We start from the raw sequence: 72,089 nt of genomic DNA on the forward strand, positions 1-72,089 counted from the left end.
CTGAATACATATTCTGTTTTGTTACATATATCTGAAAGTTACTGAATACATATTCTGTTTAGTTACATATATCTGAAAGTTACTGCATAAGAATTCTGTTTTGTTAACTATATCTAAGTTACAACTGAAAGCTCTTATTTTTGCCCCAAAGAGTGAATAAATGCTATAATGCAACTTAAAATGCAGTTTCTACTGTTACTATCAAATTGCAACCCCCCTCCCCCAAGATCAGGTGGAGGGGTCCTCAGGGTAGATCAAAAATACGCAGGGGGTCCAGGACCCCAAAAAGGTTGAGAACCACTGGACTACTGCATATCATAACTGCCTACTTGGCCTCACACTTCAGAAGGCGTGTGTGTGTGTGTGTGTGTGTGTGTGTCAGAGACTCCAAGTTGTCCGTAGGGGTGAATGGAGAGTGGGTGATGGTGTGTTGTGTGTCACACAAAAACATAACAATAAATCAAGCCAAAGCTAATTCCGCTGTCGGTCTCGTTTCTAATTAGATTATAATCAATGTGCAGGAATTACACAAACAATCGGAGCAAGGATGACGTAATGGACAGCGTGCAACTGGGGGGGGGGCGGAGGTGAGACGGCCGCACACACCACCTGGGAGCCCACACCCTCTGCGTTTCAGACGTGCACCACAGTAACCCAGCGCGTTATTAAGGCCACGCCACAGGGAGCAAAGTATACCACACGCGCGCGCACACACGCGCGCACACGCACACGCTTATTGAGTGGAATGGCAGAGCAAGCCACACCGCACGCAGCAGAGGGGAGGACGTGAGAAGGGAGGACGTGAGAAGGGAGGAGAGGAGCTACTTGAGGGGGGGGGGGTTGTGTCGCTGTTTTATCTGTTTCCTGAGTTCGAGCACCGAATTCCTCTGCAGTGAGTTTGTGCAACTGTGACACTGCCGTCTCGGGTACACACGAGCGCAGCGTCCCCGTGCAACGCAACACATCACGCACGCTTGCAAACAAACGCGCGTTCAAGCAGAATTCTAGCTTCATACCCGGGTCTATACCCAGGTCTATACCAGGTCTATACCAGGTCTAGCTATACCAGGTCTATACCAGGTCTAGCTATACCAGGTCTATACCCAGGTCTAGCTATACCAGGTCTATACCCAGGTCTAGCTATACCAGGTCTATACCCAGGTCTATACCAGGTCTATCTATACCAGGTCTATACCAGGTCTATAACAGTTCTATACCCAGGTCTATACCAGGTCTATCTATACCAGGTCTATACCCAGGTCTATCTATAACAGGTCTATACCAGGTCTATACCCAGGTCTATACCAGGTCTATCTATACCAGGTCTATAACAGGTCTATACCAAGTCTATAGCAGGTCTATACCAGGTCTATACCCAGTTCTATACCAGGTCTATAACAGGTCTATACCAAGTCTATAGCAGGTCTATACCAGGTCTATACCCAGTTCTATACCAGGTCTATCTATACCAGTCTATACCCAGGTCTATACCAGGTCTATCTATACCAGGTCTATATACCCAGGTCTATACCAGGTCTATATACCCAGGTCTATACCAGGTCTATATGTGTACACACATACATACAAAACACATACACACACACACACACACACACACACACACACACACACACACACACACACACACACACACACACACACACACACAAGTCATTTACATCCTGGAGACTACATGTTCATTCTCTCTGTCTCTTTCTCTCCGTCACACACAACTGTGAGAGAGCCATACACCTCTCTCTCTCTCTCTCTCTCTCTCTCTCTCTCTCCCTCTCCTCTCTCTCTCTCTCTCTCTCTCTCTCTCTCTCTCTCTCTCTCTCCCTCTCCTCTCTCTCTCTCTCTCTCTCTCTCTCTCTCTCTCTCTCTCACACACACACACACACACACACACACACACACACACACACACACACACACAGTGTTGCTTAGAGATCGCCGGGCAAAGAGCTCTGTGCTGCTGACACGCAGACGGGACGAGCCTGCACAGCTGCACGGTTCTGACAGAACACACCGCGGGAACGTCCCGTCAAGGGGCTCCGAGACCTGCTCGCGACCAGCACACCCATCACGTCCCTATGGGCTCTACCGTATGGTGTCCCCCCAGAATCAGACCCCCGTGTGAAGAACCGGTCCGTCTCTCTGTGGGGCAGAAATTCTGCACGTTGTTCTGCGGACACGCGCCCGCCGGAGCGGTTGCGTTCCGACAGCTGACGGGACCCCCCGCGAGGGTTTATCAAGCCCCGGTCGGAACCATGCCGGTCCGGCATGCAGAGCCTTACTGCTGTGGTCATTAGGGGTTGTTATTACGGCCGTTATCTGCATGTGGCCAATCGGGAGGAGCTGTCTACAGTGACGGCAGTGCTGATTGGTGCACCTCCTCACGAGCGCACAGCCGAGCTCGCTATAACGTCCATTATTGTTCGCGTTGTTATTTGCATCGTTTATAAATCGGCGCCACTCACGCGGTCTGTGCCTCCTGCCGGAGTCCATCCTCCGGCGGGTCCGGCATCTCTTGGCCGGGGAGCCGGTCCGCTGGCCGTCCTCCTGGACGTGCTGCTGCTGCTGCTGCTGCTGCTGCTGCTGGAAGCCCTCCAATCCATTATGGCTGCCGCTGCCGCAGCCCGGCTCCCCGCCGCCGCCGCCAGCCTCGCCGAACCCGTTCAGCACCGCCGTCCGGACCGACCTGCAGCCGTTGGACTCGTGACACGGTCTCTTCTGCTCGGGGGAGCCGCCGTGGTCGTCCATCGCTTGTGTCTGAACCCGGAGGAATGAGAGAGGGAGAGAGAGGAGGAGAGAGAGAGAGAGGGCGAGAGAGAGAGCGAGAGAGAGAGGGCGAGAGAGAGAGAGGGAGAGAGAGAGAGGGAGAGAGAGAGAGCGCGAGAGAGAGAGAGAGGGAGAGAGAGAGAGAGAGAGAGAGCGGCGAGAGAGAGAGAGAGAGAGAGCGAGAGAGAGAGAGAGAGGGAGAGAGGGGGGAGTAACGGGGCTCAGCCTCTCAAACAAGGAAATAAACCGGAATGTCCCAAGTGCAGAAGGGAGGCGTTACTTGAAATGATCTTGGCAGTCGAGCCGCTCCCAGTCCAGGCGCGGTGGGCAGGAGGCGGACGAGGCCATGAGTGTTTGGAAATAAACGAGTCCGTGTCAGAAACACTAAACGAGGCGAGGTCGCGGTAATTTCGTCTCTATTCGCCCCGACTCTCGTCTCTTTCCTCGTCTGCGGCGACTCGCTTCCGGGTTGTGCTGTGACGTCATCCGCAGCGGGCTCCTGTTACTCTCGCCCCAGCCAATCACACGCCGATACAGACCGCGTCTGAACTGTGGTCCAAGTCTTGCTCTGATTTGACGACCCTCCCCCCTTCCCTCCCTCCCTCCCTCCCTCCCTTAGTGTTCGTTGCACTCAGCTCCACAGTAGGTGTGGCGGTGGACCGGCCCTACACAGGCATTTAGAGGGGCAGGGGCGACTAATCACAATCACAATCAGCATCACCTTTATTGGCCAAGTGTGGCTGCACGCGAGGAATCTGATTCCGGTGTGACGATTCTGATTCTCGTGTGACGTCACCCACAGGAAAAAAAGAGGGGGGCGGTGTCTCCCACGGTGCGAGAGATACGGGTTCGCGTCCCGGCTGCGGCGGTTCCTGTGGTTTCCCCCCCCCCCCTGAAATCGCCACAGTATAGTTGTAGGCAAGATTGAGACGGTTTGGACGTGTGTGGAGGAGAGACGCCGGGTGTGTCGGGAGAAGGATGCTGAAGATGGAGCTGCCAGGGGAAGAGGAGAAGAGGAAGGCCAAACAGAAGGTGTATGGATGTGGTGAGGGAGGACATGCAAGGTGGCGGGTGTGACAGAGGAAGATGCAGAGGACAGGGAAGAGATGGAGACGGATGATCCGCTGTGGCGCCCCCTAACGGGAGCAGCCGAAAGTAGTAGTAATAGTGTAGCGTTCGCCGCTATTAAACGACACAATTACAGGACTTACAACTCATCGTTGCCTTTATTCTCGGCTGCTGTCGGCCACAGCCACGCCGTACAGACCGCCATTACGTTCCTTGTCTAACTCACAGGTCGTCGCTTCCTGCAAAGTCACGTGCCCCCTAACCTTTGACCCGGCAACAGTGCACCAACCCCCAGAACTGCAAAGCATATCCCAACCAAACTGTAAACAACTAATACTTATACCCCATGGTGAATCTGAACACGCTACCCCCCTCCCCTTATTAAAGTCCTTGACCCTGAGGACAAAGTCTCTGAACCTCAGCAGAGTTCTCCTCGGTCGCCCCGTAGGCGTTGTGTCCCCTGGTCGGTCCTCCCCTGGCTCTGGTCATGGTTGCCCCGCCCCCCAGGAAGGTGAGCTGGGCACTGGGGGAGCAGATTGAGTCCCACTTATTGTGTGGCCAGGGCTCTTATTGTGTCATCAGGGCTCTTATTGTGTCGCCAGGGCTCTTATTGTGTGGTCAGGGCTCTTATTATGTCATCAGGGCTCTTATGTGTCATCAGGGCTCTTATTGTGTGGTCAGGGCTCTTATTGTGTGGTCAGGGCTCTTATTGTGTCGTCAGGGCTCTTATTGTGTGGTCAGGGCTCTTATTGTGTGGTCAGGGCTCTTATTGTGTGTTCAGGGCTCTTATTTTGTGGTCAGGGCTCTTATTGTGTCGTCAGGGCTCTTATTGTGTCATCAGGGCTCTTGTTGTGTGTTCAGGGCTCTTATTGTGTGGTCAGGGCTCTTATTGTGTCATCAGGGCTCTTATTGTGTGGTCAGGGCTCTTATTGTGTCATCAGGGCTCTTATTGTGTGGTCAGGGCTCTTATTGTGTGGTCAGGGCTCTTATTGTGTGGTCAGGGCTCTTATTGTGTGGTCAGGGCCAGTGTAGCAGCTGTAAGATGGTTGCTCGCAGACTGAAGGACACCAGGACCCCAGGAATCAGGATCTGCGAATTCATTCTAAAGAAAGCAGCATGGGGCACAGCCGGTTCACCGTGTCAGCCTGTCTCTCATCCCCCATCACAACAGCTGCGCAACTTCTGCCGCGAATTCGCAGCCACGTCACTCCTGCGTCTCTTTTGTGTCACTGACTGAAGTCCCCCTAGCTACAACAGGTAAACCGGAACTGTGCATGAAGTTTGAGTCCTGGACCGCAGAGCGTAAGTGCCTATCCCTGCCGAGCTGATGGGTGGATGTTAGGATGGATAACTGTTCAGCTAGGGTGCGGTTAAACCGCCCCACTAACCTGTCGTTGTAGGGGTGGAGGGGTGTTGTGAGAATCTTAGTGATTCCCAGCTGCTCATGTGACCAGTGGCGCCCCCAAGGGGTGGCCACGGCCACCCTGATACTATCCCTGGCCCCCCCCGCTGGCCCCCCCCAGCCACGAGTCGCATATGCAGAATATGCTTCTGATTATGCAGAATATGCTTCTATCTGATATTCTACATTAGCTGCTGTTCATTTAAATCAATAATGTATATTTTTCTTAACTCTCATATTGATAGTTTTCAACTAGCCTATACAGTATACTACAACAGCATCATAGAATTCCCGAAATTCAGTCATGGCTTTTGGTTTTGGTGTGGCACCCCAAGATTTTCAGTGGCCCCATTTGCCCCCCCCCCCCCCCTATGAAAAATGTCTGGGGGCACCACTGCATGTGACAGGTTGGGAGGCTGCATGGTGCATTCGCAGTCTCTTGCAAATTAGCAATACAGTAGGTTCATGTTCATTGCTGGCTTTGTTCGGTTGTGCAGTTTGAGCGGTCATGGTGTTTCACTGTGATCTACAGAGTGGTCTCGATCTGGTGGTCTGAGATCGATTGCTTCCGTCTCCACCCTCTACCAAGGGGAACTCGTGGTGATTTCCTCCTTCCAATAAACTACTCATCGAGGAAACGCCCGTCTTATCGCTTTAGTGATTATTTCACCCCTTTTCCAGGTACGTTGTGGATTACTGCTTTGGACAGTTGACGCCAAGTATTTAAACTCATACGCCTTCATCACCTCCACTCCTTGCATCCTGACCATTCCACTGTCCTCCCTGTCATTCACGCATAGGTATTCCGTCTTGCTCCTACTGACTTTCATCCCTCTTCTCTCCAGTGCATACCTCCACCTCTCCAGGCTCTCCTCAGCCTGCTCCCTACTCTCTCTACAGATCACAATGTCATCTGCGAACATCATCGTCCACGGAGACTCCTGTCCTGATCTCGTCCGTCAACCTGTCCATCACCACTGCAAACAAGAAAAGGGCTCAGAGCCGATCCTTGATGTAATCTTACCTCCACCTTTAACCCATCTGTCATTCCAACCCCACACCTCACCACTGTCACACTGCCCTCATACATATCTTGCACCACTCCTACATACTTCTCTGCAACTCCCGACTTCCTCATACAATACCACACCTCCTCTCTCGGCACTCTGTCGTATGCTTTCTCTAAATCCACAAAGACACAATGTAACTCCTTCTGGCCTTCTCTGTACTTCTCCATCAACATTCTCAAAGCAAACATCACATCTGTGGTGCTCCTTCATGGCATGAAACCATACTGCTGCTGCTGATCATCACCTCTCCTCTTAACCTAGCTTCTATTACTCTTTCCCATATCTTCATGCTGTGGCTGATCAACTTTACACCTCTGTAGTTGCTACAGCTCTGCACATCACCCTTGTTCTTGAAAACCGGTGCCAGTATGCTTCTTCTCCACTCCTCGGGCATCCTCTCACTTTCCAAGACTGTGTTCGTTCAATTAATCAATCAATCAAGTTGCATTTTATATAGTGCTTTTCTAGCCGCAACAGCCACTCAAAGCGCTTCACATTTCCGGTCGTGGTGCCCTTGATGGTCAGATCAACAGGATTTTCTAGCATTGCTCCATTGGAGAAAACAAAAGTGATCTTGTGGACACAGTGGTGGTACCCTGGTCACTGTTATGAGGAGAAGAGGCATATTTCTGGATTACAGCTGTTAGTAGGGTGTTACAACAGAATAAAACCCATTTGAATGTCAACTTTTACCCAGTAATATTCCACGAGTCCACGCGTTTATTTTGTAATCCAATAGCGGAGAGCGAGGCACTGGGTTTGGTTTCTGGGTGACATCACATTTTTTTTTTATAACCACAGTTTTCCTGATTCCTTATCTTGGCTGGGGATTAACCATCATGGTGACTACGGTACATGAGGCCCCGCCAGCTGTAAACTTTTGTTTGGCAAAAGGGGGAAACGGGAGCTTCCCAAGAACAGCCAAGACGCAGCTCGCCCGAAGATAAGCACGGCAACATTATTTGGCACCTTTGCCAAGTTAGCTCGTAATACTTTGGATAAAGGCGACAAATGGCAACCATCACTGATTTCCTACAGGAGTGATCAGTGTTGTCTTAGGCCGCACAGGTGATTTACAGGCAGTAGCCACATGCTGCAGAAAACACACCCGCCAGGGGAAAAGGGGCTTATCTAAAGCAACTTTTCTGGTCTTCAAATCAAACCGCAGAACTTTCCAAGCAGCGTTTGAGATCGTGAGGAGTGTCCCTCACAAGCTAAACTATCTAGTTAAACCCCCCACTGCCGTCTGTCCTAAACACCTCCATGCCTCCACAGGTATGCCATCAGGACCAGCTGCCTTTCCACTCTTCATCCTCTTCAGGCAGCCCTCACTTCCTCCTTGCTAACCCGCCGCACTTTCTGATTCATTATCCCCACATCATCCAACCTTCTCTCCCTCACCTTTCTTCATTCCTCAGCCCCTCAAAGTACTCCTTCCACCATCTCGACACGCTCTCCTCGCTTGTCAGCACATTTCCATCTCTAGCCTCGATCGCCCTAACCTGCTGCACATCCTTCCCAGCTCGCTCCCCCTGTCAAGCCAATCGGTACAAGTCCTTTACTCCCTCCTTAGTGTCTAACCTCTCACACAACTCACCAGACACCTTTTCCTTTGCCACCTCTCTTCGCTTTACGCTGCATCTCCTTTTACTCCTGTCTACTTTTTTCCGTCTCTGACTACCCCACTTCTTCTTTGCAAGCCTCTTCCTCTGTACACTTTGCTGTACTTCCTCATTCCACCACCAAGTCTGCTTGTCTTCCTTCCTCTGTCCTGGTGACACACCAAGTACCTTCCCAGCTGTCTCCCTCACTATTTCTGTAGTGGTTGTCCAGCCATCCGGCAACTCTTCACTACCACCCAGTGCCTGTCTTACCTCCTGCCTGAACCCCACACAACAGTCTTCCTTCCTCAACTTCCACCATTTGATCCTTGGCTCTGCCTTCACTCCCTTCACTCGGTCTCCAAAGTCATCCTACAGACCACCACCCGATGCTGCCTAGCTACGTTCTCCCATCACCACCTTGCAATCTCCAGTCCCTTTCAGATCACGCCTGCTACATGAGATGTAGTCCACCTTTGTGCACTTTCCTCCACTCTTCCATATCACCCCGTGTTCTTCCCTCTTCTTGAAATATGTAATCGCCGCAGACATTTCCATCCTTTTCGCAAAATCCACCGCCATCTGTCCTTCCACATTTCTCTCCTTGATACCATACCTACCCATCACCTCTGTTCCCTTCACCAACATGCCCATTGAAGTCCGCTCCAATCACCACTCTCTCCTCCTTGGGTACCCTCTCCCACCACTTCATCCAACTCACTCCAGAATTCCTTTCTCTTCCATCTCACACCCAACTTGCAGGGAATATGCCCCGATAACATTCACCAACACATCTTCGATTTCCAGCTTCATACTCATCACTCTGTCCGACACTCTTCACCTCCAGCACACTCTTGACATACCCTTCCTTCAGAATTACCCCTACCCAATTTCTCCTACCATTCGCACCATGGTAGAAGAGTTTGAACCCACCTCCGATGCTCCTGGCCTTGCTCCCCTTCCACCTGGTCTCTTGTACACACAGTATGCCTACCTTTCTTCTCTCCATCACATCAGCCAGTTCTCTCCTTTTACCAGTCATAGTGCCAACATTCAAAGTTCTGACTCTCACCTCCACACTCCTACCCTTCCTCCTCTCCTGCTACCTCTGGACATGCCTTCCCCCTCTCCTTCCCCTTCGCCCAAAAGTAGCATAGTTTTCACCGGCACCCTGCTGGCCAACAGTACTGGTGACGGTTGCTGGTAACCTGGGCTTTGACCAATCCGGTATGGAAATCTGATGTGATCCGTATATTTGACTTGGCAAAGATTTTATGTCGGATGCCCTTCCTTCCCCTTCCTGGCGAAACTCCTCACTGTCAGGTGAAAAGAAGCAGCTGGCGACTCCACATGTATCGGATGAAGCATGTGGTAGTCTGCAGCCCTCCCCGGATTGGTGGGTAGAGGGGAGGGCTGCAGACTACCACATGCTTCCGAGCCATCCTGGCCATGACCAGGATGGTTCGGAAGAGTGGGGTAATTGGCCGGATACAATTGGGGAGAAGAAAAAAAAGAAAAAAAGGGGGTTAAAAAAAGAAGAACAAAAACAGCTTTTCAGACAAATGAGGCACCAGATTTACTGAATTTTATTGTACTTAAAAAAGTAGATTCAAACATGACAGGGAGAAATAACGGATTGGTTGGGTGTTTGTTTCAGCCAGGGAGAGCTGGTGTATGGTCGCAGTGAACTAAAACAAGGACACAAAAATCAAATAAAATCAACATAATTACATAATCACAGGCGCTGGCCTTTACGCACAGCATAAATAAGGACTGTCCTTAAAGCTTGCCTGGGGTCAGGTTGTAATACCCCACATAGACTCCCAATCACCGCAGGTGTCACTTCCTGGAGAAATTAGAACGGAGCTGTCTCTTGATGATCATGTGATCGCTCTCCTTATCCTCTGCTTCACCCATCATCTGAAGGAAGAAAGAGGGAGGAAATACTCCATCAAAGAGAAAAAAATCTTGCTTGCTGAATACCACTGATAACAGAAAAACGGACTAATTTGATTTGTTGGGCTATAGTCAGTCGGAGCGCTCCAGAACTAAAGACAAAAACAAAAAACTGCTTCTCTTTTGGCTAGTTTCTCCGGAAGAGGAAAAAAAAGGAGGATGAAGAAAATAAAGGTTATATGTGTCATATATGTGTAAAACCTTCCTTAAGAATAATGACAAGTAAGTGTCATAATATGACCAGTAAATGTCAGTGGGGCTTGGTAAGTGGTTGAAACCAAGTTCGCTTGCTTTGACTTGTTATTCACCTCCCTGATGGACAGAGATCAGGATTCAAGTAGAATTACATGTAGCACCTTCAAGTTTTAAAACAGTTTAACCAAAAACAAAAACCTGAAATATATTCAGGTCTCTCACACACACCAGGCAGGGAGATGCGGTAAGGAGAGGAGAGGAGCTGTGTATCTTGTAAAGTTTCTTTTTGCCCCGTTTGAGCTTTGCCCGGGATGCTTCAGAAACTGTCTCCTTCTCTGCTGATTGCCCACTCACCAGACCCATGAAGGTATTACCTAAAGAGAGTTAGACAGACAGGAAGACAGATAGAAACAGTAGATAGGCGGCTCTAAGTCTGTTTCTCACATACAGATGTTTGGGTAACACTTTAGTATGGGGAACATAAAAAAACTTAATTACTAGTGAATTAGTAATGATCAAGATGTCACTTTAGTATGGGGAACATATTCTAAGTAACAAAAACTTAATTTACAGTAATTGAACACTATGAACACTTGTAGTTTTGTGTGTTGTTATGTAAGAACAGACCATATTCATTAAGTGTTAGTAAGGGAGAATAACTCTTCTTGTGGTACTACCACCTTATAAAGGCCATACTAAGCAAAGCATATTGAGATGGTACTACTAATAAGCAATACTTCTGAGGTTATAGAGGGAAAACTCATAGTTAATGGCTTACTGGTTGTATAATAAGGCCATGCAGAATAAGGCATTAATGAGTACGTAATAATGACCAATTAAGAGCCAATATGTTGCTAATTTGCATGCTAATAAGCACCTAATTAATGGTGACTACGTTCCCCATACTAAAGTGTTACCAGATGTTTTTATGAACAGATGCTCTTCTCGAATGCTATCAAACATCACTTAAAATACACCAACAGTTATACTTTATTTTCTACATGCACTTCTCCAACTCATCCAGTCGTTACTAAAACACAAACAAACCGGTTTTACTCAGCGTGGAGGGCGAGTTCTGGAGGAAATCTTCAATCTTCTGCAGAGCTCCACCTCTCTGTGTGAGTGAGAGAGAGGGAAAATGAATTAAAAAGGTGAAAAAAGGGAAAGCGAAGGTTGTGTAAGTGATGTCACTAGCCGCACATAGTTGTACAGTATAAACACGACAAAACTATGACGCTGGGGGTCCGGGTGGCGTGGCGGTCTATTCTGTTGCCTACCAACACGGGGATCGTCGGTTCGAATCCCCGTGTTACCTCCGCCTTGGTCGGGCGCCCCCTACAGACACAATTGGCCGAGTCTACGGGTGGGAAGCCGGATGTGGGTATGTGTCCTGGTCGCTGCACTAGCGCCTCCTCTGGTTGGTTGGGGCGCCTGTTCAGGGGGGGAGGGGGAACTGGGGGGAATAGCGTGGTCCTCCCACGTGCTACGTCCCCCTGGTGAAACTCCTCACTGTCGGGTGAAAAGAAGCGGCTGGCGACTCCACATGTATGGGAGGAGGCATGTGGTAGTCTGCAGCCCTTCCCGGATCAACCCAGGGGTTGGAGCAGCGACCGGAACGGCTCAGAAAAGTGGGGTAATTGGCCAAGTACAATTGGGAAGAAAAGGGGGGCTGTTCATTTATGCTCCTCATTGAAAACTATCAGGTTAATCTAGGAGTTTCCTCCACAAAAAAAAAACAAAAACCCCACGGTAAGTACTCTGATGTCATCACTCATCCACGACACGGTCACTTCTTCTTTAATCATTTATCCTGCTGTTGACTCAGAAGGTTTGTTGCCAGTTTCTACGTAACTCACTACAGGATAACTTAAAGATACCGGCTGACCTTTGACACTTAGGAGCATGTCTTCATTCAATTTGTGTTGTTCATAACAACTACAGTCACTTCATGGGTTCCCGGAACATTACTTAGTGTGGTGAAGCGGTACTTCATTTGTCTACCTGGACCAAGAGCCATGTTACTGATAAGAGAAACGCTTCATGAACCCGTGAGCGCGGCAAATCCTCGTTAGATATTGTGGGACTGGCCGACAGTGGCGTACTGTGGCACAATACTGTGGCATCGTGTTAGTTTGTTGGAGGCCCTGTTGTCCCTGCACCACGTGTGTCAGTTGTGGTACATGTTAGTCTGATAGACGTCCTGTTCTGCTGTGGACACTTTTTGTGCCATTTCACGATTTGTAATATAGGAGTCACCTGTTTTTTGCCTCTGGTGCCTCCTCTTACTGTGCTTTTCTTATTCTCGCTCTGCACCGAGTCCTAAAAAAAACACACACACACACACGGAGGGATTAGAATGATAAATCAGTGCCTCTCTAAATGTGTAAAAAGACAATGCTAGCTTTAACCTCATTAATGACGTTATTGATGACCGATAATTTTACCAAATTACCTCCGTGTCAGAGATTTTCCTCCTCCTGGAGCGCAGCACCGTTTTTAAGGGGATTGACTCCGTCTCTCCTGCCCACCTTATGTTCTCCATGTTAGACTTCAAGGGGGACAGCAGCACCTTGCCAGTGCACTGGTGCACAAGTTGCGCACACACACACACAAACACACACACACGCATATAAAAAAGACATACAGAGATAAACAAAAGTCTACACATAGATTTACACAAGTATACACAGATATGCTGTTATACTACCAAGGCCAACAGCACGGGGCACTCGGTGTGTCCACATTTCTCACCTAAAGCACTTGTCTCCACGTTTTCATCTCTGCCTTGTGTGCTGCTGTGTGTCGGTCTACTTGTGTGGTAGTTAGTTTGTGATGTTTTTAGGGTTTCCGTGCTTTGACTTAGTTTTGTAGACTCCTTTAATCTGTTGTTTTCGGACTTGAAAGGGGTGGCGATCAGGTGACCACTGCAACTGCTTACACGTGGTCTCGTCTCGGCGGGCCTCTTCCGCAACGACACGTGATGAGGAGAGACATGAGCAGCAAAAAAAGAAAACTTGACCTAGAGAACCGTGTCTTCCAGGCAAGATGGGGAACAGAACATCGTTTTACGGAATTCAATGGCAACCCTATGTGCCTGGACACAAAATCAGCCAAGAAGGACTTCAACGTGCATCGTCATTACAATACCACACACAAAGACAAATATGGCATGTACACCGGAGGTGCCAGAGCTGCCATCATCGCTGACACCAAAGGAACAATACACCGACAGCAGAGCCTTTTTGCCAAAGCCACGTCTACACAGGAGTCCTCTCTCAAGGCGTCTTATGCTGTTTCCCTTGAGCTTGCTAGAGCAAAGAAGCCCTTGTCAGATGGCGAAACAGTGAAGCAACATGCAGTAGAGATGGCTAAAGCTTTGAGATGATAACATGGCTAACAACTCTGAAATGGTCTCTGTCCCGTCGTACAGTAATGTGAAGAATGTTTGGTATTCAAAATCATGTCAAGGGAACGCTCAAACAAGTCATGCATGAAGGCAAGTACCTCTCCTTAGCGTTGGATGGGAGTACAGATGTCATGGATGATAGCCAGCTTCTCATTTACACAAGCGCCACTGACAGTTCATCAGAACTGCATGAGGAGGGGGGCATCCAGGTAACATAGTGGTCTATTACGTTGCCTACCAACATGGGGATCGCTGGTTCGAACCCCCGTGTTACCTCTGGCTTGGTCAGACATCCCTACAGACACAATTGGCCATGTCTGCGGGTGGGAAGCCGGATGTAGGTATGTGTCCTGCTGCACTAGCGCCTCCTCTGGTCCTGTGCCTGTTCGGGGGGGGGGGAACTGGGGGGAATAGCGGGATCCTCCCACGTGCTACGTCCCCCTGGTGAAACTCCTCACTGTCAGGTGAAAAGAAGCGGCTGGCGACTCCACATGTATCGGAGGAGGCATGTGGTAGTCTGCAGCCCTCCCCGGATCAGCAGAGGTGGTGGAGCAACAACCGGGATGGCTTGGAAGAGTGGGGTAATTGGACGGGTACAACTGGGGAGAAAGGGGGGGGGGGGCGTTGCATGAAGAGTTATTGAAATTGGTGTCTTTGCATGACACTACCAAGGGCAAGGATGTTTTCAACGCTGTTACAAGTGTTTTAAGTGAGCGTTGGGCTTTTGACAAGCTTTCAACTGTTACCAATGGCACTTCATCAATGCAAGGAAGACACACTGGATTCGCCGGGCTCCTCCAACAGAGCGGCATTGATGGTCCAATTTTGCACTGCATCATACATCAGGTGGGTAACATTACTGCTAGCTAACTATTAATATATGGTTATGAATGTGGGTTTGCTTTGTGAGAATTTTTATCATAGGCTAAATCCTACTTCATTTTGATCTTACAGGAGGCCCTCTGTGCCAAGACAATGAACTTCAGCCATGACATGGATTTAGTTACCAAGGTTACCAACCTCACTCGAGGGGGGAACAGGTCTCTCAGTCATAGGAAGTTTGTAGCCTTTTTGGATGAAGTGAGTGCCACTGATGGGGATTTACAGATGCACACTGAGAGCAGATGGATGAGCCGCAGGAAGTGCTTGGAGAGTTTTTTTGCACTGCGCCCTGAAATCCCAGTGTTCTGGGACGGCAGCTTTCGATGTGATACAAGTGCCTACTGCAGTAAACTCAGGGATACAGATTTTCTCTGCAACATGGCCTTCCTTGCGGATATTACCTCGCATCTTCATCACCTTAATATGCAGTTGGAGGGAAGAGGCCAAACTGTGTCGGATCTCTATGCACACATGAACGCGTTTAAGTGTAAATTAGCCCGGTTCAAAGAAGGCTTTTCATCCGACCGTCCAAATCTGGCACACTTTCCCACCTGTGAAGAGGTGCGCGAAGATGTCCCCAAATGTGAGAAAACATTTCTCAAGTACAGACCAGACATGGAAACACCACAGCAACAGCTCAAGGAACGCTTTCAAGATTTCCACACCATGCAGCCATGAATTGCATTATTCACTGACCCGCTCTCTGCTGCAGTCAGTCAGCAATCCCCAGAGTTGCAGCTTGAACGTTGCGAACTACAGTCCTTCTTTTAAGCAAACCTTCTTTCAAGCAAAGCGCAATGAGAGAGGAATTTCATTTTGGAGACCACTACCCGAGTCCCGCTTTCCACTCCTTGGGGTTTTGCACTCTCAATGGCCAGCATGTTATTGTTGCTTCCCAACAATGCAGCACATCAAGTCCAAAGATAGAAACAGGCTGACGGATGAAATTGTTCCATGCAGATTGGCTGCACAAACATTGACAGTCAGTCTACTGTACACCAGCAGGAGAGGCCACAAGTATGTCATGAAGACAGAACTTGATACTGATCCACCTCTGGGTGGGTTTCAGTGGCTTTATCCGTGTATGAATGTGTGTGTGAATGGGTGAAAGTGAGGCATACACTGAAAAAAAAAAAAAAAGAAGCACTGAGTGGTCAGTACACTTGAAAAGCGCTATATAAAATGGAGCCCATTTACCATTTTGAGCTAAATGCTTATTAATTTTAAACGTGTCATGGAATGGGAGGGCAGCGTAGAAATGCACAGCAAACATGAATATTACTTATTGCACTTAGTGTGAATGTTAACTTTTGTACCATTATTGAATGAGGATTTTTGAGACCCCATTGCACTGAAATAATGATATATCACTCAGGAATGTGGACGTTTTGTTTCCGTGTTAAGCTCATTAAATAGTAATGTTGGTATAATAAACTTTGATTACCGGTATATATTTTATTCTTTTCATTAAATTAGCAGCTATAATTGGTTACCTGAGTGATGGGGTTACAGTATCCCACTGGTGGAAGTGCAGTCACAATCTGGCCCTCTGGTACTGAGGATAACATTTTTGTGGCCCTCTCTATCAAAGTTGCCCATCCCTGGCCTAGATTAACGACGGAGGTCAAGATTCAGGTAGAAATGACACATGGTGTCTTCAGTGTCTCACAGTCCATCTTTACTAACCTCTGGGCTCTGCAGTGACAGTTGCTCCTTTTCCTCCTTCAGTCTCTCCAGCTCTCTCTTCACCACCTCAAATTCTATGTCTCTTTTCTCCTCTGTCTCTCTTGCCTTCCTTTGCTGGAATCTCTGGTTCTCCTGATCAGCAGGAAGTTTCTTCTCCTGCTCTTTAGTCTGCAGAGTGAGCTCCTCCTTCACAACGGCCAGTTCTAAGGAGACAAGAGAAGCATAAAAATAAACGCAAGGAAGAAAAAGTCTCCATATGTACTGTGGGGATTCGATGCAGTGTGACTTTTCTTTGGACATCCATGTTTTTACGCCCTACACCAACTGATAAGACAAGTGCTCTATAGTTCATCAGAATCAGAATCATGTTTATTTGCCATGTATGTAATTTGACTCAAGTTTTGTGGCTCTCAGTGTACTCAACATAGAATAACAACACAACAATCTTCAGATATATACACAAGGATTGACTTATACAGGTGAAATAAGTGGTGATAAAGTGCAATGGTGCAGAGAATATATCAGAGATGCTGAATAGATGTAAGCAGGCTACTTACATACATGCCTGAGGTAGATGACATGACAGAGTGTACCGGTATACGTACAATGTACAGTAGAGTATATACAAAATGGTTGGATTTATTGACAGTGCTAAGCATTAATTTAATTGACAGCCCGTGGAAAGAAACTGTTTTTATATCTGGTTGTTTTGGGGTACAGTGCTCTGTAGCGCCTGCCAGAGGAGAGGAGTTGGAACAGGTTGTGACCAGGGTGTGATGGGTCTGCAGTGATATTACCTGCCCTTTTCCTGAGTCTGGAGGTGTATAAGTCCTGAATGGAGGGCAAGTTGGCACCAGTGATTTTCTCTGCAGACCTAACTGTCCGTTGTAGTCTGTCCCTGTCCTGTTTGGTGGCCGAACCAAACCAGACAGTGATGGACGTGCAGAGGACAGACTGGATTATTTTAAGACAGACTGTCCGCACTTACTTAGAAGTGATCGGATCGGGTTTGTGTGATATCACCAACCTAACTGCACGGGATAACTGTGGTAATGTCCTACACTTGAGTAACTACGTACACTGGTGACGCGGTTTACCAATGCAGAAGCATGAGAAACAGAGAGCCATCATCTGGCCCTCCAAACAAACAATTGCGCAGTCAAATCGTGGTGCAGAACTCCTCTGTCATACCAGATAAACTCAGCGAAAGAAATCCAATATGGGCGGCCAGAGCGTCCGGACTGAGATGCATCTGTAGAAATCTGATTGGAATTGCATTTCAAACCACCCCCAAATTTGGTTTAGCATTTCATGTGGTTATGTGGTTTTTTGCTGTCCAGACAGACTTTCCAAACTCAATCTGGCTATGCCAAAAAAAAAAAAAAAAAAAAAAAGGATTTGGGCTGGCAGTCTTAACAAGGCCTAATAGTTATTTGTTTTTTAAATATATTTTGACTGTATGGCTTTAGATTTATCAAATCAAACTAAAGATTTGATTGCTTCCTGGGCCTGCAGCGGTGAAAAGGAGAGTTGGAGAAAATTTTCTCAACAACCTCCTGGGCAAAATCTCCTCAATCAAATTTTTCAGATGTGTGGGAGGGTCATCGTAAAAACCAAATAAACAATCACAGACCAGGAGCCTGTGGCAAAGAGCAGGTCAGACTGGTTTACACTTATGCACACCAGCAGTCTATAATAGTTCCAGTAGTGAGTATAAACAACTGACACTTCCTGGCTGCTGCTGCATAGTCAGTGACAATGTACAGGTGCACAGATCTGAAGTTTGAACTGGTTCTGGTATCAGTACCTTGGTTGAGAGCCTCGATCTGGTTCATTCTATCTTCTAGAACCTTGTGCTGCTCTGAGAGGGCCTGTTGCAACTCTGAAACACACACACAAACACGAAATAAGCAAGAGATGACTAAAAGGCTGATATGCAGAACAAAAGAATGTATTCTGTTTTGACTGGAAGAACAATAGTTTATTTCCATTCTTACCTTCTTTCTCTTTCTCCTCCCTGTTCTTCCTCCCCTCCTCCCCCCCCTCCACCTCTTTTAGTCTCTCATGCAGGGCTGTACACTCGGATTCGCTGTCAGCCAGTTGTTGTTCCAGCATGAGCCCTCTGGCGCAGCTCGCCTCAGAGGCCTTCAGCTGCACCAGGAGGCTCTCTGCCTGCTGTGCTAGGACTCCCTTCTCAGTCTGCCAGCTCTGAAGCTGGCTGGAGGACTCTTCCTTCTGATTAGCCAACTCCTCTCTCAGCTGGAGCAACTCCTTCTCTCTAAAGATGAAGAGGTGGGTGGGAGAAATGGAGAGGGGGGGAAAGATGAATGAATATTGGCAGAAGAAGAGAAGACTGTGATTAAGGGGAGGAGGATCGGAGAAGAGAGGATAGGTAATATTAGCTTCACATTGTCAGCAATAGTCACAACTGTTTTCATTTACTTGTCCTGCAGGAGAGATGTGAGGCGCTTCACGTCTTTTTCCAGCTCCTCTATCTGTTGGCTCTTCTGAGCCGATCTCTGCAGGGCCGCCTGGCTCTCCTTCTTCAGTTCCTCCATACCAGCACGGACCACCCCCACCCTCTCCTTTTCCTCACAGCTCTGCAACAACCCCACCCATACAAAATCTGGTCAATAAAACGGTGTATACATGGCGCCGAAGGTGATGGTAGCCATCCAATGGGCTTCTAATCCGTTTTTTTCTGTTTTGTATCAAACTGTAAGTAAAACTCTTAATTAAGCTACTCAATATCTAAAATGTTAACCAACCTAAAGAGTCAACCATCAACAAACAAACCAATCAGAAATTTGATCGGAAAATTTCGAAAAAGAAAAAATGAATTCAGACCCTCTGTCGCAGGCTATCTACCTCCTGGGTTAGACAGGTGATAGTTTTGGTCTTCTCTTCTGATTGGCTCTCCAGCTGCTTGAGGCGGGCCTTAGTGTCATCTAGATTGGCTGACAGGCTGTTAGCCAGCTCAGTCTGCTCGCTGAGCTGGTTCTGGAGGCTGGCGACCTAATAACATCAACGGGGTTTACAAAAGTAAAGCAAAATAAATTGTTTATACTTTGATAATCTGAAATAACACAGCAACTTAAAGCAATGTTAGATGTTTCTGCTATGTGGAATTAAGTTTTGTTGATTTTCAAAAGGAATAACAGAATGATAAAAAGAAGGAATATTAAACAGCCCTCTGGAACTGTACTCTGATAAGTCTTTTCGTATAGCTTTACATGTAGCTCATATGTTGAAAATATGATGGACAAGCTAGACCATCACTGTATCATAGGTTAATGGCTGATGCTGTTATTCTGTGTGCGTGTGTGTGTGTGTGCGTGCGCGTGCAGCGGGATGGAGGGCAGGGAATCTGAGTAACGGTGGGGAATCTGAGTAACTATACAGCCGTCAAAAATTTGAAGTTTGAACTCCCTTCTTCACATCCATCTCCTTTTCTCTGCTTATTCAAACTCCACTAGTCTTTTTCCCCTCTTTCTATTTCAATAGACGGAATGGACCATGGACCAGCCCATAAAGAGAGGGGGAGAGGCACCGTTCCTTCACAAATGCACCCTTTTATTACCGTGGAGTGGATTTTCCAGCTATCTGGATGGTTTGTGCACATTTAGAGTGTATAAAGGTTATAGAGTTTATTATAGAGCAATGCTATTCAGTTGTTTGCCATGGAGGTTCGTGTGTGTGCAGGTTTTCTTTCCAACCCAACGCTGCACCAGCTGATTTCACCGATTATTTCTTCTTTCTGGTTGTTCTTGTGTTAATCACTAAAATCAGATGGTGCAGCATTTGGTTGGAAAGAAAACCTGTATACACACAGACCTACACGGCGCGTAATGGAATACCACTGTTGGAGAGTATAGTTTGTAGAGTTGTACCTCAGAGCTGTGATTCTGGATGGTCTGCTGCAGCTGAAACATGCCGTTGACCAGAGATTTATTCTCTTTATTCAGCCTGGCAGTCTCGCTCTCCTCCATTTCCAAGGATGAGACGAGAGCCATGCAGTCTGAACACTGCTGCTCATTCCTAGCTGAGAAGAGAAGAGAAGAAAAATCAGGGCTGAACAAAAGGAAGAAAGATGTTGACGAATTAACACTGGAATAATTAGATTGCTCTTCAGTTTGTTGGGTTAATCTGTCCTGAAAATGTAAAAAGAACCACAAACTGAACATCCAAATCCCATCCGGGGAGCTGTCCAGTACAACCACTGTCTTCTACTGCTGGCCACTGGGAGCTGCCCAGTCCAACTGCTCCCCTACTGTTGTCCAGTGTGAGCTGCACTATTAAACCAGAGTTTGGTTTACTGGGAACCAGTGCACTGGAGATGAACTGAACATAATCTTTTATCTGGATAGTAATATAGTACATAGTTTTAATGAGTGCTTTTACTCACACAGGCCAATGACATAACTCTAAACTACAAAAAACTGAGATGCATGTTAAAAAAAAAAGAAAAAAAAAGGGGAGGCGCATAACAAAAATCTTAAATGCCCCCCAGGCTTTCTCCAACGATGCTTTCAGAACTCATTTCTCATTCGGACTCTCCCATAATTCACACTATGGACTCGTCACACAGCCAAATGAGATATGCATCTGATCTAGCCAGACCCCAGGTGAAAGTGGCCCAAATCATATTCATAAAATTATGTTCCCATGTGGTTTTTGTGTTCACATTGCTCTGAAAACTGCACATTTAGGAGGGAAAAAAAATAAATCTGAATTGTGTTGGATTTAAGGTGCCGTTTGAACATAGCATGAGGTAAAGACAGAGAAAGAGGAAGGGATGTAGTGTAAACCATATGGCGTTTTCGTACACTTACTGGCTTAATCTGATTTACCAGATAGGACACCCAAACACTTTCATATGTGTGCAGCAGTGGACAACTTTGTTCGTAAGACCCGCCAACAACCAACTGCATGCATGTGCTGACTTGCATCAAAAACTGACCCCCCCCTTTTCTCCCTAATTGTATCTGGCCAATTACCTCACTCTTCCGAGCTGTCCTGACCTCTGCTCCACCCCCTCTGCTGATCCGGGGAGGGCTGCAGACTACCACATGCCTCCTCCGATACACGTGGAGTCGCCAGCTGTTTCTTTTCACCTGACAGTGACGAGTTTCACCAGGGGGATGTAGCGCATGGGAGGATCACGCTATTCCCCCCAGTTCCCCCTCCCCCCCGAACAGGCGCCCCAACCGACCAGAGGAGGCTCTAGTGCAGCGACCAGGACACATACCCACATCCGGCTTCCCATCCGCACACACCAATTGTGTGGCCAATTGTGTCTGTAGGGATGCCCCACCAAGCCAGAGGTAACACGGGGATTCGAACCGCTGATCCCCGCGTTGGTAGGCAACGGAATAGACCGCTACGTTACCCGGATGCCCCCAAAACTGACACTCTTCATTGAGTTCGCTTCATGTGACATCTCCCCTCTAAAATAAAGGATTTCCAATTTTAATTCCCAGAACTATAAATCTTAAATCTCCTTAGCGCCGATCCCTACCAGTTAGTCCCTCTATCTTCCTCTCCAAGGAAACCTTCTCCTTCTTCAACTCCTCCACCTCTTCGTCTCTCCTCCTCAGCTCTTCTTCCAGTCTTGTACTCTCCTCCTTCTCTCCTCTCAACTGGGAGAGACTCTCTTCCTTCCTGTCATTCTCCTCCTGCAGCCTCCAGATTTCCTCCTCCAAGATCACTGGGTAGAGAGAGAGAGAGAGAGAGAGAGAGATGGAAACAGGATGCAATTATTTTAAGGTTGGCTGGTTTAAATTCACTGACGTCAAACTTGTCTGTCCACTCTTCAACCACTCTACCCACCAGAAACCAGTCTGTGCACCAGTCCATCCACATGCAAACTGCAACGGGTCTAGCCGTCACTTTGAACAACTAGACCCACTGCAGTTTGCATATAGGGCCTAGAGGGGGCGGAGGATGCCAGACTGACACCAATACAAGAAGTGACTGAACACCTGGATAAGCCAAAAGCCTGTGCACGGATTTTATATATGGACCGCTCCTCCATATTTCTACTACTACTACTTTCAGCTGCCCCCGTTAGGGGTTGCCACGGCGGATCATCCGTTTCCATTTCTTCCTCTCCTCTGCATTTAATGCTGTTAAAACAGATATCCTGCTATCACGTATTTTTTAACTTGCATGTAGACTCAGCTGTTACTTGCTGGATAAAATAATTCTTACGTAAACGACTTCAGCATTAGGGTAGATGATTTCGTGTCTGACAGTCTTGTTGTGAACACTAGAATGCCCCAGGGTGGCATTCCATCGCCAATCTTATTTTCAGTATACACAAATGAAAATCTGGGCAACACAGAAAATCTCACATTAGTTTAGTATGCAGATGACATGGCTTTCGTGGTCATTAAATGTGTAAACTAACTATGTTACAGAAAAAGTGGTTTGATGACAGCCATCTTTTGTTGAACGTAACCAAAACACAAGAAATGTGTCTCCATGGTAACAAGAAGAACCTGTCAAACCCTCTATTAATCAATTACTGTTAACGGCCAAGAGGTGGAGCAAGTGAGCTCCTTTAAGTACCTGGGGATTGTGTTAGAGAAATCTTTTGCCTTTACAGATCATCCATCCATCCATTATCCAAGCCTCTTATCTGAATCAGGGTCGCTGGGATGCTGGAGCCTATCCCAGCAGTCATTGGGTGGCAGGCGGGGAGACACCCTGGACCGGCTGCCAGGCCATCACAGGGCCAACACATTCACACCCAGGGACAATTTGGTATGACTGATTCACCTGACCTACATGTCTTTGGACTGTAGGAGGAAACCGGAGCACCCAGAGGAAACCCACGCACACACGGGGAGAACATGCAAACTCCACACAGAGGACAACCTGGGATGACCCCCAAAGGTGGACAACCCTGGGGTTCGAACCCAGGACCTTCTTGCTGTGAGGCAACCGCGCTAACCGCTGCACCACCGTGCCGCCCCCTTTACAGATCATGTAGAATTCATTTACAAAAAAGTACAGCAAAGACTCTCCCTGCTGGGAATTTTGAGGTTAGCCAATGCACTTTAAACAGAGTAAACCAACCCCTAACTGAAAGTATACTCATTTTAACATTATATCCTGGTTCAAGCACTGAAATGTCAAAAGCAAGACAAAGCTTTCCAAAATAACTGGGCAGTACAATTACAAGCTGCAAACAAACCCAACTGTTCTGTCACCATGGCAACGCAGTCCAACGCTTAAGTGGCAAAATCGTAGACGTCCGTAGCCATCCCTTAAATCACCACTTTCAGCTACTGCCCTCAAGGCAGAGGTACACAGTCCCCTGTGCACAGAAACACACCGATAGAAAAATCGTTTGTCCCTGTTGCCATAAGATATCTTAATCGGTAAGGACAGCCACTTTTTGAAGCCAGCCTGCTACCTCAGCACCTAACCCCGATTCATTCCTCACCATCGAATACCTGGTACTCCTCTAAGTAGCTTCTATTGTGCTTTTATGTAAATGTGTTTGAATGTGTCCTCTCTGGATGTGACGTTTAAGTGTCTTTTTTTTGCACATGCAAGCCAAAAACAATTTTTCCCCTTTTGTATGCAAAAAGTAGACAATTATAAGTATTTTCTATTCTATACTGGGTTCCCATTCTTTTTAAGAAATCATTTCCAGGACTTTTGCTCGGAAATACAGGAGACCATTGCTGACTCACGGTAGGTCATATCATTATATCATTCAATTAAATGGAAGCTTCTATAGACTCTACTTGGTATGTCTAACTTGTAGCTGGTCACTGAAAATACCCCTCAAACTTTAAGCACTGACGTACAATTTCAGCAGCTAAATATGTGCCATCTCTGCTAAAAATTACACTAAAAATATGCCTTCTCAGCAGGTAAAAATACAATTTTATGACCTAAATTTACTGTATTCCATGACCTTAATAATATTCCCAGGACATTTGGTCAATTTGATCATTTCCCAGGTGTTTTCATTGACTGATAAACAAGTTGACAAATTTCCAGGTTTTCCATAACCCTGATCCAGCTGCAGGGAAAAGACTCCCCCCCTGCTCTATCTCGCTTCTTTTCTCTCAGATTCTCCCCCATCTTCTCTGTTACTTCCCTCTTTAATTCTCCTTTCTCTACCTCTTTTCATTGCTGGTCCTCCTTCACTTGTCTCCATAGTGTCAGCCTGCCGTTTCCTGCTCCCGCCATCCTTCTCCTTTTCCTCCCCTCTCCTCTGACAGTGACAGTTTTGTTGGTGTTCCAGCAGCTCCTGTCTGATGGACTCCATCAGTACCCTCTGAGAGACACACAAACAAATACATCAACATCAGTACTCACACTTTGGCCGGCAGCCATACCAGCATGTACCCTGGCTCTGCCAAATGACAGAAACTAAGCAGGTATGGGCTTGGCTAGTACTTGGATGGGAGACCTCCCAGGAAAACTGAGTTTCTGCCAGCAGTGGTGTTGGTGGGCCAGTAGGGGGCAGTCTTCCCACTGGTCCTAATAAAAACAACAACTATCAAAATCCCAATGCCCCAGTGCAGTGACGGGGACACCGTGCTGTTGTAGGAGATGCCGTTAGTCATTAAATATCCCATGGCACTTATCGCAAAGAGTAGGGGGTTCCCCGGTGTCCTGGCAAAATTCCCAACCTGGCTCTCTCCATCTGGCCACCTAATCACCCCCCTCCCCCATGTAATTGGCTCAATCATTCATCCCTCTCCACCTCAAGCTGATGTGTGGTGAGTGTTCTGGTGCAAAATGGCTGCCGTGCATCACCCAAGTGGGTGCTACACATTGGTGGTGGTTGAAGTGAGTTAACCCCTTCAATGTGAAGCACTTTGGGTGTCTAGAAAAGTGCTATATAAATGTAATGATTATTATTATTTTCACTTTACTTATTGTGTATGTACAGTATATATCCATGTTACAGAATTTCTTACATGTCTTATATCATAGATACTATTCCAACATGAAAAGATAGATTACATTCATATCCAGGTACGTTGCTAAAATGCAAAAGACACACCAAATTCTTTCCCTATTTTGTCTATTGCTGCAGTCACATGTAGCACCATTGCTAACGGTCCTACTTAACGTGTATGTATACATATCTATGCTGATGAGCCTTTTGTAGCACCAGTACCATATCTCCTATGTAATGTTTACTGTATTTAGCTAATGTGCCTAGGTCTCCATCATCATTAATACTACGTCTCCTGTGTACTGTTTATCTGTATGGTACTGAGGTGCCTACGTCTTTGGTGGTATTCTCCGCAGTGCTGTTCATGGCAGATTGCAGCTTGTTGATGGCATCATCTTTTTCCTGACAAATCTCCATCAGCTCAGAAAACTTCTGTTGCTGCTGCTCCAAATTCTAGAAAACACAACACAAACACACAATGACACAAATACATCAAGTAACACACAATTAAGAAGACACTATACACTGCAAAAGATGATGCGCTATACAATAAACGTATTATACAACATGACATGACAAACCATTATCTAATCCTTATAATCTGCATACCAAGAAAGTTCCTTTTGGATACTTCCTTCCCCCAACCTACAGTGCTGGGCCTCGAGACCTGGTGTCACTTCAGAACCAAGTTTGATAGGCAGAGGCGAAAGTGATAAAATCCAAAGGACACCCAACCCTTACTGGCATATTCAAGACAACTGCTTATCCACGAACATCCACATTATGAACACTTGTAGCTACTCACTTTACTACTTCCTGTCAGTTGGGGCTTACCCTGAAAAATGAAATGATGCTGTGCATAGCTTTTTACATCTACATCATAGCAGGGAGATGCAGAAGAACAAGGGAGATAGTAGTGAGTCTGTAGAAGTGAAGCTGTTGCGTAACAACTAGATATTGCAGAACAAGTTGCTAGACAACCTTTATCAACAGATACTGTAAGACTGACTACTAAAACTCAGGTTCCATGTTTTTTTATTTATTTATTATTATTATTTGGTAATTGGGAAGGTGCTGACACAAAGGCACTGACGGTTTCATGTTGAATGCTCGGGGATTTAGAGTGGCCATTCAAATATCATTGCAGTTACCAACATCACCATAGGTTTCAGTAAATTACACACTAGCAATGACCTTCAGGATTGTAAATGTAAACAAAGACTAGAGGCAGTGATAGTAGACACCTTGCTGTTGTCTACTGCTGTGCCAGTGAAAACTACAGTACCTTCTTGGTTTCCTGTAGCTGGTCATGCAACTGTTGCTTCTCCAAATGCAAGGCCTCCAGCTCTGGAAAGAAGAGAGAATACCACACAAGGTCAAAGGTTAATTAACAATTATAGTGCAAACCAAATGGGGACAGGGCACCAATTCAAAATCTTCCTGCTGAGAGGGACTATAAATAATAATAATAATGGATTACATTTATATATGCATATTTGTGTGCTGTTGTCAAGCCTAAAGGAGCTGTATATGTCTGTTGTGTGCATGTTTGTGTGTAATAGCATATGTTTGTTGAGTGTGTAGTAGTGTACTTCTGTGTGTGTGTGATAACATTACATATATGATCCATCCATCCATCCATCCAATATCTGAACCGCTTATCCTGCTCTCAGGGTAGGGGGGATGCTGGAGCCTATTCCAGCAGTCATTGGGCGGCAGGCGGAGAAACACCCTGGACAGGCCGCCAGGCCATCACAGGGCTGACACGCACAAACACACACACACACACACACAAACACACACCTAGGGACAATTTACTATGGCCAATTCACCTGACTTTTACGTGTCTTTGGACTGTGGGAGGAAACCGGAGTCCCCGGAGGAAACCCACGTAGACACGGGGAGAACATGCAAACTCCACACAGAGAACGACCTGAGATGACCCACCAAGGTTGGACTACCCTGGGGCTCGAACCCAGGACGTTCTTGCTGTGAGGCGACCGCACTAACCGTGTCACCTCCCACCGTGCTGCCTTAACATATATGATTACATACATGCATATACACACATACATACATACATATACACATACATACATACATACATACATACATACATACATACATACATACACACACACACATACATACACACTATATGTGTGTGTGTATATATGTTACGATAACATAACACATAACATGTGATAGTGTCTCAGTGGTTCTATGTCTATATACCTGCAGAGTTTGTGCTGTCAGTCAGACAGCTGTGAACCGCCTCTGCATCCCGTTTGATCTTCTGAAGGTCCTCTGTCATGGTTCTGATCATTTCCTCCGTCATAACCTCCACCTGTACCTGAAAACAAAATGGACACTGACCTCTAAGAGGAGCCATCAAACAGTATATGGTCTATAAGTACATAGATACCACAGTATATTGTCTATATGCACTTAGCATGCATTTATATTCCACAACAAGTGTCCATTTGCATGTTAATGCCAGAATATAGTCTTACATGGGTATAGACTCCATAATATATGGTTAATGTGTATTTAGATACACCTCACAGGTACCTTTTAGCAAAATATAAATCATTTGATTATGAGGATTTTCTTCAAGTATAAATCATGGTAGCCTCGGTTACACTTGTCATTTTAGCACAACCCCAGGCATCTGATCCTTCCAGACTGCATCAACTGACAAGTCTGGAGGCTCGAAAGTCACAGAGTTTGCAGTGTGATCGGATCTGCCGCGGAGCTTGTGTTGCATTCAAAACACCGAATAGTCTAGAAGAAAACAGGCACCCGTAAACGTATACAGCAGAAACACATCAAACCACGTCCATGTCCAACCTAAGTTCCTAGCATGGCAGCAGGATCCAGTTGCAAATCACTAGAGCACAACTGCCACTAGCAGCAGACACAGGGGCACGGAGGCAGGTATGCTGGTGACACAGAAGGCGGTCGAAGCTGTTCACAAATGTAATCAAGGGTCTGCTTGTGCATCCGAGAGTTAAGTACCCAGTTTGCAGGACTACATAGTCCATCCAAGCACTGGTTACTGGACCCATATCCAGCACAATATATAGTACTCAGCCTTGAGTCCTACCACAATTACAAATAGCGTCAACACAAATAGAGCAAAATCTCGACCCCATACCCAGCTCCATTTAAATAGTCATTTATTTCTAGTATTGCGTGGGAATAGGAATTCTGAACTCCGATCCGGCTAAAGCGATGGCGTTTTATTTTCATATGTGGACACACCAAATCGTGTTGTGGTAAGTGACGGAAGAGGCTGTGCTAAAATGGCAACGGTAACTGAAAACTTAGAAGTGATTCGTTCTGATTCAAGGCACCCTTACAACAAATAATTCAGTTATACTACCGACAGCCAGAGACTGACAGACAGACAGATGACCTTACCTCAGCAGCATCGGAGTCAGCACTGGAGAGACGGGTCGTTTCTTTGACCAAATTCTTAAATATCTCCAATCTCTTCTCTGCTTTATCCTCAAGGATCTCTTTCTCCTTAGCCAAACGCTTGCTGTATGGGACAAGAAGACAGACAGACAGGCACAGAAAGACAGACAGGCAGAATTCTGTCAGAACACAGGAAAGACAGGCAGAATCGTCCGCTGTAAAGAACGTCTTTAACATGTTCATAAAGGGGATATATCGAGCTTAACCTACACATTAGCTTCAATGAATAAACCAACAAGTCAGTGTGTGTATGCAGATAGTACACGCATACAATATTTGAATATTTTATGCGGTGTTTACTTGTAGTCTTCCTCGATCTTGTTGAAGAGATCCACGAACTCAGCGCTGACTTCCGCCCTGATCTGAGCCTCAAGGACCAGACGTAGTTGTGCCTCACTCTCTGAATGCTTCACACACACACACACACACACACACACACACACACACACACACACACACACACACACACACACACACACACACACACACACACACACACACACATTGTAAAAATCAATGAATCAGAATCGGAATAATCAGAATACTTTATTCATCCCAGAGGGGAAATTGGAAACAAATAGAAAGAAAAACAAAAACAAATAGAAATAAAAGATAAAACAAGAAATGGAAATAACAGCAAAATATATAAACACATAACACCCTATCTATACTGAATACTGCAGCACAAAACAAACAGCACAAAGAAGACGGGCAGAATAAGACACAGGACAGGAGGACAGACAAACAGAAAGCCAGACAGGGATGGACACATGAATGGATAAATTGCGAGACAAAAAGAAGGGTCAGAGATCCGTTACCTGTACTAGGTCTTCCTCCATGGCTGTGTTCGCCTCCTCTTCCCCCTCCTCCTCAGTCCTTTCCTCTAGAACCGTATTCTCAACCGCGCTCTCCTCTTCCTGCTCCTCCTCGTCTGCATTTTCATTCTCCTCCACGTCCTCCAGGGTGGTCTGCCAGCCGATCAACGAGCTCTTGTGGCCACGACCCCACTGGTTTTTACGGCGATCGGCTTCGTCGATGATCATGGAGACTTCTCTAGCATACCTCTGGCAGGCGACGCTAGGCAGTACTTGTTTGGGATTTAAGACAACAACCTGCAGAGAGGAGAAGGCTTATACTGATCACTGACCCAAAGCCTTAAACAGGAAGACGAGTCAAAATATTTAGATGTAAAAGCCCATCCAGGATCATTTATCCAAATTAGAGCTGACTCATACTATATAAAAATATTATATAGTTCATTTCCCTGTTTAGAAAGGTCTTACCTTCCCTGGATAACTGTAAACTTCAGCTAATACTGTCGTCTATTGTTCTGTTTTACTTTGACACTACTTTTAACTTACAGCACTTGGAGGAGAATCCTTAAATAAAAGTGAGTTCGAACTTAATTGTATTATCATTAATATTATTTGTGTCCTGGGTACGATGTTAAACTGCACCCGTCAGGTTGTCGGCGACTAAACCGGCACCCCCACTTCAACCCTTGGGTTGTTGTGAGGAGGGTGTGTGGACACCCAGCGGACTAAAAACAAAACCTGTCAAAGGGCGGATGAGTTCCTCTGTGAACCAACGGCCATCCATATCTGGAGAGGAGACAGGGACCACCAGGTACCCCCCCTACTGAAACACAATGATGACTCAACCAAACTCAATCACCATAAACAGCGCAAGAGACTTGTTGAGGCATCAGCTGCGCTTCTCCAGCCTCCATAGGTTATGGAACTGATGATGAGGATGATTGAGAGCATGATTATTCTTTATTACAAGTGATGATTTTGGCAACATAATGTAACATTTTGGCAGATGTTGTGAACAGCGTCTCTGGCACCGAAAGCCTGGTGGGGAACAATAAACTGTGCGTGGGCAGCATCAGACTCGCCAAGGAAATCACACAAAAACCTAATCGCTCAATGAATCCAAACACAAACGCACCTACCTCATCAATGAATTCACAAATGCCCATTTTAACATAACGGCGGTGCAGGGGTTAGCAGAAGTGGAGACAGGGACATGAGTGACATCATCAATAAAGACATTTGCTCTCACACAACTGGTATATTACCTTGTTATACAGCATTGCATTAGAAATCTAAAGTTATCAAGCAGTATAATGTCATTGTGGTCTGCAACTGTAATAACTCATCCAAAGCAACGTTTCAGAGCACGGAGACTCATTACTTTCCGGGCCTTAACCTACAGCCAAAATAACACGCCTTGTAATAACGCAATACAGATTCACCAATGACACTGACTGCTTGAAAAGAAAAGATGCATGCGATATTTCACCTGGGCAAACTTGTCAGTAATTTTCTGTTGAAGTCCACCAATCCAACCAATTGGCTGCTCTCAGCACGGGCCAACATGATTGTGCCCCACAGCTCATTACTGAAAGTGTGTTGAACATGCGCCTGTCCGCGTTCATTTAATCAAACGAGTAACTTGATTAAATGAACGCGGACAGGCCGGCCCCCAAGCTCACCAAAGAAGACCACTAGGAGAAGTAATGACCTTTACGCTACAGGTACAGGAAGATATTTCGACTGTATCGGACAGCGCTACTGTTGTCATGTGTAATAAAAGCGCAACAATGTAAGTTATGAAGAAAAAAAAAATTACTTGTTACACTGAATTATTGAGCATGTCGTGCACTGCTCCACCTGACATCAGGTGGGGCCAAGCCCCACAGGCCCCTTATGTAGAGACGCTGTTGGTTGTGAATGAACAAAAGTGTTTAAGTATAGCTGATCTCCCAAAAATTAAACATTTCATTGATCAAATGTAATAGACGGAGGGCGGCCGGGTAGCATAGCGGTCTATTCCGTTGCCTACCAACACAGGGATCGCCGGTTCGAATCCCCGTGTTACCTCCAGCTTGGTCAGGCATCCCTACAGACACAAATGGCTGTGTCTGCGGGTGGGGAGCCGGATGTGGATATGTGTCCTGGTTGCTGCACTAGGGTCTCCTCTGGTCGGTCAGGGAGCCTGTTCGGGAGCGGGAGCGGGAGGAGGGGGGGGATAGCATGATCCTCCCACGTGCTATATGCCCCTGGTGAAACTCCTCAGTGTCGGGGGAAAAGAAGCAGCTGGCGACTCCACATGGATCAGAGGAAGCATGTGGTAGTCTGCAGCCCTCCCCGGATCGGCAGAGGGGGTGGAGCAGCAACCGTGATGGCTCGGAAGAGTGGGTTAATTGGCCAACTACAGTTGGGGAGAAAAAGGGGAGGAAATTCCCAAAGGAAAAAAAAAAAAAAAGAGAGAAAATGTAACAGACATTTAACAACTGTTTGTGCAGACTTACTCCAAAACTGCCCAACATGCACAGCTGTATGCTTCTACATGTATATGTACATTCCATAAATGTGCGTGTGTGTGTGCACGCGCATGTGCGTGTGTGTTTGAGGGCCAACCTTCTGGGCAAGAGCAGAGAACTTGAGGACGTTCAGCGTTTCATCGTAGGCGGAGGAACACTGGCTGATGTTTACGATCATTGACAGTTTACCGCGACCACAGAAGAAGCCCTGCAGGAAGTGCGTCAGCTTGGACTCCCTGAATGGAACGTGGTGCTGGATCCTGGGGAGAGAAGTAGTAGGATATCAACTGTTACAATAACTAACAATCTTATCACTTCTACATAAAGTATAAATACCAATTTTACTGTAATTGAAACCCAGTAAGTTAAGGAGCAAACTTGTTAACAACAATTTTCAGGGATATCTGACACACCACTAAAATCTACAAAAAAAAAAACTTAATAAAAGCTAACACCATAGAAACAATACCAAAACCAATGGACGATGGGCAAATCAATAGTCCATTTATAAATTTCCTATATGCACGGATATTTGAAAAGCAAACGCACACACACAGTGACAGCGTTTACTTACTTGGACTGTTGGTTGAGTCGCAGGGCATGGATACACTTGCCCAGCGTCAGCAAGGAGCCGTTTATGTTTCCTGCCTCCTTAAGACGTTCTCCTCTATTCTGAGTCCTGGAACAACGCTCGGATCCGGCCAGGTCACACAGTGCCAGCCTAAAACAAATACACACATACATATAGCTGGATTACACATCAAACGAGAACACACATACTACACAGGAAGCTGTAGTGTTGAATATGGTCACATTCTTTTATGCTCTGGAATGATCTGACCACTCCTTAAATATGTCTGAGGTGCCAATTAGGGTTGTCACGTGATGATGTTAACTTGTTTGTCCCATCAGTCAAGTCAAACCCATGTGAATGTATAAGAATGCGAGTGACGAGATGAAATAAACACCCTTTCACATCAGAACTTGATCTGATAAACTCAATTACAAGAGCACAAAAATCAATTACAGAAAAAGATTATGCTTTAAATTGAATGCTTTCATCTAATTTTAAGACATGTAGTAGTGGGGATGAGTGATGTGCCAAGGAACGGATATGGTGAGGGCAAAGTCAGTTCACATGAGGGGAAAAAAAAAAAAAAAACACCAGAAAAAAAGTTGTCTTCAGAGTTCAATTTATTTCAAGTCAATGGGAATCAGTCAGTCAACTGACACCTGTCAAAGGCGAACACTTTATTTCCACCGATTGGCATTTTAATCCAGCAATCGGGAAAAGCGGGCAGAAAGTTGTATTTCAGTTGCTTTAAATAAATCGTACTCAAAAAGGTTCTGAAATTATTTAATTAACTTATTCAATTTCTCTCACAGAGAGAACGCAGAATAAACTGGCCCATTCCTGGTTGACAGACTACGAATACGTGGTACCAGCTACTCAATCGAAAGATTTAAAGCAATTCATGAGTGGATGTTGGCAGCCAATGAGGTATGGAAGGAGTGACAGGAAGAAAGGAAAAGGTTGGGGCGTCCAGGTAGCGTTGCGGTCTATTCTGTTGCCTAACAACACGGGGATCTCCAGTTTGAATCTCTGTGTTGCCTCCGGCGTCCCTACAGACACAATTGGCCGTGTCTGCGGGTGGGAAGCCAATGCGGGTATGTGTCCTGGTCGTTGCACTAGTGCCTCCTCTGGTCGGTCAGAGCACATTTTTTTGGGGGGGGGGGGGGGGACTGGGAGGAATAGCATGATCCTCCCACGCGCTATGTCCCCCTGGCGAAACACCTCACCGTCAGGTGAAAAGAAGCGGCTGGCGACTCCACATGTATCAGAGGAAGCATGTGGTAGTCTGCAGCCCTCCCTGGATCAGCAGAGGGGGTGGAGCAGCGACTGGGACGGCCCGAAAGAGTGGGGTAACTGGCCAAGTACAATTGGGGAGAAAAACAGGGAGAAAGGAAAAAGGTCCGAACCTTGTCACCACAGTTCAAAATTCCTGGGCCAGCAGAACCAGCTCTGGGATGGGTTGCATCAACTGGTCTTTACTAAGCCCGGTGCTAACTGCTAAGCCGGTCTTTGTTCAGACCAGTCTTTAGAACGGACTCTACGTTAGTTGCACCAACCAAACTTAAGCCTAGTCTCATGATAATAAGATATAACAACGTTGGCCCGGTCTTAGCGATGTGTGTCCATGTGAATGCCCCGTGCAACCATGGCTATTGCCTAGCGGCGTGCGTTGCTAGGATACATTGTTAACAATCGCCCGCTGTCTTGCTAATTTGTTTCTTTCTAATTTGCGGCGACGTTATGGAGGATCAAAGAAAAAGAAAAGTCAGGTTCACGGACATTGAGATTATAAAATCAATAGAGCTGTACAGCCAGCACAAGAAAATGCTGACTGCCAAGCAGTCCAATGTAACAAGTAAGAAGAAGCAGTCGACCTGGAGAGAAATAACACAGGCCTTAAATGAGCATTCAGTGATTGTTTATTTAGTTTAGTTAGTGTTACGGCCCTAGTGCTGTGTGTCGGTGTAATTTTCCCCCTCCAGGTAATGCCCCGCCTCCTGTGAAGCTGCCGGTTGAGCCCGGGTGTTTCCAGTCCATCATCGTTTGTGCACCTGTTCCAGATCCAATCAGCCATTGTCCGCCTATTTAAATGCCCTCCTGTCCTTTGTTCGAGAGATGTCTTGTCTGGCTGGACATTGTTACATGTTTGTTTGTTGTACAGGATTGTTATGATCTACACACAGTATAGCATTTTGGTTTTTACGTGCAGGATCAAGGGGATAGGTAAGCTGCCCGTGGGTGTACTCTTCATCACGTAGCCTATCTTTGTTATAGACACCAGGTTAGGAGTGAGTGCCACCCTCTGTATTTATTAGTCTAGAATCATATTGCACTAGTTTAGGAGATCACCACTTTTTGGTTTATGATTTCTCTACTTGGGTACCGCTCTTAGTTCCCTGTGACGTTCACATTATTTGTAATAAATATTTTTGCATTTTAGTCGGCATCTTGGCTTTTGTGTTAACTCCCATTCTTGTTGCATAATGTTAGGCCCTATATGTCCCCTAGACTAAAGGGTCCTAACAGTTAGTTTCATAACAGCTATTTTAATAAGACCACGCAAGGTGGTGGCTTGGTGCCAGTGACACCCTGCGGATGGCCCGACAGGCGGAGGGAGGGCTTGTGGATGCTGATCGTGTCTCCAACTGTGTTTTGAAACGCACTGTTTGCGTAAAAATGAAGTGTTATTAGCAGCTGCAACACGGGTGACAACGCTGCGTTGTGATCCGACACAAACTGCAAGACCGGCGCCACTTCAAAAGTTGTTCAAGTAGATCCCTACTACAGAATCAATACCTCTCAATCGCTCCTCATCATTATATATGTCCAATGGACAGCTTCTATCCCGCCTAAAAGCACCCTTATTGTAAAATCTATATACGAGATGTGCTGTGCTCAGTCACAAGCTGTGTTGTTTAAATTCGATATTAAAGAAACGGCCTAGATTTTGACTTTACACCCGTTCCTGTCTAGGCGTAAGATTTACGCCCAGTCTTAGCAAGAAGAAGGCTTAAGCCTAGATGGTGCAATCAGCAAAACTATTAGGTCGGACTTAGAAGTTAAGGCTGACTTGGCTTAAGACCAGGTGTATGCCCTGTTGGTGCAACCGGCCCCTGGTGCTGGGTGACTGTCTTTGCTAATAGAGCCTGGATGTGACTTACTCGCTGATGGTTTGGACTCTGGGGACTCCTGTGTCCTCCACCTTGAGGATCTTGACAGAAAAAATACTATGGCTGTAGAGACAGACATGTAGACAAACACAAAGACAGATGAATGGGAGGACATGAATGAAGACATGGCATTAGTATGAGTGCAGTACTGGAGCAAAACAGCTATAAAAGTCACAAATAGAGTCATTTCTTTTTTCTGTGAAGGCAATGAAAGTTTCACATTTGAAATACCATGGCTGTCTTCATTTCCATGCGCCTGCTTCATTTCTCAGTTCAGCTATAGCTGTCATGAAAACCTCTTCAATCTCTCACTGCTTCTTAAATGCAATCTTTATGCTGAGGCAAAAAAAATCACCTATGTGAAGTTAGAGTAACGGATCAGAAAGACTGCTAATCTGTAGGGAAAAGGAACCCATTTTAGCTATGCCATCAGTGGTGCTGGTCTTGTAGTGCGGCTTTTTACCGTGTAAAACAAACTTTCATTGTTGTGTGATCCTGTACCAAAGTGAGGGCTATTGAGTGTGACTAGGCTGCAGAGATTCCTGCAAGCTGATGACTGTCTGATACCTTCTACTTGACTGCTGGTTGAGTTTGGTGGAGGAGAAGCTTTGATTCTTCTTGCCAATCTTCATCAGCTTGTAGGCCTCATCTGAGCTGGTGACATGAACCCACTGCAGGTCTGGAGAGATACGGTTTAAATTGGTTGTAGAAAAGACTACTACTGTTCTATTAAATATATTTATGCAATGGTACTCTAATAACTAACCAGAAATTTCAACATAAAGGCATTTGAAATACAGTACAGGTTTCAAGTGAGCTGCACCCACTTAAGGTCCACACACACACACCTTTGATGAATGAGTTCCCTTTGACATCTTGAGAAAGTCGTAGAACAGTCCTCCTTTGGTTTCCACCAGGAACCTGTTTCAGTACAATATCATCTGTCAGTCACACTAACCCAGTCACTGGGGATGTACATCAGTGCATTCTTAGTGCTGGTCCCAAGCCTGAATAAACGGGGAGGGTTACGTCAGCAAGGGCCATTTGGCATAAAACCTTTGCCAAATCAAATATGCGGATCATAAATCAGGATTTCCATACTTGATCGGTCAAGGCTTGAGTTTCCGATGACCGCCATCTGGCCAGCAGGGTGCCAGTGGAATCACAAAGTCGATCGCAATGTTTATTGCCAACAATTTGCGCCCCTACTCAGTCATTGAGAACCAAGGCTTTCGCGCTATTGCTGCACACTTTGGAGCCGAGTTACAACATCCCATCTCAACTTTTTTTTCTCCCGACACAGCGATACCCCACACTCTACAACGAAGCCAAAACCAAAGTCATGGAATCATTGAGGGAAGTTGGTAGGACAGCAATAACACGATGCGTGGACATCCATTGCTACAGAATCTTATGTCACCGTAACTGCACACTTTATTACCGATGACTGGCAGCTTGTGTCTCGCGTGCAGGGGATATAGTTACTGCACAGCGGAGCACACTTACACCAGAGCATGTAGACCAACTCCTGTTCTTACACAAAAATGTATTGGTTTTTTTTTCTGAGGGATTCTGTGCTCATTGCCCATAACAGGAGAATTTCAACTGAAGTCTTTATTATTAATTTGTGAATGAGGGCAGCTTTTTGACCCCCTGCTTCCATCCAGGGGGTCGGTGTGGACACTGTGGAATACCACAAGTACCCGGGGGGTGTATATAGACAATAAACTGGACTGGCCTGAGAACACTGATGCTCTCTAAAAGAAGGGACCGAGCCGTCTCTACTTTTTGAGGAGGCCGAGGTCCTGCTCAGGATGTGGTATGAGTCTGTGGTGGCCAGTGCTCTCCTGTTTGCTGTTGTGTGTTGGGGCAGCAGGCTGAGGGTAGCGGATGCAAACAGGCTCAAAAAAACTGATCCGCAAGGCCGGTGACGTTGTGGGGGTGGAGCTGGATTCTCTGACGGCGGTTTCTGAGTGGAGGACGCTGTTGAAGTTATGTGCCATCATGGAAAATGTCTCCCACCCACTCCATGACGTGCTGGTCGAGCACAGGAGTACTTTTAGCGATAGACTCATTTTGTCGAAATGCACTACAGAGCGCCACAGGAGGTCGTTCCTGCCTATGGCCATCAAACTTCACAACTCCTCCCTCAGAGTGTCAGTCACTCTGAGTTAATGGTCATTGGACTGGTCCTTCGATTTGTCGGCGTTTGTTTGTTTCGTGCTGTGGTAGTGCAGCATAGACAGGGTGTTATGTGCACCATGCTGGAACATGGTAAGTTTATATATTTTATTATTTGGATTTCTTATTTTATCTTTTATTTCCATTTGTTTCCGTTTTTCTTGTTTCCATTTGATTCTATGTTCTTGTTAGATTTTATTTTTTTTGTCTTTACTAGAGCTTGAGTGTCTGTAATAGGACCCAATTTCCCCTTGGGGATGAATAAAGTATTCTGATTCTGATTTGATGATATGAAGTGATTGCTGGAGTCTTGCTATAAAGCCCATGCTAATTTACAACAAGGACGCTGCTACAGACACACTTCTGTTGCTTTTCTTGTTGGTTCTTTGCAACGCTGGGAGACGTGACCTTTCAGTTGACACGTCTCTTCCATTTGTTACTGTATTAATAAAAGATAATGGAAGTAAATTCATCTGTTTATTTTAATTACGGATCATTACAAATATGCCATGTTTTAAAAGTAGCGAGTAGTCACACAGTGGGAAAAAATAAATCACGTATAGAAATCAAAAATGTTGATGCATCAATAATCGTTTTATAATCGCATCGTAGCCCTCTGAATTGGAATCGAATCGTGAGGTGCCTAGAGATTTCCACCACTACACCTAATGCCCCTTTTCCACATGGTACCGCCTCAACTCGACTCACTTCTGTGTTGTTTTCCATGACCGACGGACCACGGCGTGGATTTTCAGCTCTCCATTTTTTTCAATTTCAAAATGCACTTTTAAGATAACGCCGCTTCGGTATTTAAAAACGCCAAGTGATATCCCATGCGCGCATTGATGACGCAGTGACGCATTTCTGTGACCAATCAGAGGTCTGCATCAATTTTGGTACCTGCTTCAGTTTTTTTTGTTTAGAACCTCGATAAAGCTGGTACCAGAAAAGTGGTAACAGTTACCAAAATGCCGGTACTTTCCAGTAATGGAAAATGACAAAAGGGCGAGTTGAGTCGGTACATGTAGTGGAAAAGGGGCATAAGCGACCTCTTCAGTCTCAGCCGACTGCAGGTATCCCCACCCTTAAAAACGGAGTTAAAAAATTACAACATAACATTTCTCTCAATAACCGTTGAGTCCAGAAGAACTGATTCAACTTTCTGTGATTATAAATGATAGAGCATAAGCTTATCTTTATGGATTCTCTCCTCACTGAGCATCAACGTAGTCAGTTGCCCATTAACAATCACTTGTGTCACTTGTCATGCCAGTGCTCAGCTGACCCTTCCCTGATAATATCCTTTGCAATTTACAGGAAAACTTCAGGGCACGAATGACATATACAAACACAAATTGCAATGGATTAAGGACCAGGAATCTGACCTTTCCTTCTGCCAAGTGCCGTCTTTCCTTGCTTGGAAGGAGCTCCATCACAAACTAAATAATCCAAAATTAAATAACGTGTGTTTTTGCGGTTTAGAGTGAAATTTACCTGTACTAGCAGGTCATGGATGTTCTCATTGTGAATCTCGCAGAAGGACACCCAGACAGAAAACCTGGTACTGGAGTTGACATCTAGACAGAAACTTTCCGTCTCTGTGGTGCTGTTTAAACTGCTGATAGAGGAGCCTACACACACCCCGAGGTGGGGTGATGGGAAGAGGAGAATATCCATTGGAAATGATGAGGAAAACAGGAAGACAGGATTCACCACACAGACATAAACAACACGTATTCAGTCTTTTAGGAAACCGTCACTGACCTTCTTGAAAAGTGGATCTGATGTTGAAGCTATTCTTCTGACAGTCACTCTGGGGGGGGCAGAGAGAGAGAGAGAGAGAGAGAGAGAGAGAGAGAGATGGAAACAGGATGCAATTATTTTAACACTGGCTGGTTTAAACCCCCATTCGGGTTTTCTACACATTTTTGCCACCCAAATTTTATGACTTTTCCATAACCACTTGCAACATTTCCAAGACCAATATCCATCACTGTTTTCATGCTTAAATGTCAATGTTTGAAGCTTATCCAAACATTTGAAACATATTCTTACAAGAACGTGCAAGGTTGTCACTATCCATTAAGAAAAGTATAAAGTTAGCAGCAGCCTAGTGTGACACTTAACTCTTGGCTGAAACACAGGCAAATGAGAAAATTCAATGACTCTCAACCTTTTCTCCAAGCCTGGAAAAAAAAACATGATCCAAACTTCTTGACTCTTAAAGGTTTCTCAGGCCTATGGTAACCCCAACATATCTCCTTCCCATCTTCTTTCTCACCTCCTTGAAAAACCTGAGCAGGTTTCTCTTGCTCCGTGTTTCCTCTTGCTGCTGATCCTGGGTCAGCCTGATGAAGTCTCTACAGCGCTGAGGCTTCAGGTCATTCTGAGTGTAAACGCAACCCTCAATACTATTAAATATCACAGAGAGAGACCTGGGCAAGAGACCACTGTCATTATCTGGTCCTACACAGATGAGATAAAGGAGAGAAGGCAAAAAGAGAGGGACAGAGAAAGATGGAGGGATATCTTAAATAGATGAAAGTAATAGGGGTTATTTGTCTTAGATGAGGAGGGAACAACAAGAAGCTCGGCCCACTAAGCTATAGCACCAGAGAAAGACAGAGCCCATCTAGTCAAACTTAAGGCTGTTTCTAACCCAGGAAGGTGAAGGTTTTGCCAGCATTTGTGACTCCATAGGTGAAAACCAAGGAGTTTTCTCCTTCCAGAACTTCTCTGACCAGTCGACGAACTGTCCCCTCAAACACTTTCCTCTGGCTGCTCTCTGGCCCATACACCTGCAAACACACATACATGCTAGTTCATATAGTAGTGTTTCAGTATATGCTCTGTTATTATGTAGAAACAGAGAGTGTATGAGCTTACCTGTGTGAAAGTAAACTTCTGTACAGTTTGGGGGAGGGGCTTCTCATTCTGTGGTTTTGGTTGACTGTGTCTTGGAGCCTTTAGGATCACAGTATCTGACCCTTCTACTGTCACACAGTCCTGATGGGGAGAGGAAAAAAAAATGCCGGTGTCTGTGCGAGTTTGTGTATTAAGACAACATTTCTGAGCTTTTACAACAACGGTGTCCAACCATGCGTCGTAGAGTCTTGTACATGCAGGTTTTCTTTCCAATCATTAATTGTATTGTTGGCCAAACCTTCACCTTCAAAGATAGGAGGTGATATAAAATCAGTTGTTGGAATGTAAACCTCCGGTCACAGATTTTTAATGGCTGCTCAACACTGAACCACTCTGTCAGTTGTAATTTTACACAGCAGTTACATAATATGTTTGCAAAAAGAATTTCAACTGAATATAGCAATGAAATTATATTTTAATTAAAGAAATATTTGGGAGGCTCATTCAGAATTAGTTAGGTTAAAATATAATGAAACATCTTTGCTATGGTAAATGATGTGAGATTGAGATAGAGATATTCTGACTTGTTTAAAGAGCTCTCTGGAACACAGTTTCTCTGATTAAAATGGGGCAACTTGTCAATCATTTTCAGTCATCAATATTCAAAATGTGCTCCTTTTTATAATTAGTGATACAGTCATAGTCTAATCCTGCAGTTCAACAGTCTACTGTGGTAGAAAAAGGCAATCTGTGTGAGTGTGTTACTTGTGACTCTCCGCTGTCACTCTCGGTAGATGTGAATGGTCGAATCCTCAAGTAAACATGTAGATGGTCCTTGTCCAATTGAACATCATACTGAAGGGAAAAAACAAGAACAGTGCTTTCACCAACTCAGTGCTTTAACCAAAACAGAGTCAATATCTGTATTACAGCGTGACAGTGATGGAGATAGTAGCTGAAGTAGACAGACCTGGGTTTCTGAGATAAGAGCAGAAAAGTCATGATGGAGATCTCGCTTGATGTCTTCGACCTCCACGAATCCGACTCTCTCTGGCTTCCCATTTAAAAAAGAATCCATCATCCTGACAAAAACGCAGTCAGCATTTACAATGGCAAATCTTCTCTACCCTTTAAATAAATAAATACACACAGAGAAATCACTACGCCGCACGGCTCAGGAGGTAGAGGGGGTTGTCTGTTTTGATCCCCAGCTCCTCCAGAGAGCGTGTCGAAGTCTCCTTGAGCAAAACACGGAACCTCTAACTGCTCCTCCTTATGAGCAGGTTGGCGCCTTGCATGGCAGCCTTTGCCGTTAGTGTATGAATGTGTGTGAATGGCTGAATGTGAGGCATACATTGTAAAGCCCTCTGAGTGGTCAGTAGACTAGATCTACTACTACTACTACTACTACTTTCGGCTGCTCCCGTTAGGGATCGCCACAGCAGATCATCTGTTTCCATCTCTTCCTGTCCTCTGCATCTTCCTCTGTCACACCAGCCACCTGCATGTCCTCCCTCACCACCTCCATAAACCTCCTCTTTGGCCTTCCTCTTCTCCTCTTCCCTGGCAGCTCCATATTCAGCATCCTTCTCCCAATATACCCAGCATCTCTCCTCCACACGCGTCCGAGTAGACTAGATAAGTGCAACAGGTTAGTAGACCAGATGAGCGCTATATAAATGCAGTCCATCTACCATTTTCTCCCCCAGAGTGAAACATGAAGAGTACCCAGTACCTTGCATAGGAGCAATACGACACAGAGCCAACATGCTGGACAGATGACATCCATTATAACATATGACACTTAGAGCCCCAATTCTTGATATGTTGAGACTCCTGAAAAGAGCAGAGTCCCAGCAGCTCAGCTCATTAGTAGATGTGACGCGGTGCCGTTCGTATCGCGAGCCAGGTTCTAGTCGGTGCCGTTCGTATCGCGATCCAGGTTCTAGTCGGTGCCGTTCGGATCGCAACAAACGCTACGCGCGTAAACGACAGGGTGAAAAGGAGACTCGGGTGAGACAACCAGCGTCGTCTGGGTGCAGCCCAGCCGACACTGAACGTGTTATAAAGCTATACGTTACCGTGATGTATCTATCCAAACAAGTCACCTGGGCACGACCCCCCTTGACGACAACCGAGCGCTATTAGCTTCCACTGAGCTCAAAGCTAACGCCTACCCGCAGACTTCAAACGCGCGCTGAGAACACGGCGAACGTGTTTTTATAACGACGTGAATGTCCCCCGGCACCACAAATGTGGGCAGCGACTCTGCGACAAATATTATTATTTCCTTACTTTGATGGGATTTATCCGCAGGCCGAACGTCAACAAGGAGTCGCATAATACCTGCCCCGGGGTGGCGGCGGGCTTGTTTTTAAACGTGAGTCAACCCACCTATCAGGGCGCTTCAGGAATGTTACGTCACGCAGCCGAATCGCGGAAACTCTCGCGATAGCTAAGGCGCCGACTCCGGTTGACCGGAAAGGGAATTTTATTTGTAGACGCGCCCTTTATCACAAATTACAAACGTGCCTCAGGGGGCTTTATATGTCCTTAGACCCTCGCGTCGGATAAGGAGCAACTCCCTAAAAGAAAACAACAACCTTTAGCAGGGAGAGAAAAAACAGGGAGAAGCCCCAGAGGAGGGATCTCTCTCCCGAGGCGGACAGACGCCAATGGATGTTGTGTGTACACAGTTTACAGAGTGCAGCACTGAAAGAGGATACAAGTATTATAATGGGATTATAAAATATGTGAAGAACCCCGCTACAATGTAGCGGTTTGGTTATGCACCCGTCTAAATCTCCCTCCTCTTCATCCTGCCAGCTAACCCCCCTGCCCCCTGCCCCTAAACCCCCCCCCACTCCCAACTCCCCCCCCCCCCCCAAATGCTCGGGATCATCTGAAATGCCGAGAAAAGTGGGTTTTAACCATTTTTAGAAAATGCATATTTTGCATAGTTATGCATAATTATTATAATTATATTTTAATGTTCTGCTATTTTTCTGGTCCTCTCTGGAACAATACCTACCACCTCCAAAAAAAAATGAGGATCATAAGTGCATTTTTGCAAAAATGCATATATTTTGCATAATGCCAAAACATTTCTAAGTCCCAGAATTTTTTTTTATATAGGTGAAAAAATCAAAGATGCCCAGAATCATCTGAAATGCCGTGAAAAGTGGGTTTTAGCCATTTTTAGAAAATGTATATTTTGCATATTTATGCATAATTATGCATAATTTTAATTTTTTGAGATTTTCCCTTACTCTCTGAGACAATACCTACCACCTCCAAAAAGAATTAGGATCATAAGTGCTTTAGTTTTCGGTCCCGCTATCTACACTAACACCACACACACACACACACATTACGAAAATATGAGTAGATGTGAAGAATATGACGAGAAGGACGCCAAGCAGTGTCCAGATACCACTGGAACAGAGCCACGCGAGTGAATTACTATTTTTAAAAAAAACGTCAGTTAATAATTTGTTAATGATTTATTATTTGAACACAGGGCCCTGAACTCCTTCAGAGGACCACCTCCGAGCCACTGGTTCAGACATGTGGACGACACATGGGTCAGAATCAACCTTTTCAAGTTGTCTTTCATCCGCTCTTCATAACTCCCCTACTCAATCTCCCACCTACTTGCTTAGTAGTTTCACCATCTTCTCACACATAGTTTTCTTCTTTAGGACCCCCCCCCCCTTGTATTTGGCCAGTTACCCCACTCTTCCGAGCCGTCCCGGTCGCTGCTCCACCCCCTCTGCCAATCGAGGGAGGGCTGCAGACTACCACATGCCTCCTCCCATACATGTGGAGTCGCCAGGCACTTCTTTTCACCTGACAGTGAGGAGTTTCGCCAGGGGGACGTAGCGCGTGGGAGGATCACGCTATTTCCCCCAGTTCCCCCCCAACAGCGCCCCGACCGACCAGAGGGGGCGCTAGTGCAGCGACCAGGACACATACCCATCGGAACCTCGTGAGTGAAATGGCTGTGTTTGCACAACTCACACAAACCAATTTGGCATTTATGAACTAGCCCGGCGGTCCTCAGCCCAGTCCTTACACGTCACCAATGCATTTTGTCATAACCTACGCTGCAATTACAACTCGTTGCCTCTGGGGGGCGCTGGAGAACTACGAACGACCAAAAAGAGGACTCGAGTTTGTACGGATGATTTATTGAGAGTGCTGGAGAATTTTACATTACAAACGAATACAGATACAGAACACACGTTATAAGTTGGCAATAAATTATTGACGTCTGGATTTCAAATGCTCCTCTGGATTCACTGTAAAAGCTGTACATCAGGATTTAATGTTATCAATACTTAAAACGATCAATACTTAAATAGCAACACTAAAATTAGTATTGACTTCAGTGGTGCATGGACAGGTAGCATGTATGAAAGCCGATATCATCGTCCCCCCCATATGAGCGAGCTGTCACCGGGCGGAAATCCCTGTAAGAATTTCTGTCATCAAAAGTCCACTTTCGCACCGTTGTCCTGCCCCTGCCCTGCAATATATGAACTAGTTTTAATCTTATCCATCCACCCATCCATCCACCCATCCGTCAGAGCATCTTTAAGACACCTCTTGTAACCTGCGACGACTGCAAAGCAGCCCCCAACCCTGCCCCTTTTCCCAACAACTCCTCGTGTGGATGGGGAAAACGTGGCGGCGGTAGTACAGCAAATCAAAAGCGGGTCTTTTGGGTCGGCTGAATCCGTACTACGTGACACATACTGCCGGTCCCTGGGACGGAAGGATACGTCATTTCAACCGTATCAGCTTCTTCCGCCAAAATGACCTGCAGCACTGCAACCTCTCGCCTGTGATGTCACACGTCTCGCCTGTGATGTCACACGTCTCGCCTGTGATGTCGCACGTCTCGCCTGTGATGTCACACGTCTCGCCTGTGACGTCACACGTGCATGAGCCGAGTGCGTGTGTGTGTAACAGCGGTCTACACTTTCGGTCGACACACGAGGTGACCCACACCCCGCCCGGCTGTGCTGCGAGGGGAAGTTCAAACTTGGACCGAGGCAAAACTGGACCTGCCTGCATAATGTCAAGCGGCTGAGGAAATAGTTTACAGACTGATGATGACCGCACTGTTCAGCACAGACACACGCGTACTAACGACATTCGCTCGTCTTCGGGGTGGGGGGTGGGGGGGGGGGAGAAAGGACAGCAGTCCGTCTACTGACCTTTAGTACTTTCGTCATCTTTCGCCGGGACGATTTGGAGGCCGGGAGAATGAGGCCACTGAAGTTTACCTAATTATTTCTCTATCTGACGACTAATTTTAAAGATAAAAATCACACGTAGGAGGGTTTGTCCTGACACAAAAGCATTTCTGGAAAGCAAGAGGCAATTCTTTAAACTGTCGAAAGGAGTTGAATCGAGTGCAACTGGACTTGGTATATACCCGTGAAGACGTTTCGCCTCTCATCCGAGAGGCGAAACGTCTTCACGGGTATATACCAAGTCCAGTTGAATTGATTCAACTCCTTTGGATAACCATGACCTGGATGAACGAGAACATTCACAGACAATTCTTTATAAACTGTCTCAAATAGGAGTCACAGCTTTGGGTGGGATTTCAATATTTGGCCAGTAGGGGGCGCCGAGGAACCAGGACTTGACCCCTCTGCAATCTCTGGGCGAGAACATAAACAACGCTTCACATAACGCCTCAGAAGAGGAGAAAACCAGAAAGAAAGAGGTTAGTGGGCTGTATTAACCCCCGTCACGTAAGCAGGATGTAGTTATTCCGACGCGTAATTCTATACGTCTGCCTCGGGTCTGTAGTTTTAGAACAGGGTTCTCCTTTGGGGGGGGGCTTCGGCAGGACAGGCGTTTACAAGAGCTGCAAGCCACGAAGCAAATTTCAGAGTGAAAATATGTACAGCACATACATTCAGAGAATATTGCACAGAACGATGATCCGAGAAACTCCACACACACACACACGGGGAAATAAAGTAAAAGCAAAGTTCAGGTTGCATGTTCGATAAGAGTCTGTATACAAGTGTGTGTGTGTGTGTGTGTGTGTGTGTGTGTGTGTGTGTGTGTGTGTGTGTGTTGTGTGCACGCATACATGTATATGTGCATGCATGTGAGTACAGAGGGGCTATATTACATTCACAGTTGCAGAGGGGAGGTGGGCTGGGGTAGGTGGAGCTTACACTGGGTACATCGCGAGAAGATTCTAGAAACGGAAGAAATGAAAGGCGATAAGAGACGATTCCCACGCACACGGTCCTCACACACTCCCGTAGAGGGGGAGGGGGTTTGCTGCGCGGGTGACTACAAACACACACACACACACACACACACACACACACACACACACAAACACACACAGGGCAGGTCTATGAGTGGCAGCAGCCAACGGTTCTCATCTCTCTGTCCACATACTCCTGCAGCTGGAACTTGGGCTCATCTGGTTCCTTCATGGTCCTGTGTTTCAGCTCTCTGAGAGAGAGAGACAGAGAGAGAGAGAGAGAGAGAGAGAGAGAGAGAGAGAGAGAGAGAGAGAGAGAGAGAGAGAGAGAGAGAGAGAGAGAGAGAGAGAGGAGAGAGAGAGAGAGAGAGAGAGAGAGAGAGAGAGAGAGAGAGAGAGAGAGAGAGAGAGAGAGAGAGAGAGAGAGATTATTTTCCACAAGGGTGAGCATAATAAAGTGCTGGACAGACACAGCACTCGCAGTAAGGCCAAACAAAAGCAGGACAAAATTAAGGTAAACTGAATCAAGTAAAACGAGGAGACAAAAGACGCAGAAGTGTCAGAAGGAGAGCGATAAAAAGAGGCAAATGAAGACAGAAACGAGAAGCAAAAAGGAGATGAAGTAGAGGCGTTACGAGATAGAGAGCAGAAGAGAGGAGGAAGAGGAAGAGGAAGAGGGGAAGGAAGTGAGAAAGCGTGAAAGGGACAAGGGGGGGAGATAGAGGACGAGAGAGAGCAGAGAGGAGAGATATAAGAAAGAGAGGAGAATAGGAGAGGAAGTAAGAGAAAACAGGAAAGGTAATTGAGCAAGGAAGAGGGTGAGAGAGGAGGAACAAAATCACTCCTGCACTGAAGCAACATTAAACGTCACGATTAATGTGAACGCTTTCTTCAGCGCCACACTGGACAGTTCCTCTTTTTTATTATCACACTTTCAAAAGGAAATGTAAAATTACAAAAAACAGCAACCATCCCCACCCACAAAAATACATAAATAAATAAAACAAATGTACATCATATGCTACATAAAGTATATAAAGGGCATTTCGGTCACACTACACACCGTACTCCACACGTCATACACATAAAGTGAGGCATAATCACATAAGCTTACATTCTACACCACAGTGCCAAGTGTGAGAACTAATCCAGAAAATCAGCGGGGGCCCTTATATGATTCACTCAACAACAGCCGGGAAACTGACACCCTCCACAAGTCTAAAGAATGTACCCCACATCTTACTGAATTTATTTATCAACTTCCTGACCGTACGTCTTATCTTCTCAAGTTTGATATGGTTAAGAACACGAACAACCCAAAGGTTGTGAGAAGGGGGTACAGAAGATTTCCTTTCAGAGGGATTAAGTGTCTGGCTAGCAAGGTGGCAAATGCAATCAAATCCGCTTCTGAGGCAGAGAGTGGCAGTGGGGCAACCCCAAATGGTGCAATCATAGCATGTGGTTTAATAAGGTTCCCAACTGTTCTCGACAGTGTCTCAAAAAGCTCAGACCAGAGAAGGTTTGTAAAGATGGACAGGACCTAAAACATATGTGCAGGTGTAGCTGGAGCTACATGACATCTGTCACAGATTGGGCTCCATCTCCGTAAATCTTAGAAAGTCTGACCTTGGTAAAATGAGAGTGATGAATTATGTTGCACTGTATGAGCCCACGTTTGGGCACAGATAGAGATATATGCACTCTATTAAGAACATTTTTCCAGAGCTCTTCTGTAATTTCCTCTCCAAGATCACTCTCCCATAGGGTTCTTACAGAGTCTAGAGGAGCCAGACGTAGCAAGTACATCTCACCATAAAGATAAGACACGCCTTTCAACTTAGGGATAGATGTAAGAAAGCAAACCAAAGGGTGTAGTCTCAGGGCTGGTAAGGGAACTGAGGGGATTTGTAGATATCTAAGATGGTGATGTCTAGAGAGACTATACTTCCCTGATAACTGCTTGAAGGAGGCAAAGTTATTATCAAGATAAAGGTCCTGAATGTTCAGATTTCAAGATTGAACCATAGTTTAAATGCACCATCAATCAAGGACGGGGGGAAAGGTGTGGTTTGCTATTAATGGAGCAGAAGGTGAAAATGTTTGAAAGCCAAAAACAGCGTCTAAATTGGTTCCACATTTTCAGAGAGGTTTTAATCATTATATGCTTTGTGTATGGAGAAGAAGGGTTTAAAATAGTGGAGTGAGCCAGAGCTGCAAGTGATACTGGCTTGGAAGACATGGATTTTATCACAAGCCTGGAATGGGGGGGGGGGGGGTTCTCAGTGTGTCTTGTTGTAACCAATATTGTATGGTTGTAAGACTGGTAGAACCAATACCTGAAATTGGGGAGTGACAGGTCCACCTTGTGATTCAGGGCCTTTATAAGATTTGACTGTGCAATCTTGGATTTTTTTCATCCCAGATGAATTCAGGCAAAATTAGCTTATACAATTCTTTGAATTTATCTGTGACATTAATCCTTAAACACATGAAGCTGTGTTTGGGGATTAGTTCAGAGATCTTAAATAGTAAATTACATTTTGTGTAGTCATATGCTGTCTTATTTAAGGGGAATAGTTTACTCTTATCCAAAATAAGTTTATAGCCAGAAATTTGACCAATAGATTCCAAGGTTGTAAGGATAAGAGGAGTAGATGCCGGAAGATTGGAGACATACAACAGAATGTCATCTGCATACAAGGACACCCTCTGCTCTCTATCATTCCTAGTAGTATCAAAAATGTATGGGTGAGAACAAAGTACAATGGAGAGAGGCTTGATGGCAATCACAAACAGTAGCGGGCTGCGGGGACAACCTTGATGGGTAGAGGGCAGTAGGGAAAACAGTCAGACTGAATGTTGTTAGTCCTCATTGAGGCTTGGGGAGATGAATAAAGTAACTTAAACCCAGGCGGAAAATGAATTACCAAAGGCATATTTATGTAGAGTTTAGAAAAGATACTCCTACTCCACACAATCACATGTTTTCTCTGCATCTAGGGAGATGAGGGCTTCTGATGTAGTGGGGGAGGGAGTGCTATAAATTACATTAAAGATTTGTTTGAGATTTAAAAAACAGGATGTCTGTTTTTGATGAATCCTGTTTGATCAGAGGATATGCTTGTTGACAAAACTGTCTCCAACTGTAAAGCAAGCATCTTGGAATAGTAGTTTTAAGTCCATATTAAGTAGGCTGATTGGACAAAAAGAGGAGCCAATAAGTAGGTCTTTATTTTTTTAAATCAGAGAGATGAATGCTTGATTAAGCATCAGAGGCTGACTCAGAGATTCAAATGATTCATTGTACATATCTATTAGAACAGTAACCAATTTATGCAAAAAAAAAAGTTTATAAACTCTAACGGATACCTGTCAGGGTCAGGGCATTTACCACTTTGCATTGATTTAGCTGCTGCAGAAAGCGCTTCAATAGTTATGGGTTTTCCCCACCCAGTACAAATCAGGGATAATCAGGGGTATGTCAAGTGTATTGAAAAAGTTGTCAAAATCAGAAGAGTCAGCATGGTCTTCAGATATATACAAGGAAGTGTAGAATTTTGTAAATTCATTATTAATCCTTTTGGGCTCTGGAGTTACACCAGATGGTGTTCTAATCTGGAGAATTTGCCGGGGAAGATGTTGTTTATCTCAGCTGATGTGCAGGAGCTTACTAGTTTTTTCACCTGGTCCGTAATAGGTATACCTGGATCTCCAGAGAGATTCAGCAGCTTGATGAGAGGTGGGTATATTGAATTCCGATTGTAAAATGAGATGTTCCCTGTACACATTTGAAGTGTGAGGTAGCTTAGAGGTTTATCAAGATGCAAAATCTGTCTAGTTAATTCATCTAATTTATTTTTGTGCTGTCTCTTCTCATGACCTACATAGGAAATCATTTGTCCATAGGCTTTCAGTGTCTCCCATAGTCAAGTTGCAGAGATAGCTGGAGTTTTGTGTCCAAGAACAAATATTTTTGCTTATTAAAAAATGTTACAAAATCTTCGTTTGATAGCAAGTTGGTGTTTAGACACAACAAAGGGGGTGGATAATCCAAATCTTTAAAAGGAAGATTCATAACGAGAGGGGGCATGGTCAGATGTCAATACTGCATCGTATGAGCATGGTCTTACCGATGGAAGAATTCTGTCATCGATGAGAAAAAAGTTGACGTGTTAAAGTGTGATGTACAGTGCAGCGTGAAAAAACACTGAACTCTGTAAGAAAAAGTGCAAATAAAAGGGCCTGTGTATTTTGTCAACCCCGTGTCTGTTCTCCACCTCTAGACCCTCCCACGGCACAAGTGTTGGCTGCATCAACTCTCGGCACTGTTGTTAGGTAATCTTAGGTAATTGAACGTTGACTCTGAATGTGTGTTTTAGTGTTTCAGTTTAAGTCAATACAATACAACATGTGCTCAGTACCGCAGGATAAACTCCCCCCGCAAGGATAGGATGGGGTCCGTTCACAACAAGGATCGGTCGTTACATCTCATTTTCCACCACAGAAGAGCACATTTGAGTGCTGAATTGAACTGATACGAAGAGCCTTTGTGTCTGATTAGTCCATATTATGTTGTGTGTGAGTGTGTGTGCGTGCATGGCAGGGGACTCACTTGGCTGCAGCAGTGAAGGCCAGTTCCACATTCAGACCAGATTTGGCACTTGTCTCCATAAATGGCACCCCAAACTCCTGCACAGACAGAGACAGGACAGGAACATCAGGTACACACTGTGTGTAAGTGTGCGTGTGCGTGTGTGTGTGTGTGTGTGTGTGTGTGTGTGTGTGTGTGTGTGTGTGTGACTCCATCCTGTGAGCGGTAGTACATCTGTCAAGTCCCTAACACCCGTGCTGTGATTGACTATTCCACGCCTCTCAGCGCTCGTCTAAGTTAAGTGGGCTGGAAAATTGAGTTAGCAAAGCTCGCCTCATTTATTCCAAACAATAACAATGTTTCACACCCCCATGAATACATAATTATACCCACTAATCAAGGCATAACGAAATGGCACAAGTTTTCAGGACCTCGTGGCTTCGTGGGCAGACTCACTGTCCGGTATATGTGGTAGGAATATTTTAATATGAGTGTGTATGAGAGTATGTGTTTGTGTGTGTGTGTGTGCACGTGTGTGTGTATGCACAATGTTAATTGGTGTATGTGTTAGTGTGAAAATGTGTGTCCGTGTGATGTGGGTGTGTCTGTGTGTGTGTGTGTGCAAACCTGACTCACCTTGGCCAGTTTCTCTCCTTCCTCTCTCTTCACTGCCCTGTCATGTGTGGAATCAGCCTGCAGTAAATTGGGTGAAAAAAAAGAAATCACATTACCACGCAACACCAAACATCCCTTCTTCCTCCTCTCTCCTCCGTGTCTTTTTGAATAAAATTGGTTCTTCAGATTTTGGAAGGGTACAGGAAAGATGGGAGAGAGAGCTACACAGAGAGAGAGAGAGAAAGAGAGAGAGAGAGAGAGAGAGAGAGAGAGAGAGAGAGAGAGAGAGAGAGAGAGAGAGAGAGAGAGAGGTGAGAAAAGAGATAGAGGGGGTGGGGAAAAAATAGAGTTGACCTCGGACGTCCGGGTAGTGTAGCAGTAAATGCCGTTGCCTACCAACACGGGGATCCCCAGATCAAATCCCCGTGTTACCTCCAGCTTACAGACACAATTGGCCATGTCTGTGGGCGGGAAGCCGGATGTGGGTATGTATCCTGATTGCTGCACTAGCGCCTCCTCTGGTCGGTTGGGGTGCCCCTTCAGGGGGTGGGGGCATGGGGGAATAGCGTGATCCTCCTAGATGCTACGTCCTCCCTGGTGAAACTCCTCACTGTCAGGTGAAAAGAAGCGGCTGGTGACTCCGCATGTATCGGAGCAGGCATGTGGTAGTCTGCAGCCCTGGAGTGGAGTGGAGTGGAGTGGAGTGGAGTGGAGTGGAGTGGAGTGCAACAGCGACCGGGACGGCACAGAAGAGTGGGGTAATTGGCCAAGTACAAGTGGGAAGAAAAATGGGGAAACCCCCCCCCCCCCCAAAAAAATAGAGTTGAACTCAAATCCACTTGTTTGCGTCATCAAGATGCTCCTCTCCTCCAATTTGCCATTCATTTCATTGTTTCCATCCCTCCTTTTCTCTCCACCACTGTGTCATGTGTTAAGCCATCCATCCATCACTCATACATACGATACACACATATGTACATACATACATACATGTATAAATCCCCAAATATCCCACCGCATTCCACCGTCATCTGTCAGGGCATCTCGTGCCAGAGGGCCTACTGACTTTGCGGTCTGTGTGGCGCCAGTATCTGATTGAGTTTCCGAATGGCCTGTGGTGCATTGAAACATTTCCAGAGCAAGCATGTCCCCAGCCCCCCCCCCCCCATATGTCTCCTCCGCTCTCCCTCTACTTCATAGCCCGTCAGTTCTCGACTCCTACCATCTAGAGTTGGGCCGCTTTGCGGTTCACTTGTTCTAAACCGGTTTGATTCTACACGGCAAATGAACAAGTCGTTTACTACTTCAGCAACCTGCGCCAACGGCATCGCGGCACTAAAACCCAACTAGTATTGCACGAGTAATAAGCGATACGACGACGCGATGAACATGACATCATGTTTGTTTATCGACGGACTGACGGAGGCACGAGCGTCTGACGGGCCGCGTGCAGTTTGTCGAGTCGAGCTGGTAGCACACACGCAGGGGAAAAGCGCCATTAGTGCCGACAAGGAGATAGCGTTTCAGTAGAGGTGGGGGGTGGGGGGGATGCACATGGTGCACTTGTTTACTTTGTTTGGGGGTGACGAGAGAGACGAGACATGGCAGAGTTAGGGTTACCGAAAACCAATACGGCGACATTTTGGACGCGAAGCAGAAAGAAGCTGAGCCAAAAAACAGACCAGATTTTGATTGTTTGACGTTTTCTCAAGTCGCACTAGGCCGAACTCTTACTTTATCTCTCATTGCGATGTTCAGAAGAAGAAAGAGGTGAGCTGAACGGCTGTGAGAAATGAAAACGCGACGTGTCAGCGGGTCACTACACTCACTCAGTGTCATGACGTTTCGCCGGGGAGCGGCGGCTGCTGAGTCAAGTGCGACGCCTCGTGGTAAAACCCGTTACATCGGTTCGGTCCGGTGTTTGGCTTAATATCAAACTGGTTTGAACATTTTTAAACTGGCCCAACCCCACTACAACCCACGTCATCACATCACCACCTCTCCCTTCGTCACCACATCTCTCTGTTTTACCTTCTGACAGGATACCAGCTGTAATATCAGAAGGTACCTGGCTAGAGTCGTACTGTTTGTTGGTTAAAACTGAGGGATCGGTGATTCACTAAGGGGCGCGATACAACAACGAAAAGGGCCACCAAAGATCACAAATAACTATAACATTGTATAGCGGCATGGCTCAGGAGATGGAGCGGGTCGTCTGGTAACCGGAGGGTGGCTGGTTTGATCCCCGGCTCTTCCAGAGAGCGTATCGAAATGTCCTTGAGCAAGACACTGAACCCCTACCTGCTCCTGATCAGCGGCCGGTGCTTTGCATGGCAGCCTCCACCATCAGTGTGTGAATGTGTGTGTGAATGGGTGAATGTGAGGCATACACTGTAAAGCACTTTGAGTGGCCAGTAGACAAGACTGTATAAATGCAGTCCATTTAACATCTGTTAGTCTGTCTACCTCTTTCTCACTGCTCTCTTCCACCTCTCTCTCTCTCTCTCTCTCTCTCTCTCTCTCTCCACCCATCCATTCACTTGGCCGTCTAGCCATCCATTTGAACAACTCGTCCAAGGGTCTCACCTTGTTGCCGAGCAACATGACCACAACATCCTGCTGGGCGTACTCATGGATCTCTGTCAGCCAAGCCTGTAGAAAGAGAGAGAGAGAGAGAGAGAGAGAGAGAGAGAGAGAGAGAGAGAGAGAGAGAGAGAGAGAGAGAGAGAGAGAGAGAGAGAGATGTCAAACAAATTCACCAGAACAAAAGCAAAATCTTTTCATGTTTTGTAGATTTTTAAAAAAAAGCATTCGACTCAATTTAGTATTATTTCAATTTGTCTTTTCTACAAATTTGTCGAAATAGGTATTGGGAAGAAGACATATGATGTCATAAAATCAATGTATACAAATGTTCAGGGAAACTTGGCAACCAACAAACAAATTCTTTCCCTCAAGAACACGGCGTGAAACAGGGCTGCAGTCTGTCTCCTACTCTATTCAACATTTATGTAAACGAACTGGCTAAAAAACCAGAACATTCTACATCCTCTGGTATCACCCTACAAAACAGTGGAATCAAGTGTCTGCTATATGCTGATGATGTGGCTCTGCTGTCTGCTGCCAAGGAAGGTCTGCAAAACCACCTGGATCTCCTGCGCTGTCTCCTACCAAGGAAGGCCTGCAAAACCACCTGGATCTCCTGCACTGTCTCCTACCAAGGAAGGCCTGCAAAACCACCAGGATCTCCTGCACTGTCTCCTACCAAGGAAGGCCTGCAAAACCACCTGGATCGCCTGCACTGTCTCCTACCAAGGAAGGTCTGCAAAACCACCTGGATCTCCTGCACTGTCTCCTACCAATGAAGGCCTGTAAAACCACCAGGATCTCCTGCACTGTCTCCTACCAAGGAAGGTCTGCAAAACCACCTGGATCGCCTGCACTGTCCCCTACCAAGGAAGGTCTGCAAAACCACCAGGATCTCCTGCACTGTCTCCTACCAAGGAAGGCCTGCAAAACCACCTGGATCTCCTGCTAGGCTCCTCTCAAGACCACTCACTTATTTTCTTTATGTTATTTGCTTTGGCAATACAAGCACTGTCTTGCCATGCAATAAAGCTCTTTAGATTGAAATTGAGAGTGGGAGGGAGGGAATGAGGGAGAGACAGAGAAGGACAGAAAGAGAGAAACAGATGGAGGGAGAGAGGGAAGAGGAGAGGGGACAGGAAGAGATGATGAATGAGAGTCTTTCAAAAAGGCAGCATGAAAGAGAGAGAGGTGGACAAGGGTGAAAGCATGGAAAAAGAGAAAGAATGCGGCTGTAGGAGATGAGAGAAAAAGGGGGAGCAGAGGTGAGAAAAAAGGAGAACACGTTTATTGTTCTTGGGGGGGCTCGTTCCTCTCCACCTTTCCAGAGGCGAAGCTTCTGAACAGGCAAGCCAGGCAACTGCTTGGAGCCCCAGACAGTTGGAGCCCCAGGCAGTTGGAGCCCCAGGCAGTAGGGCCCCCCCCCCCACCACCGAGAGCTGACAGAATTTACTCCAAAGCAGTGACCGCAACCCCCTCCGCCTTAAACAACCAATGGACGATTTGCAATGACATGACATCACGGTAGGAAACCTCCCTTGTAGGGGCCCCATGTCATTCGTGTTGCACATGCATTGCCTGCGCTCTTCGAAAGTGAAAGTTAGTCCCAGTGTCCACACCACACAGTTTATATGTCGCATATTCTTTTGTTGGTATCAGATTTTTTATAACATAATGGCGACGAACACTGGTCCGGGGGGGGGGCCCTCCTTTTGCCTAGGGCCCCAACAGACCCTAGCATCGCCACTGCACCTTTCTCTGTTGCCTCTTTTCTATCAACTTTCTTCTGATTACAGACTGATGCTCCCCCTGTTCCTCCCCCCCACCTGCACCAGTTAAACTGCACTCACTGTGCCCCCCCCCCACACACACACACAGTTAAAAATGTGCAATAAATGTTACATGGATTTGGTTTGCCAACAAAGTCATGTCATGTAGTGTAAAATTGCCTATCGGATGAGTATTTTTCCGTGGACTATTAATGCCAACAGAACCCATGCAGCAAAACAAGATGCAAATTCCAACGCAGGGTAAAATAAGTAAGCGGCTGCCCTACTTTCATGCTTCTAATTAGCCCAGATGATTACTGAACATAATTACACTTCATTTCCACTCTCTGGGGAGATTTTGTGTTTGTTTCTTGTTTGTTTGTGTGCTTTTGTGTGTGTTCATCCGTGTGCATGTGTACAGTATGCGTGGGTAGATAGTTGTGAGGGAGAGAGAGAGAGAGAGAGAGTGGCTGAGTGAATGGTAAAGAGTGAGTTTGAGAGGAATAGGGAGAACTAGAGGGGTGAGAATTTGTGAGAGAGTGAAGGGGTGAAGTTTATTTTTTCCTTTTTTTTTTTGCACAGTGAAGAATGCTCATCCCTGGTGCACCTCCCACGCTCCATTCAGTCTTAGTAGCAACCCATCCATCCATCCATTATCTCAACCACTTATCCTGCTCTCAGGGTTGCCAGGATGATGGAGCCTATCCCAGCAGTTATTGGGCGGCAGACGGGGAGACACCCTGGAAAGGCCACCAGGCCATCACACAGGGCCGACACACACACACACACACACACATGCAGACACAGGGAGAACATGCAAACTCCACACAGAGGACGGCCCGGGACGACCCCCATGGCTGGACTATTACCCCAGGGCTCGAACCCAGGGCCTTCTTGCTGTGACGCGACCGCGCTAACCACTGCGCCTCCGTGCCGCCCTTAGTAGCAACCATCATTTCCATCTAATCAATCAATCAATCAATGGCTCACAAACAAGGTCCAGAGATGCATATATCAACGCACAAAAAGATCAATATCTTCTTTTTAAATTTTTTTTTTGGCATTTCCACTTTATTTGTTGACAGTGGTAGCAGAGAGAGACAGACTATATCATTTGTCTGGTAAATTGCATTAGAACACATGTGACGTTTTGGCTTGTCCAGCAATGAAACGGTAGCATGTAGCATGAAGGCTAGCCGGTTAGCATGCTCGCCTCAGCGAGATCGTAGCCCTCCTGTATGCAGTCTGCATGTTCAGTCTCCTCTGGATGTTCCCTTTTCCTCCTACCGAAGCCATACGTGACAGATTATAGAACATATACTGTCTGTTAGTATGGATGATATGTGAGTGATGGTGTGCATGGGCCCGGCAGTGGACTGGCATCCTGTCCAAGGCTCCTCCCTGCCTTCTGCCTCCAGCCTACTAGACTCCTACTGAATTAAGCAGGGATAGAGAAGGAAACGACTGGATGAATAAATGAGGGGTCGACTGAAGTGAATGCGAAGAACAAGAGGTAAGGTACAGTTCAAGTGGAACCGGTGTGCAGAAAGAGAAGGTGGGCCCCGGTGTCCCGGTCAGGACTGCACACCAACACTCCTCAGCAGCCGTGTTTGCAATCCCATCGACACGCAACTCTCAAGCAAACTTTTCTAAAGTCGCAGAAAATGAATGTGAGCTAGCTGCATCTCCATCATCTGGGTTGCGGCGCAATATACAGGCTACGCAAAACGCAAGCCGTGTCGGACAGGTGGTGCAAATGCACCGTCACGTTGGATTCCAACCGCCTAATTACAAGACAGCAAGTTGTCAGACAACAAAACGAAGAGATAAACAAAAAATGGACAGGCGTCTTCTTGAATTGTTTTCGACTGGCAAAGTGGTCTTGATTCTTACACGTCTGCTAGTGTTGCATCATCAGTAGTGTTCTTGCTCTTTTGATGGTCGTTCCCTCTTCTCATAGATGGCCTCTTTGAGTCCTTGTGCACATCCTCGTCCTTGAAAGAGTGGCCACTGGCCTGTAGATGCTGTAGACTGTAGATGGTGTAGACTGTGGAGTCCTGGCCTGATGTGTTAGCTCTTCTGTGTTGTGCCATCCTCTTGGCCAGCGTCTGTTTGGTTTCCCCGATGTACAAGTCACAGCAATCCTCCTGGCACTCAACATCGACCAACTTCTGGTGCAGCGTGTTTTGGGGTTTGAAAGCAACCGAGACGCGGTGTTTGGAATATACACATCTCAACTGTTCCAACAGAATCACCACTGGTTTAGTTAGGCAGCTGTTGTCTTTCTCTCTTGGATCGGCTGGTGCACTGTTTGGGCGTCTTCCTGGCTTTGACAAACGCCCAGTTAGGATAACCACACCTAACCAGGATCTGTTTAATGTGGGATTCCTCCCCTTCCCCGGCCGCTGTGTCGGTGGGGACGTCGTCAGCTCGGTGATTCAGCATCCTGATGACTCCTAGTTTGTGCTCCGGTGGATGATGAGAGTCAAACCTTATGTACTGATCAGTATGTGCTGGTTTACAGTACACATCAACCATCAAATCCCACTGATTCACCCTGCTTTGGTTTTCTTACCTGGATTATCGAGCCACCTCAAGACACCACCTCAAGACACCATCTCAAGACACCATCTCAAGACACCACCTCAAGACACCACCTCAAGACACCACCTCAAGACACCATCTCAAGACACCACCTCAAGACACCATCTCAAGACACCACCTCAACACACCACCTCAAGACACCACCTCAAGACACCATCTCAAGACACCACCTCAAGACACCACCTCAAGCCAGCGCCAAACCTTCTGCAAAATTGAGGAAGTTTTAGTGAATTTTGCCATTTCCATCCAGCTTCTCTTTTTTTGTGTGTGGATGTTTTCTCTCCATTTTCATCGGGCCAATTACCCCACTCTTCCGAGTCGTTCCGGTCTCTGCTCCACCCCCTTTGCCGATCCGTGGAGGGCTGCAGACTACCACATGCCTCCTCCCATACATGTGGAGTCGCCAGCCGCTTCTTTTCACCTGACAGTGAGGAGTTTCACCAGGGGGACGTAGCGCGTGGAAGGATCACGCCATTCTCCCAGTTCCCCCTCGAACAGGCGCCCCGACCGACCAGAGAAGGCGCTAGTGCAGCGACCAGGACACATACCTGTGTCTGGAGGGATGCCCAACCAAATCGGAGGCGACGTGGGGATTCGACCTTTCGACCCCGTGTTGGTAGGCAACGGAACAGACCGCTACGCTACCCGGATGCCCCCACCACGCCCCCGCCATCCAGCTGTTCTCATGCAACATCTGATTCTGCACATAAACACACTTCAACAGCAGCATGGCTGCTGACAGACAGCAGGACAGAGACGATCTTCATGTTTTATAAAGCCTTAACTGGGGACTGGCACAGTGAGTTAGGAGGTAAGACGGGGTGACTGTACCTGCCCTAATTTCCCAGCGGGGGGGTTGGAAGGAGATTAGGGGGAAGAGGCGGATAAAGTTTGAATTAAGATAAAAAATGTGAATGATAGTCTTTTCTCCCAAGACTCATTCTGAACTCCAGACACAACGAGAGAGAGAAGAAACACACACACACACACACACTTTTAGTATGGCTGATCCACCTGACCTACATGTCTTTGGACTGTGGGAGGAAACCGGAGCCCCCGGAGGAAACCCACACAGACACGGGGAGAACATGCAAACTCCACACAGAGGACGACCCGGGACGACCCCCATGGTTGGGCTACCCTGGGCTCGAACCCAGGACCTTCTTGCTGTGAGGCGACCGCGCCAACCATTGCACCACCGTGCTGCTCTCTCTCTCTCCCTTCCCAAAACTTCCTCCACTTTCCCTGTCTGTCCCAATCTCTCTCTCTCTCTCTCTCTCTCTCTCTCTCTCTCTCTCTTTCTCCATGTATGCATCGGCCCTTCCTTCCTCTGCCCCGGGCTCTCATTCGCCCCATGATTATTCATTCATTCATTCATCTTCAGCCGCTTCTCTGGGGTCGGGTCGCGGTGGCAGCAAGCTAAGCAGGGCACTCCAGACGTCCCTCTCCCCAGCAACACCCTCCAGCTCCTCCTGGGGGATCCCAAGGCGTTCCCAGGCTAGACTGGACATGTAGTCCCTCCAGCGAGTTCTGGGTCTACCCCAGGGTCTCCTCCCAGTTGGACGTACCCAGTAAACCTCCAAAGGAAGGTGCCCAGGATGCCTCCTGATCAGATGCCCGAACCACCTCAGCTGGCTCCTTCTGACGCGAAGGAGCAGCGGCTCTACTCCGAGCTCCCTCCGGATGTCCGAGCTCCTCACCCTATCTCTAAGGCTGAGCCCAGACACCCTACGGAGGAAACTCATTCCAGCCGCTTGGATCCACCATCTCACCCTTTCGGTCACTACCCAAAGCTCATGACCACAGGTGAGGGTTGGAACGAAGACTGGCTGGTAAATTGAGAGCTTTGCCTTCTGGCTCAGCTCCCTCTTCACCACAACGGTCCGGTACAACATCTGTATTACTGCTGATGCCGGTACAACATCTGTATTACTGCTGATGCTGCACCAATCCGCCTGTCAATCTCCCGCTCCATCCTACCCTCCCTCGTGAACAAGACCCCGAGATACTTGAACTCCTTCACTTGAGGCAACAAGTCATCCCCAGCCCGGAGGGAGCAATCCACCATTTTCCGGTAGAGAACCGCGGCCTCCGACTTGGAGGTGCCGACTCTCATCCCGGCTATTTCGGCCTGTGTTTACCATCATGCAAATAACATCTGGATGATCAGTAACGATCCCCGGGTCCTCTCTCTTCTTCTGCCACACACGGTGAAGCTTCATCACAGCTGCCCCTGGATTAGCCTGTAGCGCGCCACATTACCACGTGGAGACTGACGCACCCAGCCCCCCCACCAGCACACTCGGAGCTACTCACACGCTCCGTCCTTAAAGAGCGCTCCCGCGGCCCGTGGGCGGCTTACGACACGGCGAGAGTGGGGACGCGGCACCTCCGTGGACGCCACTGAACTCCGAAGGCGGCGCCGTGCGTGCGCGTGTTTATGCAAATGACACACGTGCACGTATGAGGCGCACACGTATGAGCTCTTGAGGCGGGTGGTGTCGTCAAGCTCCACAGCGGGGTTGTTTGCTTGAGACGGAGTCCCCGGGCGGGAGCCCCTCGTGTTTTCTGCACCAGCGGAGCTCAGCGGAGCGGCGCTCTTGAACGGGACCTCGAAGGTTCGGCGAAGGTTTGGAATTAAACGTTCGGAGCGTTTTCTGGAAAATAAAAGGAAACGTAAACCGTGAACGGTTGTCAGAACCGAAACACATCACCTGTGAGCAGAGTTCAATATACCACCTTACTGTGTGTGTGTGTGTGTGTGTGTGTCTGTGTGTGTGTGTGTGTGTGTGTGTGTGTGGGCACAGTGTGATGATGACTGCTGAGCTTCATTACTGCATAACCTATGCTGCACAGCTGTTTTAGAAATACTGGGAGACGAGTCGGCCACACACACACACACACACACGCGCACACGCCCACACACACACACACAGCAGTTGCATAAACACACAAACAAACACAGAGCAGTTGCATACACACACGCACAACACACACACACACACACACACACAAAGAGCAGTTGCATACATACACACACACACATACACACACAAAGACCAGATGTGTACACACACACACACAGAACAGTTGCACAAACACACACACACACACACACACACACACACACACACACAGTACCATCTGGATACACAGAAACAGATGCTTAATACGCATGCTTGCCACAGACACACATCCTCGCACAAACACATCCAAACAAGACAACTGAAAGATGCACACGAGCACACGCAACACACTCGTCAACACAAACACACGCGCGCACGGATAAGGATATCAACACAAACACACACACGCTTCAGGAAACACACACATACGGGTAAAAACTGTACACAAATCTCCAATGCCCCCGAAGCACGGCGGGTGTCGGAGGACGCCGGAGGGGCGGCGCCGGAGGTGAGAAGGTGGAAGTACCGAACATCTGCTGTTGGAGCCGGCGCTGCCGGGCTACCCCCAACTGCCCTTTAGCTACACCGTCTGACGGTACGGGGACGGACGGTGCACATTGTCTTGACAGCTCATTAAAATTCACCTTCTCACACACACACACACACACACACACACACACACACACACACACACACACACACACACACACACACCAAGAGCCAGTTAGCTTGCAGAGCTGTTGAGAGTCAGACCGACGATCTCTGACAAGCGCCCCACTCCCCCCCGCAGGGAAGGGGGATATGCCCCCGTAATACAGGAGTCCCCGCGGGGACGCCCCAGCTAGGAAGAACGGAACAGGACTCCGGTTCTATTTCGTGGGCCTTTTTAGGCTCCGGTTCTATTTCGTGGGCCTCTTTAGACTAGTCAGTTGCCCCTATGGGGCAGCCTCTTCCTCTACTGAGCCCGCTGCACTACGGGGTACCGCTTAGGAACGGGTTCTGAGGTCCACAGAGACTGTGCGGCGGGGGCACGGCACCGGCCGTCTTACCTACTGCTGTACTGCTACACCCTGTGTGACCCTTGCTCCATATTAGGTGTTTAGAGCCAGCTAAACTCTCCCTTGCATCACATCCTCCAAGGAGCAGACCGGCGGTTTATACGGACGGGGCGTAACAACAAGGAAGTGTGAAGAGAGGTTGCCACTCAAAGGGGTAGAAACGAGGCATTGGCTAACGATGGAGCACGAAGACCGCCATGTTGTCACAGGAAAAGGAAGTAGCTGAAACTGCAGCACTTAACTACGCCACTAGAAGGCAAAAGACTGTGAAGATAATGGAACTGTGCCCCTAGTGGCGGGGAGGAAACCGTGCCGTTACGACTGTGCAAGGCGTGAAGCGAGGAGAGCGCCGCGGGGAAAGCGCCGGCGAGGAGCAAAGCCCTACGGCGGCGGGAGAAACGCGACGGTGGCGGGCTTAAGGATAAGGCCCGCCATGCACGACATAACAGGCCGACTCAAACAACGTTCGTCAGTGACAAAAGTGGACGACACCGCGGCTCTAACGGTGGGCCTGATGGCCCCCCGGGCGTGCTCGCCGAGCTGAAACCGCATCACAGCCGTCATCGTTTCGATGGACTCCTGAAGCGAAGACAAAAACAGAAAAAAAATACACACAAGTCATACACACCACTAACAGACCACTATAACTGAGGAATCCTCTGCCAAAACGTCACATATATCCATTGATGGACGCCCCCCCCCAAAAAAAGGGGGATCACTGATTATCACCAAAATATATATAATACTAGAAGAACCCCGCTACAATGTAGCGGCTTGGTGATCCACCCGTCCGTCTAAATCTCCCTCCTCTTCATCCTGCCAGCTAACCGCCTTCCCCCTGCCCCTAAACCCCCCCCCCCCCCACTCCAACTCCCTCCCCCCAAATGCTCAGAATCATCTGAAATGCCGAGAAAAGTGGTTTTTAGCCATTTTTAGAAAATGCATAATTATAATTATTTTAATTTTCTGCTATTTTTCTGGTCCTCTCTGGAACAATACCTACCACCTCCAAAAAAAACGAGGATCATAAGTGCATTTTTGCAAAAATGCATTTATTTTGCATAATGCCAAAACATTTTTGTCCCAGAAAAAAAAAATTTCATAGGTGAAAAAAATCAAAGATGCTCAGAATCATCTGAAACGCCGAGAAAAGTGGTTTTTAGCCATTTTTATAAAAATGCATATTTTGCATATTTATGCATAATTAATTATGCATAATTTTAATTTTCTGCTATTTTTTATAGGTGCCCCTGATCATCCCCAATAACCTCCAAAAAGAATCAAGGCCCCGAGTGCTTTAGTTTGGCCGTTTATAGACTCTCACACAGACACACACCACACACCAGACACACATGGTGAAAATACGGGAGTAGATAGTCTAGAGCAGTGGTTCTCAACCTTTTTGGGGTCCTGGACCCCCTGCGTATTTTTGATCTACCCTGAGGACCCCTCCACCTGATCTTGGGGGAGGGGGGTTGCAATTTGATAGAAACTGTAGAAACTGCATTTTAAATTGCATTATAGCATTTATTCACTCTTTGGGGTAAAAATAAGAGCTTTCAGTTGTAACTTAGATATATGTAACAAAACAGAATTCTTATGCAGTAACTTTCAGATATATGTAACAAAACAGAATATGTATTCAGTAACTTTCAGATATATGTAACAAAACAGAATATGTATTCAGTAACTTTCAGATATATGTAACAAAACAGAATATGTATTCAGTAACTTTCAGATATATGTAACAAAACAGAATATGTATTCAGTAACTTTCAGATATATGTAACTAAACAGAATATGTATTCAGTAACTTTCAGATATATGTAACTAAACAGAATATGTATTCAGTAACTTTCAGATATATGTAACTAAACAGAATATGTATTCAGTAACTTTCAGATATATGTAACAAAACAGAATTCTTATGCAGTAACTTTCAGATATATGTAACTAAACAGAATATGTATTCAGTAACTTTCAGATATATGTAACAAAACAGAATATGTATTCAGTAACTTTCAGATATATGTAACAAAACAGAATATGTGTTCAGTAACTTTCAGATATATTTAACAAAACAGAATATGTATTCAGTAACTTTCAGATATATGTAACAACAGGATTTTTATGCAGTAACTTTTAACAATGCAAACGGGAGCGAGATTTCTTATTAAAATACAATAAATTACACTTGTGAAACAGATGTATTTAGAGAAAAAAGTCCCGTTACCCTTTATAGTTTAGGTAGATAAAGGTCTCAGTCACATTTGAGTAAAATAATCCTGTTTCTATAAATGTCATAGGATCTTTTTTTTTAAAAGATATTTTATTTTCACGGACCCCTTGCAATCACACCACGGACCACTAGGGGTCCGCGGACCCCCGGTTGAGAAACACTGGTCTAGGGAACAACTCAAAAGTATTAGTCGAATAATACTTATTATTCCAGATGAATCAATATTCAGTGGTGTGTGTGTGTGTGTGTGTGTGAGAGAGAGAGAGAGAGAGACACACACACACACCAAGGCAGAGGCCCCCCGCAGGTTTCAGGACATGGTTTTGGGGAAGCTGTGGTTTGTACTGGGTGGGTGAGGACAGGGCGGAGAAGCATGCGAAGATGTTACACCAGAGCACCACAGATGTCCCGAACACAAGCTGCCTCGCTGTAGCACAACAGGTAACCGCCGTTCCACATCTATATACACACACAGATTCTCACAATAACTGCAAATGATACAATGCACACATTAAAGCTTAATTGTTTTTTAACATTTTTTGAGTTGGGGGTAAACACTGTGCTTGGAGATACATGTGGAAAGTAGCTCGCATAGCCTTGGCGAGGGATGTTTATGACTGGTATCATGCCCCATGTAACCCAAATAATTCTTTTAAATGAGAAAGCATAGCGTTGAATAAAGTATTGTAGCTATCTTATCAGTGGAAATGTCGTGTTTGTGTTTTGCTGGCTTTACTTTAGTTCATCTCTTCTTCTTCTAGCATTTCGCAGCGCAGCAGGTTGCTTGTATAACAACCCAAAGAGATTTATTTTCGTTTTACGTGGCGTACCGAGTTGTTTTGAAACTGAAAAGCAGGGCGTCTGCTGTTCCTGTTTTCACCATTTCCCCATCTGCCCCCTCTTTCTGCAGATGTTGCTTTATCTACCAACAGGTTTCACACACTTGGCTGCAACCACAAAGCCTGATCAAGACTAAGATCCCACCCAGCAAGATGAGTCTAGTGGCTAATGCTAATAATAACCATGGTAGCCAGATAAATAGGCCAACCAATGTCGTTAGCCTTACCCATGCTAGCAAGACGAGCACGGTTGCTAATGCTAAGCATGATGAGAATGTCCTTGCCAGTCAGAGAGCAGACGGGCAGAAGTGCAGTGTGCGCGATGAGGAGTTTGCAAACTTGCTTCACAAAGTGCCAGGACCAGAAAGTAAGACGCCGCAGGACCAGGAGTTCAGAGGGCACTCTTTCTCTACAGGTGGTACCTTTGGCCCGACTTCACCCTGTTGTCAACATAGCACCGCCCAAAGGCGGTGGTCAGCTGACTTCTGTGAGGGCAAGGCGTCCCGCATTATTGTTGTGAAAAAGAGCAAGATAAAACCAGAACCACCTCAACGTAATGACTCCCTCCTCCAAATATACAATCCTCCCGCCCACTCTCAATCCAAACGGCACTCTTGTCCCTCCATCAGGCTCTCTAGCCCCCCAGTTCACCCTGTGTCCTCTCCTGCTCCCTCCCCTCCCGTCCAGACCTCGGTGATCCTGCGCCCCTCCCCTCTCGGATGCAGGATGCACCCCAAGCCTGGCACTTCCTCCCCTATGGCTAACACTGCCCGACTATCTCTGCAGCTCCCTCTCTGTGTCGCCATCCCCGGCCCTAAACCCATCCCCAGACCCAAACCAACCCGCCGCCACCACTCTGAGTCTTCTGCCTCCCTCAAATCCCTGGTGACGCAGTTTCACGTGGTCACACTCGAGGAGCTCAGGGCTGTTCAGCTGCGCCCGGCCAGCGTTCTGGACGATGTGTTCACTGAGGAACAGGAAGAGGAGAGGCAAGAGGAGGAGAAGACGGCCCCTCAGCAACTAAAAATACCACCGCCAGTTCCCCCAAAACCTCTCACGTCAAAATGGAGGGCAAATCTCACCGCTGATCCCCTCCGACCCTCAGGGTTCCCCCAAGCTCCACCCCCAGCCAACCAGGAAGAGGAGCTCTACACAAGAGTGAGAAAACCCAAACCAGAACTGCACCAGCCAACAGACAACACCAATGGAGATGTGACAAAAACGGGTAAGCACTCCAGAATGTGGCAATAGTTGTTCAGCTGGTTAAGCTGGCAGATGTATTAGACGTAATAACTATATTTGCATGGTACTGGTGTTTATTTTTAGCCTAGTCACAAACTGCTGTAAACTGGACATGCAATATTTAAGTTGCCCAGAAAGAAACGTGGCAGCAGTACTGCTTCGTTGTGTTGTTTACATCTCTGATCACTAGGTGGCAGATGCAGCATTGTAACAGAGCTGCAAAGGTCCACAAGAACAGCCAGAGTTACAAGTGCCACACCAGCTATGGCTCTGACCACTCGGATTTTATGCATAATGAGGTTTCTTCTTTATGGCACGTTCCTAAAAATTTGATAAAATATTGCAATATATCACAGCGTTTGTATTATCATCAAAAAAATTTATCAAAATTATTATCAAAAAAACACATGCATGTTAGGGTTTATACTCCTGTCTGTGCCCTTGACGGAGGAGGCATGGCAAGATGAACCCCGGATAGCATCCGGATGTGGGCCACTCCAGGCAACGATGCGGCACTGATGGCCTTCTTCTGGCCTGACAAAATGGATGTGAGCCTGAAGTGGCCCACATGTATAATAGCAAATATGGCCCAGATATGCCAAATCAAAAGTGGGCCTTTTTTTGGTAAAGATGCGGTGCTTTCGGTAACATGTAATCTGGATGTGACCCTGAAGTGGCCCGTGTGGTAAATGCTGAATATGGCCCAAATATCACAAAACAAATATGGGCCACCTTTGGCAAATATGTGGCACATTGCTGTGGCTTGGTTCTGGCCCAGATCTGGCAAACAGGAGCAGACCGCCCAAGCGCCATCATTCCATGCGGTATGTGGGCCGGATGAAGTGTTGGGTGTGGGACGGGTCCCGGCCACAGCAATTTTGCTATCTGGGACTGGAGTCGGTCCCCGGGCGCTGCACAGCGGCTGCCCACTGCTCCTAGCTACACAGCTAGGATGGGTTAAACGCCGAGCATAATTTCTCCACGGGGATCAATAAAGTATCTCAAAATCCAAAAAAAAAATCAAATCAAATCATAAAACATCAATATACTGAATAATGACTGTAGCATCGTGATATGATTCATATCGGCAAATTCTCCTCGATACACGTGGCTGTCCTGGACATGGACTGCATCAGAGTCCAAATTTATATAGGCCCTGATTGCAAAATCTATTGACGTTTGTCTTGAATTTTGGATTGAATTTCATTTTGCTGTACTTTCAGCAGAGTCCCGTACAGACGGCTGTGAGCAGAAGGAGAGATCCACTCCACGTTTCCCCTGGATGAGGAGAATGAGTCTGGGGCAGCGAACCTGAAAAGCCCTCACCATAATCTCCATTATTATCTCTTACACCACGATCTCCATTAGCTCCTCTGCTGGACACCTAGTACAAACCCTGATGGATCCGAGCCTGGTTAACCTGGCGGGCTTGTGACATCTCTCCGATTCATATTTAGACAGAGATGGCAATATCCTTTTTTTTTCTTCATTTTTTACACAACAGCAACAAGAAAAAAGAGTGATTCGACTCATAGTCTGGCGGAATGAAACTGCTGTCTGTACATATTTCTTGAAATTGGTGATTTCGTTGTATTCCACTCCAGTGAAAATAAAAATTAGCATATGCAAATGTGTCTTTTGTTTCAATTGTCCAATGAGTGCTGGGATAGGCTCCGGCATCCCCGCGACCCTGAGAGCAGGATAAAGCGGTTTGGATAATGGATGGATGGATGTCTCTGAAAAGCGCCATATGAATGTATTGATGATGATGATGATGATGATGATGAAGGGCAGATTCCAGATGACTCTACGCTGCTGAGGCTAAGTTTTTATTTTCCAAGTCCTCTCTACCATTGTTAGGGAGTTTGAGCCTACTTTTGCTGCTTTCTGCTCTCCATCAACAGACGGCACAGCCACAACAGTGTTGTGATGCTTATTCCAAACCTTGTGATGCAAAATAAAACAACAAAAAAAACCCCAAACCTGAATGGGCACCTATTCAAATATGACCTGAAGTATCCGAAAATAATGCGTGAAAAAGTGTTAGCATCAAATAAATCAATAGGGGCAGGCGTGAAGATGCAGATGAGGCAAGATATTTCCTGCAACCAGCCCTGTCCAAGGGAACAAATGATAAACAATGAGCTCCATAACAGTAAATGGGAAACGGGCCGCATTTAAATAGCACTCTTCCAGTCTCCCGACAACTCACATGCTTTTCACAGTGTAGGCCTCACATTCACACACACACACATTCATACACTGATGGTGGAGGCTGCCATGCAAGGCACCAACCTGCTCATCATCGGGAGCAGTTAGGGGGTTCGGTGTCTTGCTCAAGGACACTTCGGCACGCTCTCTGCAGGAGCCGGGGATCGAACCAGCGACCTTCCAGTTACTAGACGACCCGCTCTACCTCCTGAGCGTCACCGCCCCGACTAGCCCAATTATCATTGTCAACACCATTTAGAAATGAGCGGCACATTCGTTTCACTTTAACTTGGGGTTTCGTATCTTAGAAACACGTCGACTCTACTTCACCAACTGACCACCGCTGCACTGGAGTCAAACCTGCACATGTAAGAGCTCGTGTGCGTTATGTCTGTACTCATGGACGGATTAATGCACGGGCCGACGGGGCCCGGGCCCCAGGGCCCTGCCCTTCTGGGGGCCCCCCCAAGATTAGCGAAATTACGTCCTCTGAAATCCGCCCAATGATTACCCCTTCTATAAATAATCATTACAAGAGGTAATGTCGATTACCGGGGTTTATATAAGACACGATTTCACTACAATTCTCAATCATGGGGGCAAAATATTGTAACGTGCATGGATAAGAAGACACGCTGGCCGCTGGCTGGCGGGTTTGACCCTTTAGTTGTTCCCCGAATTCGCTACAATATTTTTTTCCAATTGTATGCCAAAAATATTCCTGTATTATTTCAAATATGGATTCATTAGCACCAATGTACAATTTAATGTTATAGGCTGCACATACAAACAAAAACAAAAATCATTAGGGTGATTCAAGGGTGATTCAAGACCCCTCCGCTTCGCGTCGGGGTCCTGCATCACCCTGTCGGGGTTTATTTCGTAATAATAACCGGCTCCCTGTACATTATCCCTTACATATTCAATGCATTCTGGGAGGTAACGTTAACGTGACGTTTGCGCGCCTTAGCAGTTAGCGCTGGTGACGGGTGAAATAATAATAACAACAATAATAATAATAATAATAATGTAACGTTTTGTAGGTCCTTTAATAATATCACATGCGTTGCGTTGTTTCCGGGGATTACTGTAAGTCACGTGACTAATCAAAACTGCTTGGTGAAATTGCATTCAGACTCTCTGGTGTTGTTATAGGGGGGCCCCGTGAATTATTGTGCCCCGGGCCCCAGATTGGTTTAATCCGTCCCTGTCTGTACTGCTGGGACCAGATGGAAGGGGTTTGAAGCTACGCCGCCCTCCCTTTTAAGCAGGGTAAACGGAACTTTGTGGAGGGACAACCGTGACGCGTCCTACATGTTCTGAGCTGAGCCACTCGACAAAGAGCTGGACAGGATTTACGGCCGCGTGGGCACCTGACGGCCCGTCTGCTCAGCCTCCAAGCAAGCGTAGTCGGGACTTCTCCTCGCCGCGGTCAAGCAAAACACGCAAAAAATGAAAGAACAAAAACGAGTCGACTCGGTTGAAGACATCGCAGGAGAGCAGCGATAGAGGGGGAGAACGAGGAGAAACCACAACTTTACATCTCCATCTCCTAACAAAAGATGAGTGCGACGACACAGAGATCTATGAGATAACATACAAACGGAGGTGGAAAACTCCGCTTCAGAAAGTAGAAGTGCTGACCATGTATTTGCTCCACCCATGCACTAAACCGGCTGATTCTAATCAGCACAACGCTTCAGCCAGGCAGGAGAACGAAGTCGTGAAATCAGCTGGTTTAGTCCATGGGTGGAGCAAATACACGGTTAGTACTTCTACTTTCTGAAGCCGGGTTTTCCACTTCTGCATACAAATGTGCACGCACTGGGTTGGTCATTTTTTACCACACATAACTTAGTGTGTCTGTGTGTGTGTGTGTCTGTGTGTGTGTATTGGTGGGTGTAGAAGAGTGGTAACCAGGTTCTGCATCTTGCCAGTGACGGCCTCCCTGTCGTGACTTCATACGGTGCTTCGGTGAATTTGCGGCCTCCATCCCTGGCTCAAATGCATACATTGAAACACAATTATAGGAGCAACCCCCCCCCCCACCCACCCACTTTTCTCTCCCCAATTGTATCCAGCCAATAACCCCACTCTTCCGAGCGTCCCGATCTCTGCTCCACCCCCTCTGCCGGTCCGGGGAGGGCTGCAGACTACCACATGCCTATACTCCCGATACACGCGGAGTCGCCAGCCACTTCTTTTCACCTGACAGTGAGGAGTTTCGCCAGGGGGGGACATAGCACGTGGGAGGATCACGCTATACCCCCCCCCCCAGTTCCCCCTCCCCCCCGAACAGGCGCCCTGACCAACCAGAAGAGGCGCTAGTGCAGCGGCCAGGACACACACCCACATCCGGCTTCCCACCCGCAGACACGGCCAATCCTGTCTGTAGGGACGCCCGACCAAGCCGGAGGTAACACGGGGATTCGAACCGCCGATCCCGGTGTTGGTAGGCAACGGAATAGACCGCTACGCCACCCGGACTTTTAATCGATAATTGACGGAGGTAGCCAGTATATGTGGGAATACCAAAGAGGCCCCACCATTTCCTGTTTTAACAAGACCCTTCCTTTGTTATCTGGGACTGCAGGAGACAGTTTGTGTGTGCATGTGT

At 46.6% G+C, this 72,089-nt stretch overlaps 2 protein-coding genes across 2 annotated transcripts in view; both read right to left on the bottom strand.

The window, feature by feature from the left end:
• Window positions 1–9,732: 9,732 nt before the first annotated feature.
• LOC130127897 (kinesin-like protein KIF20B) lies at window positions 9,733–41,652 on the bottom strand. The gene is made up of 31 exons (XM_056297612.1): window positions 41,542–41,652; window positions 41,337–41,426; window positions 40,593–40,712; window positions 40,366–40,504; window positions 39,988–40,172; window positions 39,471–39,519; window positions 39,201–39,337; window positions 36,341–36,446; window positions 36,093–36,207; window positions 35,517–35,588; window positions 32,356–32,502; window positions 31,879–32,041; window positions 29,278–29,565; window positions 28,754–28,860; window positions 28,397–28,517; window positions 27,209–27,314; window positions 26,259–26,320; window positions 25,307–25,426; window positions 24,187–24,343; window positions 21,566–21,754; window positions 19,938–20,089; window positions 18,916–19,062; window positions 18,490–18,647; window positions 18,097–18,325; window positions 17,855–17,927; window positions 16,048–16,250; window positions 12,526–12,654; window positions 12,330–12,392; window positions 11,121–11,187; window positions 10,302–10,447; window positions 9,733–9,842 (listed from the first exon to the last, which is right to left on the bottom strand). Exons 1-31 carry the CDS (start codon window positions 41,650–41,652, stop codon window positions 9,762–9,764), a joined length of 4,032 nt encoding a protein of 1,343 aa, XP_056153587.1. The 3' UTR covers window positions 9,733–9,761.
• Window positions 41,653–46,074: 4,422 nt separating this feature from the next.
• Window positions 46,075–72,089, bottom strand: part of LOC130127609 (ras-related protein Rab-26-like) — a 113,190-nt gene continuing 87,175 nt past the window's right edge. Inside the window, exons 6-9 of the mRNA XM_056297292.1 lie at window positions 54,605–54,670; window positions 52,040–52,096; window positions 51,425–51,501; window positions 46,075–47,063 (exon numbers count right to left, since the gene is read on the bottom strand). Of these exons, the coding sequence (XP_056153267.1) occupies window positions 46,961–47,063; window positions 51,425–51,501; window positions 52,040–52,096; window positions 54,605–54,670 (303 nt within the window). The 3' untranslated portion in view covers window positions 46,075–46,960. The remainder of the gene's footprint in view (window positions 47,064–51,424; window positions 51,502–52,039; window positions 52,097–54,604; window positions 54,671–72,089) is intronic.

Source organism: Lampris incognitus, chromosome 17, assembly GCF_029633865.1.
Source record: "Lampris incognitus isolate fLamInc1 chromosome 17, fLamInc1.hap2, whole genome shotgun sequence".
NCBI classification, from domain to species: Eukaryota; Metazoa; Chordata; class Actinopteri; order Lampriformes; family Lampridae; genus Lampris; species Lampris incognitus.

Coding starts and splice junctions, on each gene's coding strand:
- LOC130127897 (XM_056297612.1), bottom strand. CDS start 41,652: ATGATGGATTCTTTTTTAAATGGGAAGCCAGAGAGAGTCGGATTCGTG. Junction 40,173..40,365: donor CAAAACCTTCACCTTCCTGG/GTTAGAAACAGC, acceptor TCATCTGTGTAG/GACCAGATAATGACAGTGGT. Junction 28,861..29,277: donor CAGCCATGGAGGAAGACCTA/GTACAGGTAACG, acceptor GTGTGTGTGAAG/CATTCAGAGAGTGAGGCACA.